We start from the raw sequence: 72089 nt of genomic DNA, 5'->3' as shown, positions 1-72089 counted from the left end.
ACATATATATATATATATATATGTATTTTTTTATTTTTTATTTTTTCTGGGCATCTGGGCCCACAGAAGTGATACCAATGTAAGTCAGTGACAGGCACCAGTCGTGCGTGCGTGGACCAGGTTAATATGAGTGATTCACATGCGGTTCTATTTAAACTGAAGGATCTGTGCGTGGAACAGACCGACCCAGGACACACTGGAGGGATTCTATCCTGGAGCTGGTGGATGTGTGTGTGCAGGGGGCTGTGTGGGCTCCTCTGCTGAGGCTGATGACCCCGACACCCGGACCCGGATCGGAAGAAGACAGTACGGTACGGATCCAGGACAACGGAACTTGAGTGATCCGCATGCAGTTGTATTTCAGTTGTGGGATCCGTGCGTGAAGCCACAGCTTACATTGGTATAAGTACTGTGGGCTCATTAGCATGTTTACAGTCCGGTCATTACACAGACTTCTGTGACAGACCGCTGTCACTTACAGGGGGAGGAGCCTATGGGAGCCCGCAAGCGCGCGGCCCACAGGCACGAGAGAGATGAAATCGATTTTACGATTTCGTTTTTAAAAATCGTCCTAATTAAAAAATCCGATTTTGATTTAAAATCGATTAATTGTGCAGCCCTACCTCTGGAGCCCAAGCCTGCACCTAGAAGGGCCAACAGGAGGATCATTACAGAGTCCACAGCCCAGGTTCTCCGTGCCCTGTTTAACCCTAGTCTTCTTCATGAGTGTTCTGATGTTGATGAGTTTACCCAGTGCTTCTCCACACACTGCAGCTCTATTCTGGACCAGGTGGCTCCCCTGAAAACCAGTGTCACTGGTCAGTGGTCTTGTCCCTGGATAAATGAAAACATCTTAAACCTAAGGAGAACTTGTCGCAAACTGAGCGTCTTTGGAAATCAACCCAGTTGGAAGTACACAGGTTACATCTGAAAGATCTCATAACCTCATTAAATAAAATGATTAAGGAGGCAAGATCCAGCTACTTCCACAAACTTATAGGCACAAACAAGAAAAACCCCAAAGTAATCTGTGACACAGTCCAGTCCAGTGTGTCCCCTGCTGTCCCTGCTGCCCCCCCCCCCCCCCCCCCATGCTCTGTAAAGCTGACAGCAGTGACTTCCTAAACTTCTTCACAGACAAGATCAGGGATATTAAACACCATATCCCACCACCCTCTGGCCGTCTGACCCTATCTGATCCCCCTCTTCAAACCTGGTCCTCTTTCGACCCTGTGACACTGGAGGACATCTCAGCACTTTTATCCAAAACAAAACCCTCCTCCAACTCTGCAGACCTCCTCCCCCATAAGCTCCTTGTCGGTGTCTTTGACACTATTGGACCATGGGTCATAAAGTTTTTTAACCTGTTGCTCACAACTGGTTTGTTTCCCAGCTCCTTCAAACAGGCCATCATAGAACCTAAACTAAAGAAAACCACACTGGACCCCACAGACTTCAAAAGCTACAGGCCCATTTCAAAGCTCCCCCTATTGGCCAAAATCCTTGAGAAGGCAGTGTCTAAACAACTGACAGCTTTTCTGGAGACACACCAGATCTATGACACTTTTCAGTCTGGGTTTAGACAACGCCACTCAACACAAACCGCACTATTAAAAGTGTCCAGTGACATCCTGATGGAGGCCGACTCCAGGAAATCCAGGGTCTTGGTCCTGCTAGATCTGTCCTCGGCCTTTGACACAGTGGACCATACCATAATGATTGAGAGACTGAGGGACCTGGTAGGGATGTCAGGTCCTGTGCTAGACTGGTTCTCCTCTTACCTGACCGGCAGAAGCTTCACTGTGTCAATAAACAACTTCCAATCTGACTCAGCGGATCTACTGTGTGGTGTGCCCCAAGGCTCTGTCCTGGGACCAGTCCTATTCTTACTCTATGTCCTCCCACTTGGCCACATTATCCGACAGTACAGTGATGTCTCCTATCATCTATTCACAGATGACATCCAGATATACTGCTCCTTTAACTCCTCTGAGCCCCACAAACTGAGTTCCTTAATCATCTGCTTGTCAGAGCTGAAGCAGTGGCTAAATGAGAACAGCCTCCAGCTGAACTCCAGTCAAACACAGACCCTCATCACTGACCCGGACAGTGCAATCCCAGGGATCAAACATCACCTTGGAGACCTGAGTTCCTCGGTAAAGACAAAACTGAGGAATCTGGGTGTCATCTTTGACCAGGACATGTCTTTAGAATTCTACTCCAAACACCTGGTGACAAACTGTTTCTTCCAAATACGCAACATCTCCAAACTCAGATCTGTTGTGTCCACAAATGAGCTCCAGATGATCGTTCACACTTTGGTGTCTTCTGGCTTAGACTACTGCAACAGCCTGTTTACATGTTTAAACAGAAGGAGCTGGCCCGTCTACAGTTTGTCCAGAACTCTGCTGAAGGCTCCTGACCCGCACAAACAGGAGAACCCACATCACTCCCATCCTTAAATCTCTCCACTGGCTCCTGTTCTAGATCGTCTTCATTTTAAATTCTGGTGCTAACTTTCCAGGCTCTACATGTCCAGGTCCCTGCAGACACTACTGCCCTGATCCAGCCCTACAGCTGGACTCGTAGCCTGAGGTCTTCAGGACAGCACCTGCTGATGGTTCAACACACCTGCTGATGGTTCCACACACCTGCTGATGGTTCCACCTGCTGATGGTTCCACACACCTGCTGATGGTTCCACCTGCTGATGGTTCCACACACCTGTTCTAGCACACGCGGTGACAGGTCTGTTAAAGCTGTGGACCACGTCTGTGGAATGACCTGCCTCTACACCTACGGTCCATGGACTCTGTACAGAGCTTTAAGAAACACCTGAAACCCTCCTGTTCAAACAGGCTGTTTAGTCTCCCACCTGACCCAGGACCACCACAGACTGACCACACTGTAAGGATTCATCATACAGTACTCCATGTGACCCCCCCCCCCCCCCAGTCTCTCTCTATCTCTCTCTCTTTTCTCCTCCTTTCCTCTCTCTCTTTAACCCTCTCTCTCCTCCTGTCACTCGTCCATCCTCCAGGTTTAAACCTGTTAAAGGGACCGTTTCCTTCCACTGTCACCACCAGTGTTTACTCCTGGAGGACTCTGGTGGGTCTGGAAACTGGATCTGATTCTGAAACTGGATCTGATTCTGAAACTGGATCTGATTCTGAAACTGGATCTGATTCTGATTTGAACTGATAAAGAACTTTGTGACTGTCTGTGAAGAGTGCTCTAAATAAAATGTACTTATTTATATACACATATGTATACATATATACACATATATATACATATAAATATATATGTATACATATATACACATATACATACATATATACACATATATATATATATATATACATATATACACATATATATACATATAAATATATATGTATACATATATACACATATACATACATATATACACATATATACATATATACACATATATATATATACATATATACACATATGTATACATATATATACATATATACACATATAAATATATATATACATATATACACATAGATCTACTTGACTCCAGTGTTTTTCAACCTCTGGTCCTGACCCCATGTGAGGTCACCTGGAATTTCTGGTAATTGCTAAAAAACAAAAAAAAAAAACAAAAAAAAAAACATCAAATAAAAAATGCACTAATATAAATGTATGTGAGTTAAAGGAAACAGTTCCAGTAAAAAAACAGACTGAGTTTCAGTTTCAGCTCCAGTTTGTTCAGTTTTAACTGTAAATGACAGCTGGACTGACTGGACACATACTGGACACATACTGGACACATACTGGACACATACTGGACATATACTGGACACATACTGGACATATACTGGACACATACTGGACATATACTGGACACATACTGGACACATACTGGACACATACTGGACATATACTGGACACATACTGGACACATACTGGACATATACTGGACACATACTGGACATATACTGGACACATACTGGACACATACTGGACACATACTGGACATATACTGGACACATACTGGACATATACTGGACAAATACTGGACACATACAGGACACATACAGGACACATACTGGACACATACTGGACATATACTGGACACATACAGGACATATACTGGACACATACTGGACATATACTGGACACATACTGGACATATACTGGACATATACAGGACACATACTGGACAGATACTGGACACATACTGGACAGATACTGGACACATACTGGACATATACTGGACAAATACTGGACATATACAGGACACATACTGGACACATACTGGACACATACAGGACATATACTGGACACATACTGGACATATACAGGACACATACTGGACACATACTGGACATATACAGGACACATACTGGACACATACTGGACACATACTGGACACATACAGGACACATACTGGACACAAACTAGACATATACTGGACAGATACTGGACACAAACTGGACAGATACAGGACACATACTGGACAGATACTGGACATATACTGGACACATACTGGACAGATACAGGACACATACTGGACACATACTGGACACATACTGGACATATACTGGACACATACTGGACACATACTGGACATATACTGGACACATACTGGACAGATACAGGACACATACTGGACACATACTGGACATATACAGGACACATACTGGACATATACTGGACACATACTGGACATATACAGGACACATACTGGACACATACTGGACACAAACTAGACATATACTGGACACGTACTGGACACAAACTAGACATATACTGGACTGATACTGGACACAAACTGGACAGATACAGGACACATACTGGACAGATACAGGACACATACTGGACACATACTGGACATATACAGGACACATACTGGACATATACTGGACACATACTGGACATATACAGGACACATACTGGACATATACAGGACACATACTGGACACATACTGGACACAAACTAGACATATACTGGACACGTACTGGACACAAACTAGACATATACTGGACAGATACTGGACACAAACTGGACAGATACAGGACACATACTGGACAGATACAGGACACATACTGGACACATACTGGACATATACAGGACACATACTGGACATATACTGGACACATACTGGACATATACTGGACACATACTGGACAGATACAGGACACATACTGGACACATACTGGACATATACAGGACACATACTGGACACATACTGGACACAAACTAGACATATACTGGACAGGTACTGGACACATACTGGACAGATACTGGACACATACTGGACATATACTGGACACAAACTGGACAGATACTGGACATACTGGACATATACTGGACAGATACTGGACACATACTGGACATATACAGGACAAATACTGGACAGATACTGGACATATACTGGACACATACTGGACATATACTGGACACATACTGGACATATACTGGACATATACAGGACATATACTGGACACATACTGGACATATACTGGACACATACTGGACAGATACAGGACACATACTGGACATATACAGGACACATACTGGACATATACTGGACACATACTGGACATATACAGGACACATACTGGACACATACTGGACACAAACTAGACATATACTGGACAGATACTGGACACATACTGGACAGATACTGGACACATACTGGACACATACTGGACACAAACTGGACAGATACTGGACATACTGGACATATACTGGACACATACTGGACAGATACTGGACACATACTGGACATATACAGGACATATACTGGACATATACAGGACACATACTGGACATATACAGGACATATACTGGACAGATACTGGACATATACAGGACATATACTGGACACATACTGGACATATACAGGACAGATACTGGACACATACTGGACATATACTGGACATATACAGGACAGATACTGGACAGATACTGGACATATGCTGGACATATGCTGGACACATACTGGACACATACTGGACAGATACTGGACACATACTGGACAGATATTGGACACATACTGGACAGATACTGGACACATACTGGACACATACTGGACAGATACTGGACACATACTGGACACATACTGGACACATACTGGACAGATATTGGACACATACTGGACATATACTGGACATATACAGGACAGATACTGGACACATACTGGACACATACTGGACATATACTGGACATATACAGGACAGATACTGGACAGATACTGGACATATACTGGGCACATACTGGACACATACTGGACAGATACTGGACACATACTGGACAGATACTGGACACATACTGGACATATACAGGACAGATACTGGACAGATACTGGACATATACTGGGCACATACTGGACACATACTGGACACATACTGGACATATACTGGACAGATACTGGACACATACTGGACAGATACTGGACACATACTGGACATATACTGACCCTTTTATCTACACCTGGAGTTCCTGCCTTCATTTATAATAATAAACTTTATACAGACTAAATGTGTCTGACATTAACGTTTACAGAGAATAAAAAACTATTACAGGATCAAAAACAAATGAATTTTAGTAAAAAACAAAAGTTTCCATTTTAAATGTGTGGTCGACAGAAGTTTGTGATTTCTAAATGAGGTCAAGAGTTAAAAAGTTTGAACCACTGGTTTAATAGAAAAGAAAAACAGTCCATGAAACAAATACAATAATAAACTAAAATGTGTTGAATGAATGTTGACTTTTGTTCCAGCTGCTCATGAAGTGTCCATGTCAGACTGTAAACACATGCAGCTGTTTGGTTCTGTTCCACAGCTGAACTCAGACTCCAGTCCAAACATACGAACAGTTCATGTGTGCTTTAAACTCCAGTCTGTTTATGATATGGGACATGTTCATGAGCTGAAACTGAAACTGAGCCACACACTGAGTGAACCAAGCTGAAGTTCAGGACAGGAAGGAGGAGGGGAAGAAAAAGCAGATCCTTCAAAATAAAAGCAGAGTGAAAAACAGCAGATCCTTCAAAATAAAAGCAGAGTGAAAAACAGCAGATCCTTCAAAATAAAAGCAGAGTGAAAAACAGCAGATCCTTCAAAATAAAAGCAGTGGTGTTGGACTGGTTCCATCTGTGATGATGAAATATTTGTGCATTGACTTTGAATTTGACAGTGACCGGATGTGGGTCAGCTGGGTCACATGTGACCCCCCAGGCCTTAAAGGTCCAGGTCTGGGTCTGGGTTAGGGTCAGTTTAAGAAGCACCAGGAACAGACAAAGGGGAACGGAGTGGGGGCCACCTGGGCCTTAAGGCCTGGGGGGTCACATGTGACCCAGCTGACCCAGACCTGGACCTTTAAGGCCTGGGGGGTCACATGTGACCCAGCTGACCCAGACCTGGACCTTCTCTCTCTCTCTTTCAGCTCAGTTCTGTTTGGCTGCCTTCATCCTCCTCCTGCTCTCTGATTGGTGGATTCTGGCTGTGCTCTATGCTGGTTGGCTGTTTCTGGACTGGGACACGCCCACCAGTGGGGGTCGGAGGTCACAGTGGGTTCGCAGCTGGAGCGTCTGGGATTACTTCAGGGATTACTTTCCTATAACGGTAGAGTATTGATTACTGCTGATCAATCAGAATATGATTGACAGGTTATTGATCTGTGTCTGATCAGAATGTGATTGACAGGTTATTGATCTGTGTCTGATCAGAATGTGATTGACAGGTTATTGATCTGTGTCTGATCAGAATGTGATTGACAGGTTATTGATCTGTGTCCTCAGCTGGTGAAGACGGTGGACCTGGACCCCAAACACAACTACATCTTTGGTTTCCATCCACATGGTGAGAGAGAGAGAGAGAGAGAGCACCCTGGACGATCAACACACACAACAGGAGTCTGACCCGGTTCCAGGACCTGGGACCAGAGTCTGACCCGGCTCCAAACCCAGAGTCTGACCCGGTTCCAGGACCTGGGACCAGAGTCTGACCCGGCTCCAAACCCAGAGTCTGACCCGGTTCCAGGACCTGGGACCAGAGTCTGACCCGGCTCCAAACCCAGAGTCTGACCCGGAACCCGGAGCCAGACCCAGAGCCGGACCCGGGTCTGGATCCCGAGCCGGACCTGGGACCGGAGTCTGACCTGGGTCCAAACCCAGAGTCTCTATATCTAGAGTATATGTACCTGTCTCCCTCTCTCTACTTGTCTGTCTCTCTCTGTTGTACCTCTCTCTCTCTCTCTCTCGCTCTCTCTCTCAGTTGTACCTGTCTCTCTGTCTCAGCTGTACCTGTCTCTCTCTCCCTCTCTCTCTCTTAGCTGTACCTGTCTCTCTCTCTGTCTCTCTGTACCTGTCTCTCTCTCTCTCTCTCTGTACCTGTCTCTCTCTCTCTCTCTCTCTGTACCTGTCTCTCTCTCTCTCTCTCTGTACCTGTCTCTCTCTCTCTCTCTCTGTACCTGTCTCTCTCTCTGTCTCTCTCTCTCTGTACCTGTCTGTCTCTCAGGTGTACATGTGCCTGTCTGTCTCTCTGTAGGTGTGCTGGTTGCAGGTGCCTTCGGCTCCTTCTGTACTGAGTCCACAGGTTTCTCTCAGTTGTACCTGTCTCTCTCTCAGTCTCTCTCTCTCTCAGTTGTACCTGTCTCTCTCTCTCTCTCTCAGTTGTACCTGTCTCTCTCTCTGTCTCTCTCTCTCAGTTGTACCTGTCTGTCTCTCAGGTGTACATGTACCTGTCTCTCTCTCAGTTGTACATGTGCCTGTCTGTCTCTCAGGTGTACATGTGCCTGTCTGTCTCTCTGTAGGTGTGCTGGTTGCAGGTGCCTTTAGCTCCTTCTGTACTGAGTCCACAGGTTTCTCTCAGTTGTACCTGTCTCTCTCTCAGTCTCTCTCTCTCTCAGTTGTACCTGTCTCTCTCTCTCTCTCTCTCTCAGTTGTACCTGTCTCTCTCTCTGTCTCTCTCTCTCAGTTGTACCTGTCTGTCTCTCAGGTGTACATGTACCTGTCTCTCTCTCAGTTGTACATGTACCTGTCTGTCTCTCAGGTGTACATGTGCCTGTCTGTCTCTCTGTAGGTGTGCTGGTTGCAGGTGCCTTCGGCTCCTTCTGTACTGAGTCCACAGGTTTCTCTCAGTTGTACCTGTCTCTCTCTCAGTCTCTCTCTCTCTCAGTTGTACCTGTCTCTCTCTCTCTCTCTTTCTCTCTCAGTTGTACCTGTCTCTCTCTCTGTCTCTCTCTCTCAGTTGTACCTGTCTGTCTCTCAGGTGTACATGTACCTGTCTCTCTCTCAGTTGTACATGTACCTGTCTGTCTCTCAGGTGTACATGTGCCTGTCTGTCTCTCTGTAGGTGTGCTGGTTGCAGGTGCCTTCAGCTCCTTCTGTACTGAGTCCACAGGTTTCTCTCAGTTGTTTCCTGGTCTCACTCCTCACCTGCTCATGCTGCCGTTCTGGTTCAGAGTTCCACTGTTCAGAGAATACATCATGTGTGGAGGTACACACACAGACACACACATACACACACATATACACATATACACACATACACACACAGACACACACATACACACACATACACACACAGACACACACATACACACACAGACACACACATACACACACATATATACACACACAGACACACACATACATACATATACACACACATACACACATACACACATATACACACACATATACACATATACACACACATACACACATATACACACACGTATACACACATGCACACATATACACACACATACACACAAAGACACACATACACACACGAATATACACACACATGTATATATATATATATATATATATAGAGAGAGAGAGAGATCCTATATTAGATTCTATGTTAGATCCTTTATTAGATCCTTTATTACATCCTCAGTAGATCCTTTATTAGATCGTATATTAGATCCTTTATTACATCCTCAGTAGATCCTTTAATAGATCCTATATTACATCCTCAGTAGATCCTATATTAGATCCTTTATTACATCCTCAGTAGATCCTTTATTAGATCGTATATTAGATCCTTTATTACATCCTCAGTAGATCCTTTAATAGATCCTATATTACATCCTCAGTAGATCCTTTATTAGATCCTATATTAGATCCTTTATTACATCCTCAGTAGATCCTTTATTAGATCCTATATTAGATCCTTTATTACATCCTCAGTAGGTCCTTTAATAGATCCTATATTAGATCCTTTATTACATCCTCAGTAGATCCTTTATTAGATCCTTTATTAGATCCTATATTACATCCTCAGTAGATCCTTTATTAGATCCTACAGGGATTGGACAAAATAATGGAAACACCTAACATTGTGGCATCATAGAAGGTGTTTCCATTATTTTGTCCAACCCCTGTATATTACATCCTCGGTAGATCCTTTATTAGGTCCTATATTAGATCCTATATTACATCCTCAGTAGATCCTTTATTAGATCCTTTATTAGATCCTATATTAGATCCTATATTACATCCTCAGTAGATCCTTTATTAGATCCTTTATTAGATCCTATATTACATCCTCAGTAGATCCTTTATTAGATCCTTTAGTAGATCCTATATTACATCCTCAGTAGATCCTTTGTTAGATCCTTTATTAGATCCTATATTACATCCTCAGTAGATCCTTTATTAGATCCTATATTACATCCTCAGTAGATCCTTTATTAGATCCTGTATTAGATCCTATATTACATCCTCAGTAGATCCTTTATTAGATCCTATATTACATCCTTAGTAGATCCTTTATTGGATCCTATATTAGATCCTATATTATATCCTCAGTAGATCCTTTAGTAGATCCTATATTACATCCTCAGTAGATCCTTTAGTAGATCCTATATTACATCCTCAGTAGATCCTATATTAGATCCTATATTACATCCTCAGTAGATCCTTTATTAGATTCTATATTACATCCTCAGTAGATCCTTTAGTAGATCCTATATTACATCCTCAGTAGATCCTTTATTAGATCCTATATTACATCCTCAGTAGATCCTTTATTAGATCCTATATTACATCTTCAGTAGATCCTTTATTAGATCCTATATTAGATCCTATATTACATTCTCAGTAGATCCTTTAGTAGATCCTATATTACATACTCAGTAGATCCTTTATTAGATCCTATATTACATCCTCAGTAGATCCTTTAGTAGATCCTATATTACATCCTCAGTAGATCCTTTAGTAGATCCTATATTACATCCTCAGTAGATCCTTTAGTAGATCCTATATTACATCCTCAGTAGATCCTTTATTAGATCTTATATTACATCCTCAGTAGATCCTTTAGTAGATCCTATATTACATCCTCAGTAGATCCTTTATTAGATCCTATATTAGATCCTATATTACATCCTCAGTAGATCCTTTAGTAGATCCTATATTACATCCTCAGTAGATCCTTTAGTAGATCCTATATTACATCCTCAGTAGATCCTTTAGTAGATCCTATATTACATCCTCAGTAGATCCTTTAGTGGATCCTATATTACATACTCAGTAGATCCTTTATTAGATCCTATATTACATCCTCAGTAGATCCTTTAGTAGATCCTATATTACATCCTCAGTAGATCCTTTAGTAGATCCTATATTACATCCTCAGTAGATCCTTTATTAGATCTTATATTACATCCTCAGTAGATCCTTTAGTAGATCCTATATTACATCCTCAGTAGATCCTTTATTAGATCCTATATTAGATCCTATATTATATCCTCAGTAGATCCTTTAGTAGATCCTATATTACATCCTCAGTAGATCCTTTAGTAGATCCTATATTACATCCTCAGTAGATCCTTTAGTGGATCCTATATTACATCCTCAGTAGATCCTTTAGTGGATCCTATATTAGATCCTATATTACATACTCAGTAGATCCTTTAGTAGATCCTATATTACATCCTCAGTAGATCCTTTATTAGATCCTATATTAGATCCTATATTACATACTCAGTAGATCCTTTATTAGATCCTATATTATATCCTCAGTAGATCCTTTATTAGATCCTATATTACATCTTCAGTAGATCCTTTATTAGATCCTATATTAGATCCTATATTACATCCTTAGTAGATCCTTTATTAGATCCTATATTACATCCTCAGTAGATCCTTTATTAGATCCTATATTACATCCTCAGTAGATCCTTTAGTAGATCCTATATTACATCCTCAGTAGATCCCTTATTAGATCCTATATTACATCCTCAGTAGATCCTTTATTAGATCCTATATTACATCCTCAGTAGATCCTTTATTAGATCCTATATTACATCCTCAGTAGATCCTTTATTAGATCCTCTGTAGATCCACTGATCTCTTCCAGACTGGACCCAGACCAGCTGATCATTCACTGTTTGATCTGTCAATCGGCTTTGAACCAACAGGGTTAAAGGTCAGGGGGTGGAGGCAGTGCTGCTGTCTGATTGGCTGTCGTGGCAGTCGGACCGTTGGTGTGGGCGGAGCTCCAGCTGTGACGCTGTTTGTGTTCCTGTTCCAGGTCTGGTGTCCAGTTCAAAGTCCAGTCTGGGTCATCTGGTCAGCCGGCCGGAGGGAGGGAACGTGGCGGTGCTCGCAGTGGGCGGAGCCCCAGAGGCTCTGGACGCACGGCCCGGAGCGTTAACTTTACAGGTAGAGCAGTCCTTGAATGCATCACAGAGCGTTAACTTTACAGGTAGAGCAGTCCTTGAATGCACCACAGAGCGTTAACGTTACAGGTAGAGCAGTCCTTGAATGCACCACAGAGCGTTAACGTTACAGGTAGAGCAGTCCTTGAATGCATCACAGAGCGTTAACTTTACAGGTAGAGCAGTCCTTGAATGCACCACAGAGCGTTAACTTTACAGGTAGAGCAGTCCTTGAATGCACCACAGAGCGTTAACTTTACAGGTAGAGCAGTCCTTGAATGCACCACAGAGCGTTAACGTTACAGGTAGAGCAGTCCTTGAATGCATCACCTTCAGAAGCGTGCACGTGTCCAGAAGCGTGCACGTGTCCAGAAGCATGCACGTGTCCTCTCCTCCTGAACATCCTCCTCATTAAACGTCATTTAACTCGTGTTTGTTTTTGTGTTTTTTTTAGATCCTCAACAGAAAAGGCTTCATCAAACTGGCTCTGAAACACGGGTGGGTGGAGCTTCTCAGGGGCGTGGCCTGGTTTGAACCTATGTGCTTGTACATGTGAGTTGTGTGTATTTAGTGTGTATTTAGTGTGTATTTAGTGTGTTGATCTGTGTGCAGGGCTCAGCTGGTTCCGGTGTTTTCCTTTGGAGAAAACGAGCTCTTTGATCAGATGGAGAATCCAACTGGATCTGCACTGAGGAGGCTACAGGTACAGCCGCTAACCACAGCTAATGTTAGCATGACAGCCGCTAACCACAGCTAACGTTAGCATGACAGCCGCTACCCAGAGCTAACGTTAGCTTGACACCCACTACTCACAGCTAACGCTAGCATGACAGCCGCTACCTGGAGCTAACGTTAGCATGACAGCCGCTAACCACAGCTAACGTTAGCATGACAGCCGCTAACCACAGCTAACATTAGCATGACAGCTGCTACCCACAGCTAACGTTAACATGACAGCCGCTACCTGGAGTTAACATTAGCATGACAGCCACTACTCACAGCTAATGTTAGCATAACAGCCGCTAACCACAGCTAACGCTGGCATGACAGCCACTACCTGGAGCTAATGTTAGCATGACAGCCGCTACCTGGAGCTAACATTAGCACTGAACATAATGAAAACTGTTTGTATGACACCTGCTAGCCTGTAGCTAATGTTAGTATTGAACTGTTAGGAGTGTTAACATGACACCAGCTAGCCTGTAGCTAATGTTAGTATTGAACTGCTAGGACCGTTAGCATGACACCTGTTAGCCTGTAGTTAATGTTAGTATTGAACTGTTAGGACCGTTAGCATGACGCCTGTTAGCCTGTAGTTAATGTTAGTGTTGAACTGCTAGGACCGTTAGCATGACGCCTGTTAGCCTGTAGTTAATGTTAGTATTGAACTGCTAGGACCGTTAGCATGGCGCCTGTTAGCCTGTAGTTAATGTTAGTATTGAACTGTTAGGACCGTTAGCATGACGCCTGTTAGCCTGTAGCTAATGTTAGTATTGAACTGTTAGGACCGTTAGCATGACGCCTGCTAGCCTGTAGCTAATGTTAGTATTGAACTGTTAGGACCGTTAGCATGACGCCTGCTAGCCTGTAGCTAATGTTAGTAGTGAACTGTTAGGACCGTTAGCATGGCGCCTGCTAGCCTGTAGCTAATGTTAGTACTGAACTGTTAGGACCGCTAGCATGGCGCCTGTTAGCCTGTAGCTAATGTTAGTATTGAACTGTTAGGACCGCTAGCATGGCGCCTGTTAGCCTGTAGCTAATGTTAGTATTGAACTGTTAGGACCGCTAGCATGGCGCCTGTTAGCCTGTAGTTAATGTTAGTATTGAACTGTTAGGACCGTTAGCATGGTGCTAATTGTTTTGGTTGTGTGTTTGACAGAACCGGCTGCAGAGCATCATGGGAGTAGCTCTGCCTCTGTTTCACGCCAGAGGAGTTTTCCAGTACAGCTTCGGCCTGATGCCGTACCGACAACCCATACACACTATAGGTAACACAACTACTACACAACCCATACACACTATAGGTAACACAACTACACAACTACTACACAACCCATACACACTATAGGTAACACAACTACACAACTACTACACAACCCATACACACTATAGGTAACACAACTACACAACTACTACACAACGCATACACACTATGGGTAACACAACTACTACACAACCCATACACACTATAGGTAACACAACTACACAACTACTACACAACCCATACACACTATAGGTAACACAACTACACAACTACTACACAACCCATACACACTATAGGTAACACAACTACACAACTACTACACAACCCATACACACTATAGGTAACACAACTACACAACCCATACACACTATAGGTAACACAACTACACAACTACTACACAACGCATACACACTATAGGTAACACAACTACACAACTACTACACAACCCATACACACTATAGGTAACACAACTACACAACTACTACACACTACAGGTAACACAACTACACAACTACTACACACTACAGGTAACACAACTACACAACTACTACACAACTACTACACACTACAGGTAACACAACTACACAACTACTACACAACTACTACACACTACAGGTAACACAACTACACAACTACTACACACTACAGGTAACACAACTACACAACTACTACACACTACAGGTAACACAACTACACAACTACTACACAACTACTACACAGTACAGGTAACACAACTACACAACTACTACACAACTACTACACAACTACTACACACTACAGGTAACACAACTACTACACAACTACTACATAACTACTACACACTACAGGTAACACAACTACACAACCCATACACACTATAGGTAACACAACTACACAACCCATACACACTATAGGTAACACAACTACACAACCCATACACACTATAGGTAACACACATCTACTGTTACACAACTAATATCTCTCTCTCCCCCCCCCCCTCTCCCCCTCCTCCCCCCCCCCCTCAGTGGGCAGTCCTATCTCTGTTTCTCTCACTCCCTCTCCTGACAGTTCTGACATCAGTCGTCTTCATAAACTTTACCTCCAGAGTTTAACCGACCTGTTTGAACAGAACAAACTCAAGTATGGACTGAAGGAGGACCAGCACCTGACCTTCATCTGACCTCTGACCCATGACCTCTGACTTCACCTTCATCTGACCTCTGACCCATGAGCTCTGACCCCTGACCTCTGACCTGTTTGAACAGAACAAACTCAAGTATGGACTGAAGGAGGACCAGCACCTGACCTTCATCTGACCTCTGACCTCTGACCCCTGACCTCTGACCTGTTTGAACAGAACAAACTCAAGTATGGACTGAAGGAGGACCAGCACCTGACCTTCATCTGACCTCTGACCTCTGACCCCTGACCTCTGACCTGTTTGAACAGAACAAACTCAAGTATGGACTGAAGGAGGACCAGCACCTGACCTTCATCTGACCTCTGACCCATGAGCTCTGACCTCTGACCTGTTTGAACAGAACAAACTCAAGTATGGACTGAAGGAGGACCAGCACCTGACCTTCATCTGACCTCTGACCCATGACCTCTGACCCCTGACCTCTGACCTGTTTGAACATAACAAACTCAAGTATGGACTGAAGGAGGACCAGCACCTGACCTTCATCTGACCTCTGACCTCTGACCCCTGACCTCTGACCTGTTTGAACAGAACAAACTCAAGTATGGACTGAAGGAGGACCAGCACCTGACCTTCATCTGACCTCTGACCTCTGACCCCTGACCCTCTGACCTGTTTGAACAGAACAAACTCAAGTATGGACTGAAGGAGGACCAGCACCTGACCTTCATCTGACCTCTGACCCATGAGCTCTGACCTCTGACCTGTTTGAACAGAACAAACTCAAGTATGGACTGAAGGAGGACCAGCACCTGACCTTCATCTGACCTCTGACCCATGACCTCTGACCCCTGACCTCTGACCTGTTTGAACATAACAAACTCAAGTATGGACTGAAGGAGGACCAGCACCTGACCTTCATCTGACCTCTGACCCATGACCCATGAGCTCTGACCCATGACCTCTGACCTGTTTGAACAGAACAAACTCAAGTATGGACTGAAGGAGGACCAGCACCTGACCTTCATCTGACCTCTGACCCCTGACCCCTGACCTCTGACCTGTTTGAACAGAACAAACTCAAGTATGGACTGAAGGAGGACCAGCACCTGACCTTCATCTGACCTCTGACCTCTGACCCCCTGACCTCTGACCTGTTGAACAGAACAAACTCAAGTATGGACTGAAGGAGGACCAGCACCTGACCTTCATCTGACCTCTGACCTCTGACCCCTGACCTCTGACCTGTTTGAACAGAACAAACTCAAGTATGGACTGAAGGAGGACCAGCACCTGACCTTCATCTGACCTCTGACCCATGAGCTCTGACCTCTGACCTGTTTGAACAGAACAAACTCAAGTATGGACTGAAGGAGGACCAGCACCTGACCTTCATCTGACCTCTGACCCATGACCTCTGACCCCTGACCTCTGACCTGTTTGAACATAACAAACTCAAGTATGGACTGAAGGAGGACCAGCACCTGACCTTCATCTGACCTCTGACCCATGACCCATGAGCTCTGACCCATGACCTCTGACCTGTTTGAACAGAACAAACTCAAGTATGGACTGAAGGAGGACCAGCACCTGACCTTCATCTGACCTCTGACCCATGACCTCTGACTTCACCTTCATCTGACCTCTGACCCATGACCTCTGACCCCTGACTGTTGACCCCTGACATCACCCACAGGAATAGTGGACCCACTAAAGATGACGGTTCCAGTCTTCAGGTGGACCAGGTCCTGGTCTGGTGGTCTGAAAGTGGGCCAGGTCCTGGTCTCGGACCAGGGTCTGATTGGTGTGGATGGATCCTATGGGACAAGTCTTTCCATAATGACCAGATGACCTCTGTGTTGACCTTTAACCTCTGAACTATAGACCACGCCTCCTAATCAGATGGAACCTTACCTACAGAACATCTACAGAACATCAACAGAACCCATCACCTACAGAACACCAGTGGAACATCGGCAGAACCCATCACCTACAGAACACCAGTGGAACATCAGCAGAACCCATCACCTACAGAACCTCAGAAGAACCCATCACCTTCAGAACATCTGCAGAACCCATCACCTACAGAACCTCATCAAAACCCATCAGAACCTCAGCAGAACCCATCACCTACAGAACATCTGCAGAACCCATCACCTACAGAGCCTCAGCAGAACCCATCCCATTGGGGAAACCTGTATTAACATGCGTTAATGTTCTGTTTTGATCAACAGTGGAACCAATGACAGGTTTAGTTCTGTGGCAGTTTAGAACCAACCCACAGGTTCTGCAGTTTAGAACCAACCCAAAGGTTCTATAGTTTAGAACCAACCCACAGGTTCTGCAGTTTAGAACCAACCCACAGGTTCTGCAGTTTAGAACCAACCCAAAGGTTCTATAGTTTAGAACCAACCCAAAGGTTCTGCAGTTTAGAACCAACCCAAAGGTTCTATAGTTTAGAACCAACCCAAAGGTTCTATAGTTTAAAACCAATCCACAGGTTCTGCAGTTTAGAACCAACCCAAAGGTTCTGCAGTTTAGAACCAACCCAAAGGTTCTATAGTTTAGAACCAACCCAAAGGTTCTGCAGTTTAGAACCAACCCAAAGGTTCTATAGTTTAGAACCAACCCACAGGTTCTATAGTTTAGAACCAACCCAAAGGTTCTGCAGTGGAATGAAGGTGGTTCCGTGTAAATACAGATGTGTTAATAAAGAACGGTCATTCCTGTTGAATCAGATCAGAATGTTTGTGTTTTTAATCACATAGAACATCAGATTAAAGAACAGGTTTATTCAGATTAAAGCATCCACCTAATAGGACTAACACTGGACCACAACACACACACACACACACACACACACACATATATATATATATATATATATATATATATATATATATATATATATATATATATATATATATATATATATACAGGGTGTCCCATAAGTCTCCATACATAGGAGACATAGTCCATTCCATACATATATGGTTCTAACATGTATTTCTTTATATTTCTTCTTTCTAGTTCTTCACCAGTGGAGGACACACATTGAAATGTGTTCCCGACAGAATGTCAGTCATATAGAGCAGATTATAGAAATAAAAATGGTTTATGTCAAGAAACGTTTATTTTTCCTATGTATGGAGACTTATGGGACACCCTGTAAATATATATATATATATAGAGAGAGAGACAGAGAGAGAGACCCTGTCCTCTATTGCTCTGGTGTTCTGGTCCTGTTCCTCTGGTTTGTTTTTCTTCATATCATCCTCTTCCTCAGTTTGTCATTGGTCCATTCCATGCAGGGGCGTGTCCTTCCATGATAGCCCCTCCTCTGGCTCCTCCTCCTTCCTGGTCTTAGATCTTCTTTTATTCCTGGAGGTTTTCCCTTTCCTCCTGGACACAAGTTCAGACTCTTATTACCCCCCCATTGGTTTGTTTACTTTATTTACTGTTGTTATTGACTCTGTTTGTTTGTTTGTTTACTTTATTTCCTGGTTCTAACTTCTTAAACTATACTTTTCTATTATATTTATATTTTTTTCCTTTTCTTTGTTTACTTTATTTCCTGTTGTTGTTATTAACTGTTTGTTTGTTTACTTTATTTCCTGTTATTGTTATTAACTCTGTTTACTTTATTTCCTGTTGTTGTTATTAACTCTGTTTGTTTGTTTACTTTATTTCCTGTTATTGTTATTAACTCTGTTTACTTTATTTCCTGTTGTTGTTATTAACTGTTTGTTTGTTTACTTTATTTCCTGTTATTGTTATTAACTCTGTTTACTTTATTTCCTGTTGTTATTAACTCTGTTTGTTTGTTTTCTTTATTTCCTGTTATTGTTATTAACTCTGTTTACTTTATTTCCTGTTGTTGTTATTAACTCTGTTTGTTTACTTTATTTCCTGTTGTTGTTATTAACTCTGTTTGTTTGTTTATTTTATTTCCTGGTTCTAAATTCTTAAATTGTTCATTTCTTTTATATTTGTTTTATTTTTTCTTTTGTTTGTTTACTAAATCTTTCCCTGAAACACAAACATCCCAATGTTTCCGCCAGTCCTCAAGGCGCATGCGCCCCTTTGTTTGGCGCGCTCCGTGCAGGCTCGTGTTCCCGGCCACGCGCGGCCCGTTCAGATGATGATGATGACGCGGGTGTTTACTGTCCGCTGATTGGCTGCTGTTCACGGACTCGGAGGCTGTGAGGCGCAGACTCAGGAGCCGTAGAAGAAGAGCTGGGGAGTTGGAGGACCGCGGAGGAGTGAGTAAAACCACAGAAGAAGAGCAGAGGTTTGAAGGAGTGGAGGAAAAAGGAGCGAAAACAGAAGAAGAAGAAAAAACAGGAAACTGGACGAACTTTACACTGTTCTGAGTCCGTGCGCGCTCCCGACGCCTGCGTCTCACTTCACACACGGGCCCGCATGCGCACTGGAGCTGAGCTTCTCTGAATATAATGGAGCAATTGTGTCCGCGACTTCGGCGGTGACGTCACGGACAGCAACAAGTAGGGGGAAGGACGCGGGGACGCGCGTGAGAGTCGAAGTGAACGTGAGTGACGTCAGACTTCAGATTTTCAAAAATACAAAGACAGCTGATCAATCAGCTGATCAATCAGCTGATTGAACTTCATATGTTTATGTTCTGACTCATCTGTTCAGAAAGTTTAAAAACCAAAGAGAAGAAGAAGAAGTACTGCAGAGTATTTAAAAAAGTACTGACAAGTACAGAAGGAACGACTACTGATCAGAAACTAAACATGTGCATGATCATCTGCAGTACTAGAGTACAGAGTACTGTTACTGAAGTACTAGTACTACAGTACAGAGTACTGTTACTGAAGTACCAGTACTACAGTACAGAGTACTGTTACTGAAGTACCAGTACTAGAGTACAGAGTACTATTACTATTGTACCAGTACTAGAGTACACAGTACTGTTACTGTAGTACCAGTACTAGAGTACAGAGTACTGTTACTGTAGTACCAGTACTAGAGTACACAGTACTGTTACTGAAGTACCAGTACTACAGTACAGAGTACTATTACTATTGTACCAGTACTAGAGTACACAGTACTGTTACTGTAGTACCAGTACTAGAGTACAGAGTACTGTTACTGAAGTACCAGTACTACAGTACAGAGTACTATTACTATTGTACCAGTACTAGAGTACACAGTACTGTTACTGTAGTACCAGTACTAGAGTACAGAGTACTGTTACTGTAGTACCAGTACTAGAGTACACAGTACTGTTACTGAAGTACCAGTACTACAGTACAGAGTACTATTACTATTGTACCAGTACTAGAGTACACAGTACTGTTACTGTAGTACCAGTACTAGAGTACAGAGTACTGTTACTGAAGTACCAGTACTACAGTACAGAGTACTATTACTATTGTACCAGTACTAGAGTACACAGTACTGTTACTGCAGTACCAATGCTAGAGTACAGAGTACTGTTACTGTAGTACCTGTACTACAGTACAGAGTACTATTACTATAGTACTGCAGTAGTAGGGTACAGAGTACTTTTACTATAGTACCAGTACTAGAGTGCAGAGTACTATTACTGTAGTACTACTACTAGAGTGTAGAGTACTATTACTGTAGTACCAGTACTAGAGTACAGAGTACTGTTTCTGCAGTGCAGAGTATGTATGTGTGTATGTAGTCCATGTGGTGTAAACACAGTATTAGTACTGGTTCAGGTACACAGAGAAAATACTGCAACACCTGTATGAACACTGACTAATACACACACACACGTATACGCCTACACACACATACACATACACACATACACACACACATACACACGTATACGCCTACACACACATACACACAGACACACATACACACACACATACACATACACACACACACACACACACCCAGTCTAATGGTGGTTGTGCAACAGCAGGTTGAGTCAACGTCAACAGAAACAGGAACCAGGAGATGAGAGTCTGAGAAGGACGAGAGACACCCACCACAACAGGAGAGAGAGAGAGAGACAGGATGTGGTGAGACAGGGTCAAGAGTGGTCTTACCTGTGGAACAGGTGAGGACACGCCCCCTGTGTGGACACAAACCAGCTGAGGACACGCCCCCTGTGTGGACACAAACTGTGTGGACACAAACCAGCTGAGGACACGCCCCCTGTGTGGACACAAACCAGCTGAGGACACGCCCCCTGTGTGGACACAAACCAGCTGAGGACACGCCCCCTGTGTGGACACAAACACCTGAAGGCTCCTGTCAATGTCAGCGTCTGCCCCGAGTCCTCAGGTAAACTGTGGAGAGACAGGTGTGATTGACAGGTGTGTGATTGACAGGTGTGTGATTGACAGGTGTGATTGACAGGTGTGGAGCGACAGGTTTGTGATTGACAGGTGTGGAGCGACAGGTGTGTGATTGACAGGTGTGATTGACAGATGTGGAGAGACAGGTGTGGAGCGACAGGTGTGATTGACAGGTGTGGAGAGACAGGTGTGATTGACAGGTGTGTGATTGACAGGTGTGCAGCGACAGGTGTGATTGACAGTTGTGTGATTGACAGGTGTGTGGGCGGTTCTTCCTGGTCGGTCCAACCCTCAGGATGATCTGAGCGAATCATAAACAGGTGAGACCAAAAACAGTCATGTGACTGATGACAGTCTTTTATCTTCTGTCTTTCTTCTTCTCTTCATCTTTTCTTCGTCTTTTGACTCCTCCCTCTGATCTGCAGCTTCTGATTGGACGAAACCATGAGTGGCGGCAGCGGTGGTAAAAAGAGGAGTGGCTTCCAGATCACCAGTGTGACATCAGACTTCCACCTCAGCCCTCTGGACCAATCAGCTCCGGGTTCCGTCCTGTCTGTCGTCCAATCGGGTGCTACGTCCCCGCCCTCTCAGGGAAGCTCCTCCCAGCCGACCACTCCCTCCCTGAAAAGGAAGTTAATTTCCCACGATGCCCCGGGTCAGGGGGCGGGGTCTATGTCCAGGTTCCGGGTGGTCAGGCTGGCAGTGGGCGGGGCTGGCGGCGGGGGGCGGGCCCGGCCATACCGCCGTGGACGATGGACATGCACGGAGTTTGAAGAGCATCAGGAGGGGGCGGGGTTTAGACGGGTGATGGACAGCATGAGACACGCCCACTCCCTGGAGTCTCTGGAGATGATTGGCCGAGACAAAGAGAGGGGTGGGGTTTGCTCTCAGCCAATCAGAGTTGTGGGAGGGGTGGGGCTGGTTCTGAGGAGCGGACCTCCCTCCCCGACACATCAGGAGCCAATCAACATCTTGCTTCTGGACCGCAGTGAGCCAACAGCAGCGCAGCATTTAGACTCCGCCCCTCTACCGCCTTCCCCCCGCCCACGAAATGCCCCTCCTCCTCTGCGATTGGATACGGACGCCGCAGGACGGGTGGGTACTCACGGGATTGGACGGACAGACTGTCTGTCAACATGCATGTAGGGACAGGGGGTGGGGCCATGGGGTGGCTGAGGGGGGTGTGGCCCTGTGGAGCAGTGGGGGGGGGCATAGAGCTGTGGGAGGGGCATAAATGTGAACTTTTTCATCGTTTATTTTTCAGCTGAACTGTCATTTATTCATGAACCAACTGTAATATTATTACTGTCTGTCCATCTGTCTGTCTGTTCATCTGTCTGTCTCTCCATCTGTCTGTCTGTCCATCTGTCTGTCTCTCCATCTGTCTGTCTGTCTGTTCATCTGTCTGTCTGTCTCTCCATCTGTCTGTCTGTCTGTCTGTTCATCTGTCTGTCTGTTCATCTGTCTGTCTGTCTCTCCATCTGTCTGTCTGTCTGTCTGTTCATCTGTCTGTCTGTTCATCTGTCTGTCTCTCCATCTGTCTGTCTGTTCATCTGTCTGTCTGTTCATCTGTCTGTCTCTCCATCTGTCTGTCTGTTCATCTGTCTGTCTGTCTGTCTGTCCATCTGTCTGTCTGTCTGTTCATCTGTCTGTCTGTCTGTTCATCTGTCTGTCTCTCCATCTGTCTGTCCATCTGTCTGTCTGTCTGTCCATCTGTCTGTCTGTTCATCTGTCTGTCTGTCCATCTGTCTGTCTGTTCATCTGTCTGTCTGTCCATCTGTCTGTCTGTCCATCTGTCTGTCTGTCTGTTCATCTGTCTATCTCTCCATCTGTCTGTCTGTCTGTTCATCTGTCTGTCTGTTCATCTGTCTGTCTGTCTGTTCATCTGTCTGTCTGTCCATCTGTCTGTCCATCTGTCTGTCTGTCTGTTCATCTGTCTGTCTGTCTGTTCATCTGTCTGTCTGTCTGTCCATCTGTCTGTTTGTTCATCTGTCTGTCTGTCTGTTCATCTGTCTGTCTGTCTGTTCATCTGTCTGTCTCTCCATCTGTCTGTCCATCTGTCTGTCTGTCTGTCCATCTGTCTGTCTGTTCATCTGTCTGTCTGTCCATCTGTCTGTCTCTCCATCTGTCTGTCTGTCTGTTCATCTGTCTATCTCTCCATCTGTCTGTCTGTCTGTTTATCTGTCTGTTCATCTGTCTGTCTGTCCATCTGTCTGTTCATCTGTCTGTCTGTCCATCTGTCTGTCTGTCCATCTGTCTGTCTGTTCATCTGTCTGTCTGTCCATCTGTCTGTCTGTCCATCTGTCTGTCTGTTCATCTGTCTGTCTGTTCATCTGTCTGTGTCTGTCTGTCCATCTGTCTGTCTGTTCATCTGTCTGTCTGTTCATCTGTCTGTCCATCTGTCTGTCTGTCCATCTGTCTGTCTGTTCATCTGTCTGTCTGTCTGTCCATCTGTCTGTCTGTTCATCTGTCTGTGTCTGTCTGTCCATCTGTCTGTCTGTTCATCTGTCTGTCTCTCCATCTGTCTGTCTGTCTGTCCATCTGTCTGTCTGTTCATCTGTCTGTTCATCTGTCTGTCTGTTCATCTCTCTGTCTGTCTGTTCATCTGTCTGTCTGTTCATCTGTCTGTCTGTCTGTTCATCTGTCTGTCTGTTCATCTGTCTGTCTGTCCATCTGTCTGTCTGTTCATCTGTCTGTTCATCTGTCTGTCTGTTCATCTGTCTGTCTGTCCATCCGTCTGTCTGTTCATCTGTCTGTTCATCTGTCTGTCTGTTCATCTGTCTGTCTGTCCATCCGTCTGTCTGTTCATCTGTCTGTTCATCTGTCTGTCTGTCCATCTGTCTGTCTGTTCATCTGTCTGTTCATCTGTCTGTCTGTCCATCTGTCTGTCTGTTCATCTGTCTGTTCATCTGTCTGTCTGTCCATCTGTCTGTCTGTTCATCTGTCTGTCCATCTGTCTGTCTGTTCATCTGTCTGTTCATCTGTCTGTCCATCTGTCTGTCTGTTCATCTGTCTGTTCATCTGTCTGTCTGTTCATCTGTCTGTCTGTCCATCTGTCTGTCTGTTCATCTGTCTGTTCATCTGTCTGTCTGTCCATCTGTCTGTCTGTTCATCTGTCTGTCCATCTGTCTGTCTGTTCATCTGTCTGTTCATCTGTCTGTCTGTTCATCTGTCTGTCTGTCCATCTGTCTGTCTGTTCATCTGTCTGTTCATCTGTCTGTCTGTTCATCTGTCTGTCTGTCCATCTGTCTGTCTGTTCATCTGTCTGTTCATCTGTCTGTCTGTCCATCTGTCTGTCTGTTCATCTGTCTGTCCATCTGTCTGTCTGTTCATCTGTCTGTTCATCTGTCTGTCCATCTGTCTGTCTGTTCATCTGTCTGTTCATCTGTCTGTCTGTTCATCTGTCTGTCTGTCCATCTGTCTGTCTGTTCATCTGTCTGTTCATCTGTCTGTCTGTCCATCTGTCTGTCTGTTCATCTGTCTGTCTGTTCATCTGTCTGTCTGTCCATCTGTCTGTCTGTTCATCTGTCTGTCTGTTCATCTGTCTGTCTGTCCATCTGTCTGTCTGTTCATCTGTCTGTTCATCTGTCTGTCTGTTCATCTGTCTGTCCATCTGTCTGTCTGTTCATCTGTCTGTCCATCTGTCTGTCTGTTCATCTGTCTGTTCATCTGTCTGTCCATCTGTCTGTCTGTTCATCTGTCTGTTCATCTGTCTGTCTGTCCATCTGTCTGTCTGTTCATCTGTCTGTTCATCTGTCTGTCTGTCCATCTGTCTGTCTGTTCATCTGTCTGTCCATCTGTCTGTCTGTTCATCTGTCTGTTCATCTGTCTGTCTGTTCATCTGTCTGTCTGTCCATCTGTCTGTCTGTTCATCTGTCTGTCTGTTCATCTGTCTGTCTGTCCATCTGTCTGTCTGTTCATCTGTCTGTTCATCTGTCTGTCTGTCCATCTGTCTGTCTGTCCATCTGTCTGTCTGTTCATCTGTCTGTCCATCTGTCTGTCTGTTCATCTGTCTGTCTGTTCATCTGTCTGTTCATCTGTCTGTCCATCTGTCTGTCTGTCTGTCCATCTGTCTGTCTGTCTGTCCAGTCTGTCCTCAGACTGTCTCACTCTCAGCCCCCCTCCCCCTCTGTTAGATCGTTCCATCCCACTCTGACCCCCGTCCAGACTCCAGGAGCCTTCAGTCTGGACCAAACCATGTTCAGCCTAACAGGGGACACCAGGTAGGTCCACCTAGACCTGGACCAGGTCTGGACCTGGGGACACCAGGTAGGTCCACCTAGACCTGGACCAGGTCTGGACCTGGGGACACCAGGTAGGTCCACCTAGACCTGGACCAGGTCTGGACCTGGGGACACCAGGTAGGTCCACCTAGACCTGGACCTGGGCCCTCATGTATAAAGTGTGCGTACACACATAAACCTGGTGTACGTCCTTTTCCACACTCACACTCAGACGTTCACAGTGAAATGACTTTAAATGTGTGTTTAAATGTGTGTTTAAATGTGTTCCTGCACAGCCTGTCCACAGCAGGAGAACACAGGTGTGTAGAGTTAGGAACCTTTGGAGACACTGACATGGTCATGGTGTAGGTCTGTGTGTGTGTGTCTGTGTGTGTGTGTCTGTGTGTGTGTCTGTGTGTGTGTGTGTGTGTGTCTGTGTGTGTGTGTGTCTGTGTGTGTGTGTGTGTGTCTGTGTGTGTGTGTGTGTGTGTGTGTCTGTGTGTGTGTGTGTGTGTGTCTGTGTGTGTGTGTGTCTGTGTGTGTGTGTGTGTGTGTGTGTGTGTGTGTCTGTGTGTGTGTGTCTGTGTGTGTCTGTGTGTGTGTGTGTGTGTGTCTGTGTGTGTGTGTGTCTGTGTGTCTGTGTGTGTGTGTGTCTGTGTGTGTGTGTGTGTCTGTGTGTGTGTCTGTGTGTGTCTGTGTGTGTGTGTGTGTGTTCTGGATGGACCCACATGAACATGTCAGATCAGTTATTGTGACTAAAATTCTCACAGTTCTCATTATTTTCACAGTATTTTTACCTCCACCAAGGAGGTTCTGTTTTTGCCAGGGTTTGTCTGTTTGTCTGTTTGTCTGTTTGTTTGTTTGTTTGTTTGTTTGTCTGTCCGTTAGTGTGCAACAAGCACTTTGGGCTACAATTTCTGTATGAAAGGTGCTATACAAATAAAGTTTATTATTATTATTATTATTAACATAACTCAAAAAGTTATGGACAGATTTGGATGAAATTTTCAGGGTTTGTTGGAAATGGGATAAGGAAGAAATGATTAACTTTTGGTGGTGATCGGGGGTGGGGGGGCCCACGGGGGGGCCCATTTCCAACAAACCCTGAAAATTTCATCCAAATCTGTCCATAACTTTTTGAGTTATGTTGCACACTAACAGACAGACAAACAGACAAACAAACAAACAAACAAACAAACAAACCCTGGCAAAAACATAACCTCCTTGGCGTGGGGGGGGCCACGGGGGGGGGGGGGGGGGGGGGGGGCACTGATCAGCCTTGGCGGAGGTCTGCGCTCTCCGAGTGCTTGTAGTTGAAACTGTGCTCCAAATGTTCCAAAAATACAAATACACACTGAAAGAATTAAACCAAGTTGTATTTAACAAATAAATAAATACATATAATAACAGTCCTAATGTCCCTTCTGTGTCACAAACATTCCCATATTAACCCTTAGTGGTCTGAGTCTGTTCTGTCTGTTTTTCAGTCCTTTTGATTTGGCCTTTATATACTATAGAAACACATGTTTACTGTACCCATGTTTGGATCTGGTTTTTCAGCACAACTTCATCTGTCTATTATTTTTTCACTGTAACCTGGAATAAAAACACAAAAGGACAGAAAACACACAAAATATATAAAATTCACTGTGATAAATGTATATAATTTATTGCATAAATAACACACAGATGTTTAACGAACCTTTTCACAGACTTTAAAAGTGAATATTGGTTCAAATATTAGGTATAGAAAATTAAAACTGTAATAAATTCAAACTCTACTCAAATATTTGACATTAAAGCAGATCTGTGCACAGAAAAGTGTGGTAATCAGACACAGTTCTCATGACAATTACAACTTAAACACTAATACTAACGGTCTGGGATTTTACTGCAGTTTATGGTTCTACTGGTACTGGTTCTACTGGTACTGGTTCCACTGGTACTGGTTTTACTGGTACAGGTTCTACTGGTACAGATTCTACTGGTACTGGTTCCACTGGTACTGGTTCCACTGGTACAGGTTCTACTGGTACTGGTTCTACTGATACTGGTTCCACTGGTACTGGTTCCAATGGTACTGGTTCCACTGGTACAGGTTCTACTGGTACTGGTTCTACTGATACTGGTTCCACTGGTACTGGTTCCAATGGTACTGGTTCCACTGGTACAGGTTCTACTGGTACTGGTTCTACTGGTACTGGTTCCACTGGTACTGGTTCCACTGGTACAGGTTCTACTGGTACTGGTTCCAATGGTACTGGTTCCACTGGTACTGGTTCCACTGGTACTGGTTCTACTGGTACTGGTTCTACTGATACTGGTTCCACTGGTACTGGTTCCAATGGTACTGGTTCCACTGGTACTGGTTTTACTGGTACTGGTTCTACTGGTACTGGTTCTACTGGTACTGGTTCCACTGGTACTGGTTCCAATGGTACTGGTTCCACTGGTACTGGTTCTACTGGTACTGGTTCCACTGGTACTGGTTCCATCATCAGTCTGTGTTCAGACCGTCCACACTGATCTACTGACACTGAGTCTGTCACAGCTGGAGAAGAGTTAGTCTGTTCCTCTGGTTCTGGTCCTGGTTATAGTTGTGGTTCTAGTTCTGGTTTTGGTTCTAGTTGTGGTTCTGGTCCTGGTCATGGTTCTGGTCCTGGTCCTGGTTCTGGTCCTGGTCATGGTTCTGGTCCAGGTTCTGGTTTTGGTCCTGGTTCTGGTCCTGGTTCTGGTCCTAGTTGTGGTTCTGGTCCTGGTTCTGGTCTTGGTCTTTGTCTTGGTCTTGGTCTTGGTCCTGGTTCTGGTCTTGGTTCTGGTCCTGGTTCTGGTTCTGGTCTTGGTTCTGGTTCTGGTCTTGGTTCTGCTTGTGGTTCTGGTTCTCATCCTGGTTCTGGTTCTGGTCCTGGTCTTGCCAGTCTGTTTGAATCAAAGCTCTGTTTTTGGTCCTGGTATTGGTTCTGGTTCTGGTCCTGGTCGTGGTTATGGTTATGGTTCTAGTTCTGGTTCTGGTTCTGGTTCTGGTTCTGGTCTTGGTCCTGGTTTTGGTCCTGGTTCTGGTCCTGGCCTTGGTTCTGGTCCTAGTCCTGGTCCTGGTCCTGGTTCTGGTCCTGGTCTTGGTCCTGGTCCTAGTCTTGGTTCTGGTTCTGGTCCTGTTCCTGGTTCTGGTCCTTGTTCTGGTTTTGTCAGTCTGTTTGAATCATAGCTCTGTTTGTAGTCCTGGTCCTGGTTCTAGTTCTGGTCCTGGTTCTGGTCCTGGTCTTGGTCCTGGTCCTGGTCCTGGTCTTGGTCCTGGTCCTGGTCTTGGTCCTGGTCCTGGTCTTGTCAGTCTGTTTGAATCATAGCTCTGTTTGTAGTCCTGGTCCTGGTTCTAGTTCTGGTCCTGGTTCTGGTCCTGGTCTTGGTCCTGGTCCTGGTCCTGGTCCTGGTCTTGGTCCTGGTCCTGGTCCTGGTCTTGTCAGTCTGTTTGAATCACAGCTCTGTTTGTAGTCCTGGTCCTGGTCCTGGTCTTGGTCCTGGTCCTGGTCTTGTCAGTCTGTTTGAATCACAGCTCTGTTTGTAGTCCTGGTCCTGGTTCTGGTCCTGGTCCTGGTCTTGTCAGTCTGTTTGAATCACAGCTCTGTTTGTAGTCCTGGTCCTGGTTCTGGTCCTGGTCCTGGTCTTGGTCCTGGTCCTGGTCCTGGTCTTGTCAGTCTGTTTGAATCACAGCTCTGTTTGTAGTCCTGGTCCTGGTCCTGGTCCTGGTCTTGTCAGTCTGTTTGAATCACAGCTCTGTTTGTAGTCCTGGTCCTGGTTCTGGTCCTGGTCCTGGTCTTGGTCCTGGTCCTGGTCCTGGTCTTGTCAGTCTGTTTGAATCACAGCTCTGTTTGTAGTCCTGGTCCTGGTTCTGGTCCTGGTCCTGGTCTTGGTCCTGGTCCTGGTCTTGTCAGTCTGTTTGAATCACAGCTCTGTTTGTAGTCCTGGTCCTGGTTCTAGTTCTGGTCCTGGTCCTGGTTCTGGTCCTGGTCCTGGTCCTGGTCCTGGTCTTGGTCCTGGTCTTGGTCCTGGTCCTGGTCTTGGTCCTGGTCTTGGTCCTGGTCTTGTCAGTCTGTTTGAATCACAGCTCTGTTTGTAGTCCTGGTCCTGGTTCTGGTCCTGGTCCTGGTTCTAGTTCTGGTCCTGGTTCTGGTCCTGGTCTTGGTCCTGGTCCTGGTCCTGGTCTTGGTCCTGGTCTTGTCAGTCTGTTTGAATCACAGCTCTGTTTGTAGTCCTGGTCCTGGTTCTGGTCCTGGTCCTGGTCCTGGTTCTAGTTCTGGTCCTGGTTCTGGTCCTGGTCTTGGTCCTGGTCTTGGTCCTGGTCCTGGTCTTGGTCCTGGTCTTGTCAGTCTGTTTGAATCACAGCTCTGTTTGTGTGAATGTGAGTGGGAACAGAAGAATCCATTGCTTTCATTCTATTGGCTGAGACTGAGTGGGTGGGAGTTGGAATGATGTGACGGCCAATCAGAGATTAGAGCAGGGTGTAGGAGAGAGGGGGCGGGGCCACATGATCGCCTGTAGTGAGTGAAGCAGAGAATGAACTCAGAACACCTGGAACCAAGGAGCCAATCACAGACTGAGGAGCTGACCTGGACATGACATGCCTCATCTGATTAGGCCACGCCTCCTGTCTTCATCTGATTAGGCCACGCCTCCTGTCTTCATCTGACTAGGCCACGCCTCCTGTCTTCATCTGACTAGGCCACGCCTCCTGTCTTCATCTGATTAGGCCATGCCTCCTGTCTTCATCTGATTAGGCCACGCCTCCTGTCTTCATCTGATTAGACCACGCCTCCTGTCTTCATCTGATTAGGCCACGCCTCCTGTCTTCCGTGGGATTACTCGTCTCAGTTCCTATTGGACGTCTTCTTGGATGGTAAACTGTCATTGGTCAATATGAAGAAGATGAATTCTGACTCCACCCCCTGTAGTCGTCCTCATCGTCGCCGCCCCCCGTCGACTCCGCCCCTCCCTCTGAGGGCGTTACAACTTGTTGCTAGGCAACCAGACACACCAGTGGTGTTACGAGAGCGCAGAACGGTCGGAGGTCCGGGGTCCGGGAGTCCTGGCCCTGTACCGGGGTGACCTCTGACCCCCAGACCGCCAGGACACCAGCCGCCATTAAAGCTACACCCAGTGGGCGGGGCTCAGATGCCACCATGATGTCACTTCTGCTGTTCTGCCACAGGTAAAGGCCATGGGGCACAGCAGCAGGGTTAGGGTCCTCATGTGGGCACGTCTTCATATGGGTGTGTCTTCATATGGGCATGTCCTCATATGGGTGTGTCTTCATGTGGGCGTGTCCTCATATGGGCGTGTCTTCATGTGGGAGTGTCCTCATATGGGCGTGTCTTCATATGGGTGTGTCTTCATGTGGGCGTGTCTTCATATGGGCGTGTCCTCATAACCCTGCTGGTTCCAGTTTAAACCTGTTTCTTCTCGTTGGTGTGTTTGGTTCAGGTTGATTTCAATCAGATCCTAAACATGTCAGTGATGTTAGTCTCAATCTAAGGGTCAGGGTTAGCCTGGTTTAGGGTTAGCCCTGGGTTAGGGTTAACCCTGGGTTAGGTTAACCCTGGGTTAGGTTAAACCCTGGGTTAGACTACCTGGTTAAGGGTTAGCCCTGGATAAGGGTTAGCCTGGTTTAGGGTTAGTCTTGGGTTAGGGTTAGCCCTGGGTTAGGGTTAGCCTGGTTTAGAGTTAACCCTGGGTTAGGATTAGCCTGGTTTAGAGTTAACCCTGGGTTAGGGTTAGCCCTGGGTTAGGGTTAGCCTGGTTTAGAGTTAACCCTGGGTTAGGGTTAGCCCTGGGTTAGGTTTAGCCCTGGTTTAGAGTTAACCCTGGGTTAGGGTTAACCCTGGGTTAGAGTTAACCCTGGGTTAGGGTTAACCCTGGGTTAGAGTTAACCCTGGGTTAGAGTTAACCCTGGGTTAGGGTTAACCCTGGTTTAGAGTTAACCCTGGGTTAGAGTTAACCCTGGGTTAGAGTTAACCCTGGGTTAGGGTTAACCCGGCTTAGGGTTAAGCCAACATCCAGCTGGTTGACTTGAGCTGAGACTCAGACGTTCTGAACAGTTTTCTGTTCTCGTCTCCGTTCATTCTTCCTTTAACTGTTTCTATTACTGTCTCTAATGTGTGCACTCCACACAGTTATGAATGTGAGTATTATTATTGTTTCGGACTCCGCCCACAGGTGGAGGCCTTCTGTCACACAGTGTCGGAGAACGCCTCTGTCCTATTGGATTTCGTTCGTTTTTTTTAGGCCCGAGCCGAAAGGTAACCTGCAAGCAAGGCCCTGTTGTTTTTCGTTCGTTTTTATATTATTCAGACACCACTTTCGCCTGGATTTTGACCCCCTAAACATGCTCCAAAACTCACCAAATTTGGCACACGTCAGGCCTGGCGAAAAATTCAATCAAATGAAAAACTTAAGCCCATAAGTGCTCTGTAGTTCCACCTATGTGAAAAAACACCACAATGGCCCTAGTGGCCAGTAGGAATGTCGTAGAGACATGGAACCAGTGCCAAAAACTTTGTTGGATGAAGTACTACAAATGATACACTGACACTTATGACCTAACTCCAACAAGAAGTTCGCAATACGCCTTTCAAAATAAAATTTTTAAAACTAACTCCGATGACGCCGTTTGTCGTATTGACTTCTAAATAGCACCAAAAGATAGAGTTAACCCTCCTCAAAAAAGCGATCCCATACTTTTTCCATAACTGTCTTAGTTTTTTTATGAGCCCGCAAAGTTGCGATGTTTGGAACTCATTTTTCACTTTGGAGTTTTTCCCCACGTGTGACATATCTACGCATTCACAGGACTCACCACAACGCTCACATGCAAAAAATTTTTAGATTGGATGTACGGTTATTGATTTATAGCAATTTGTTTATTTTCATACTTTTTCCACTTTAGACTTCCATTTGACCCCCTTAACATGCTCCAAAACTCACCAAATTTGCCATGTATGTCATGGCTGGTGAACACTTTGATTCAATATCAAAATTAACCCCTTGGGTGCCAAAATGGACTCTGTAGCGCCACCTTTGTACTAAAAAACACACAAAATCGGCCCTAGCGGCCAGTAGGAATGTCACAGAAACATGAAACAAATGCCAAAATGTTGGTCTGATTGAGCCGACAAATCCTACACTGACACTCATGAGCTAACTCCAACAGGAAGTTGGCAATCTGCCTTTGAAAGGTACTCTACGTTTCTGCAATTACTGCTTATTCATTTCACACTTTTGACACAAAAGTTATACCTCATTAAATTCCCACAAGTCTGCAGAATCCAAAAGTGAAAGAATTTTTCAGATACGACCTACGGTTATGGAATTATGGCGATTTTTGGAAGAGTATGTTTACTTTCACTTTTCACAATGACAAAGTCCCTATAGAAGGACTACCAGTGCAGCCTTGTGTATGTGTGACAACAGACCAGTGGTCAGAGCTGTGGTCTACTGTGCAGGAGGTGTGGGTTCAAACCCTGAGCAAGGCAAAGAGTTTCTTTATTTTTTTCTTTCTCTCCCCCCCTCGTATTTTAAAACAGGTTTTATTGCATTATATTGTGGATATTGGAAATTTTGCACACATTACAAAGTACACACAGTACATTTTTTCAAAATAAAACCCTTATCAAAAATAATACATGTCTGTTCCATAACTTCTTTTTATTTTTATGACCAAACGCTCAACTGTTTGTACAATGTTTCTTCATTCAAAAGTACTCTTTCTCACAGACACACATGCTCACACAACAGGGTTTTTCCAAAATAAAAGCCTTAAATGTGAGAAATCATCACTTTTATACTCACTTATTCATAGAATTTCAATTCATTTTTCAAACTGATTCTTTCTCTCACATACAAAACAAATGCACATACACACAGTAGGGTTTCCAAAATAAAAGTCTCATGTTAAAGGTGATGGTGGTTTCAGCAGAGGGTCACTGGTGTTCTGTACAGATGTAAGGAGGACAGACACTAAAGGGTGGGAACTGGTATGGGGACGGAGAGGTGTGAGTGGAGCTGAGGTGTGGACGGTCACGGGAGGCGGATCGCGGGGGAGGCGGAACACCCGGTGCGAGGTCCCACCCAATGCTGCTTGCAGCTTTAATTATTATTATTATTCTCCCTCCACCGCTTTAACCTGGATTTTGACCCCCTTAACATGCTCAGAAACTCATCAAATTTGGCACACATGTCAGGTCTGGAGAAAAATTTTATAAAATATGAAAATGAACCCCCTAGGTGCCAAAATGAGCTCTCTAGCACCCCTCAGATATACAAAAACAGCCCTAGCGGCCAGTAGGAATGTCATTGGAACATGAAACAAACGCCAAAATTTTTGTCTCATCGAGCCCGACAAATCATACACTGATCACCATGACCTAACTCCAACAGGAAGTTCAGAATTTGCCTTTCAAAATAAAATGCTTGCATACCAACTTCCAGTAGGAATGTCGTAGACACACGAAACCAACGCCAAAACTTTCATTTAATCGAGCCCAACAAATCACGCGCTGACACCTATGAGCTAGCTCCAACAGGAAGTTCACAATATGCCTTTCAAAATAAAATTTTTAAAACTAACTCGTATCACACCGTTTGTTGTATTGTCTTCTAAATAGCGCCAGAAGATAGAGTGAACCCTTCTCAAAAAAGTGATCTCGCACTTTTTTTTATAACTGTCTTCGTTTTTTGGGGTTTTTTTTAAGCCCTGAAAGTTGCGAAGTCTGAAACTGAAAATTCAGTTTGGACTTTTCCCCCACATATTATATATTGAAGCGATCACAAAACACAGCAGAACACTCCTGTGAACCCGAACCCTTACTCTCATATTTCTGGGGTTCCAGGAACAAATGATCCAAATGTAGGAGAATGTCTTTTCTGTCCCAGACTGTTGACATTTGAATGTTCAAGTGTTTAGTTTTGGATCTGTGTTCCTCCAAACACAACAACTGCTGCTTTTTCCCTCCTTCCCTCCTGTGTTCCATTTGTCTCACACATGTTTGACTAACTCCACCTTCGTACACTCACTGCTGATTCACTTCTGACTTTGGTTCATCACATTATACATTCAAATGTTGGTCCGACCTTCCAGAAGTCTGACATGACAGAAGTTTTCAGATAGGAGCTACTGTTGTGGACTGAGGTCAGTTTGTCTGACAGGTGGTTTTGAGTTCATTTGTCTGAAACTCCTGTCTGCTCTAAAGGTCGTTACTGATGATCAGGTGCACCTGCCATGTTTAGGCTCCCATAGCAACCATGGAGAGTCCATAGCAACTGAGTGAGTGTGTGTGTGAGAGAGAGAGACAGAGAGAGAGAGAGAGAGAGAGAGAGAGAGAGACTACTACTCCTGCTGCTACTACTATTACTGATCCAACCTGGGTAATATAAAAAAATAATTAAAACCGATTCTCTCTCCCTCTCTCTGTCTCACACACACACACACACACACACACAGTAGGGTTTTTCAAAATAAAAGCCTTATTATAAATGGGGGAAAAAAGCATAAATCTGCCAAAAAAAACAAGAATGGGTGGAGGGAGGCGTGACCAGTAACAGGTGGCAGCATGGGAGGGGGAACCCGGCCAGAGCGCGAGGTCCCGACCAATGCTGCTTGCAGCTTTAATATTATTATTATTATCATTATTATCATTATTATTATTATTATTATTATTGTTGTTGTGGTTGTTGTTGTTGTGGTTATTATTAATATTGTTGTTGTTGTGGTTATTATTAATATTGTTGTTGTTATTATTTTGACACACATTTGATGGAATAACTAGTTGGTTCATTTTTTAAATCTCTGCAGCTCTAACAACAGTCTGGTCACCATCGACAACAAGATCGAACAGGCCATGGTGAGGTTACCCTGAATGAGCACACCCTAACCCACTAACCCTAACCCTAACCCACTAACCCTAACCCTAACCCACTAACCCTAACCCTAACCCACTAACCCTAACCCTAACCCACTAACCCTAACCCACTAACCCTAACCCCCTAACCCTAACCCACTAACCCTAACCCTAACCCACTAACCCTAACCCACTAACCCTAACCCACTAACTCTAACCCTAACCCACTAACCCTAACCCACTAACCCTAACCCACTAACCCTAACCCAGAGCTAACCCACTAACCCTAACCCACTAACCCTAACCCTAACCCCCTAACCCTAACCCACTAACCCTAACCCACTAACCCTAACCCAGAGCTAACCCACTAACCCTAACCCTAACCCACTAACCCTAACCCACTAACCCTAACCCACTAACCCTAACCCCCTAACCCTAACCCACTAACCCTAACCCCCTAACCCTAACCCACTAACCCTAACCCACTAACCCTAACCCACTAACTCTAACCCTAACCCACTAACCCTAACCCACTAACCCTAACCCACTAACCCTAACCCAGAGCTAACCCACTAACCCTAACCCACTAACCCTAACCCTAACCCACTAACCCTAACCCACTAACCCTAACCCACTAACCCTAACCCACTAACCCACTAACCCTAACCCACTAACCCTAACCCTGACCCAGAGCTAACCCACTAACCCTAACCCACTAACCCTAACCCAGAGCTAACCCTAACCCACTAACCCTAACCCAGAGCTAACCCACTAACCCTAACCCTAACCCACTAACCCTAACCCACTAACCCTAACCCACTAACCCTAACCCTAACCCTAACCCACTAACCCTAACCCACTAACCCTAACCCAGAGCTAACCCACTAACCCTAACCCACTAACCCTAACCCACTAACCCTAACCCAGAGCTAACCCACTAACCCTAACCCACTAACTCTAACCCAGAGCTAACCCACTAACCCTAACCCACTAACCCTAACCCAGAGCTAACCCACTAACCCTAACCCAGAGCTAACCCACTAACCCACTAACCCTAGCCCACTAACCCTAACCCAAGGCTAACCCTAACCCACTAACCCTAGCCCACTAACCCTAACCCAAGGCTAACCCTAACCCACTAACCCTAACTCTAACCCACTAACCCTAACCCACTAACCCTAACCCAGAGCTAACCCACTAACCCTAACCCACTAACCCTAGCCCACTAACCCTAACCCAGGGCTAACCCACTAACCCTAACCCACTAACCCTAGCCCACTAACCCTAACCCAGGGCTAACCCTAACCCACTAACCCTAACTCTAACCCACTAATCCTAACCCTAACCCTGTTCCTAACCCTAACCCACCAATCCTAACCCTAACCCACTAACCCTAACCCTGTTCCTAACCCTAACTCACTAATCCTAACCCACTAAGCCTAACCCAGAGCTAACCCACTAACCCTAACCCACTAACCCTAACCCAGAGCTAACCCACTAACCCTAACCCACTAACCCTAACCCAGAGCTAACCCTAACCCACTAACCCTAACCTACTAACCCTAACCCAGAGCTAACCCCAACCCACTAACCCTAACCCAGAGCTAACCCACTAACCCTAACCCAGGGCTAACCCTAACCCACTAACCCTAACTCTAACCCACTAACCCTAACCCTGTTCCTAACCCTAACCCACCAATCCTAACCCTAACCCTGTTCCTAACCCTAACCCACTAATCCTAACCCTAACCCACTAACCCTAGCCCACTAACCCACTAACCCTAACCCAGAGCTAACCCTAACCCACTAACCCTAACCTACTAACCCTAACCCAGAGCTAACCCCAACCCACTAACCCTAGCCCACTAACCCTAACCCAGGGCTAACCCTAACCCACTAACCCTAACCCAGAGCTAACCCACTAACCCTAACCCAGGGCTAACCCTGTTCCTAACCCTAACCTATATCACATTATAGTTTAGCTAACACCTCTTTCAGTGACATTGTATGTTGTGCATGACTCTGACCTGTGACCTCTGACCTGTGACCTGTGACCTCTGCAGGACCTGGTGAAGAGTCACCTGATGTTGGCGGTTCGGGAGGAGGTGGAGCTTCTACGAGAACAAATCAGAGAACTGCAAGAAAAAAACGCACAACTGGAGAGAGAGAACCGCCTCCTGAGGACGATCACACACACACACTGACACACACACTGACACACACACAGATACACACACACACACACACACACACACTGACACACACACACAGATACACACACACTGACACACACACACAGATACACACACTGACACACACACACACAGATACACACACACTGACACACACACACAGATACACACACACTGACACACACACACAGATACACACACACACAGATACACACACACACAACTGGAGAGAGAGAACCGCCTCCTGAGGACGATCACACACACACACTGATAAACACACACTGATACACACATGCTGATACTCACACACACACTGATACACACACACACTGACACACACACACACACACACACACACACACACTGACACACACACACACAGATACACACACACTGACACACACACACAGATACACACACTGACACACACACACACAGATACACACACACTGACACACACACACAGATACACACACACTGACACACACACACAGATACACACACACACAGATACACACACACACAACTGGAGAGAGAGAACCGCCTCCTGAGGACGATCACACACACACACTGATAAACACACACTGATACACACATGCTGATACTCACACACACACTGATACACACACACACTGACACACACACACACACACTGATACACACACACACACAGATACACACACACACACACACACACTGATACACACACACACACACAACTGGAGAGAGAGAACCGCCTCCTGAGGACGATCACACACACACACACACACACACACAGGAGTACAGACTGTGTAAATCCATGGTTGTCATGGTAACAGTCCTGATGAGGCTGATAATCAAACTAATGATGAACAGGGTAACAGGCGTGTGTGTGTGTGTGTGTGTGTGTGTGTGTGTGTGTATCAGTGTGTGTGTATATTACCTATAGGCTTCAATGGAGAACACAATAATAATAATAATAATAAATGAAGTTTAACTGAATTAAACAATGGCTTTGGTGGTTATTTATGTGTGTGTGTGTATGTGTCAAGGTTATAATCGTTAACGAAAATGAATGAAATGATGAAAACTAAAATTGAAAAAACCTTTTGTTACCTGAAATAAATAAAAACTCTAATTAAAAGAAAAAAAAAAAAAACGATACCTAACTGAAACTGTATTATGAGTTTACTAAACTAACTAAAATACATAAAAATTATGGATAAAATTCCCTTCGTTTTTGCCTTTGTCAATGTCGGATTGATATCAAATTGATTTATTTTGCTCCAGCAATTTTAGCTAGCAGCACCATACGACACTTCACAGTCCGTCATGTCTGGTCACTGTGGTTTCCAGTGGTCTGCTGGTCCTAACTCTACCTGGAACATACAGACTAAAGCTGGGACACAGCAGCACAGTCCTGTCTGGGATTTACTTTAGTGATGAGTGGGGTCGGGGTTTTGGTTTTTTTTGCGCTCACTGTGTGTGTGTGTGTGAGTGACAGAGACAGAGTGGAGCTAAATGACGGACAATGTCAGACAGGTATTTGAACTAAGCATCCAGGTAAAGGATGGAGAGTTTATCACCATGAAAAGGCCTTCCAAGGCCTGAACTGCACAGTTTAGAAGAGGAGAGAAGAGGAGGATGAAAACTAATCCAATTACAGAGGGATGGAACCTGTTAGAATGTTAAAAAACGTTTGATGGTACTAGCTACAGCTAGCTGAACTGAAATGAAGCAAAGTTAGCTAATAATGGAACTGGAGATGATTAAGAGATGAGAGATCTGCTAAGGTGTGGTTTACTGCTGAGGAACTGGGTTATATATGTTTATAAGTGGGTTAGATATGTTTCTATCTGGTTTATATATGTTTCTATCTGGTTTACTGCTGGCTGCTTTGTGCATCTCCTCTTACGCTTTGCACATCTTCGCATTGTTTTCACGTAAGTGACATTGTGTATGGATCACCCCCCACCCCCCCAACCTGCTATAGGGAATTTATCCATGGTACTGTCCATGTGTTTGTGTCTGTGCTCAGTCAATGAGCCGCCCTAACCCCACCCCCAAATAAAGTGTCCAGAGTAACCCGCTGATTCGCACCTCACTAATTTCTTTGAATAGGATAGTGAGGAAGATAAAATATATGAAATAACTAAAACTAACAATAAAACTAAACTAAACTAAAACTAAGCATTGAGAAAAAAAATGATAACTAATAAACACTAGCAAACATGCTTTAAAAACTAATTAAAACTAACTGAATTAGAGAAAAAAAAAAGTCAAAACTAAATACAACTAAACTATAATTAAAAATCCAAAACTACTCTAACCTTGGTGTGTGTGGTTAGTTGACTGTTTCTTTTCATACTCACTTCTGTTTAGTCCTGGTAGTTCACCATAATGTCATGTTGGCTTCAATAAAACTGAATTGAACCTGGACCGGAAGGAGGCGCTAAACACCTCCCACCAACTAAGAAGTAGAAGAAGAAGAAAGCGGAAGTGACGACAGTTTACCAACCAGCGGCAGCGGAGGGAACTTTAAAGCGTCTATAAAGTCCAAGCTGAAAACAAACACCGGACAGAAGTGGGTAGAAGCTGAAGTGTGGATGTGGGAGCGGAACCGGAGTGGATCAGAACCGATTCAGAGCAGGTAACACCGACTGACACAGCGGAACACCGGCACGAGCTAACACAAACCAGGCTAACAGCTAACACAAACCAGGCTAACAGCTAACACAAACCAGGCTAACAGCTAACACAAACCAGGCTAACAGCTAACATAAACCAGGCTAACAGCTGAGGAGCCGTTAGCGGCTAACAGCTAACACAAACCAGGCTAACAGCTAAGGAGCCGTTAGCGGCTAAAAGCTAACACAAACCAGGCTAACAGCTAAGGAGCCGTTAGCGGCTAACAGCTAACACAAACCAGGCTAACAGCTAAGGAGCCGTTAGCGGCTAACAGGGCTGGCATCCGTTTACGCCACAGAAGACCCAGAAGTGCGAATTTAACCGACATTTAATCTGTTTATGAACTAATGAAGGATCAACATGTGTCATCTGTAACCAGGTAAACTGAATATAAGAATTTATGAGTCATGATAAACGACACAGTTTAACACAGTCTGTTATTAACACATATAAACTAGATATAAACCACATAGAAATCCACTGTAGTTTAACACAGTCTGTTATAAACACATATAAACTAGATATAAACCACATAGAAATCCACTGTAGTTTAAACACAGTCTGTTGTAAACACATATAAACTAGATATAAACCACATAGAAATCCACTGTAGTTTAACAAAGTCTGTTATAAACACATATAAACTAGATATAAACCACATAGAAATCCACTGTAGTTTAAACACAGTCTGTTATAAACACATATAAACTAGATATAAACCACATAGAAATCCACTGTAGTTTAAACACAGTCTGTTATAAACACATATAAACTAGATATAAACCACATAGAAAGCCACTGTAGTTTAACAGTCTGTTGTAAACACATATAAACTAGATATAAACCACATAGAAATCCACTGTAGTCTAACAGTCTGTTGTAAACACATATAAACTAGATATAAACCACATAGAAATCCACTGTAGTTTAACACAGTCTGTTATAAACACATATAAACTAGATATAAACCACATAGAAATCCACTGTAGTTTAAACACAGTCTGTTATAAACACATATAAACTAGATATAAACCACATAGAAATCCACTGTAGTTTAAACACAGTCTGTTATAAACACATATAAACTAGATATAAACCACATAGAAATCCACTGTAGTTTAACAGTCTGTTATAAACACATATAAACTAGATATAAACCACATAGAAATCCACTGTAGTTTAACACAGTCTGTTATAAACACATATAAACTAGATATAAACCACATAGAAATCCACTGTAGTTTAAACACAGTCTGTTATAAACACATATAAACTAGATATAAACCACATAGAAATCCACTGTAGTTTAAACACAGTCTGTTATAAACACATATAAACTAGATATAAACCACATAGAAATCCAGTGTAGTTTAACAAACTGTTGTAAACACATATAAACTAGATATAAACCACATAGAAATCCACTGTAGTTTAACAGTCTGTTATAAACACATATAAACTAGATATAAACCACATAGAAATCCACTGTAGTGTAAACACAGTCTGTTATAAACACATATAAACTAGATATAAACCACATAGAAATCCACTGTAGTTTAACAGTCTGTTGTAAACACATATAAACTAGATATAAACCACATAGAAATCCACTGTAGTTTAACAGTCTGTTGTAAACACATATAAACTAGATATAAACCACATAGAAATCCACTGTAGTTTAACAGTCTGTTGTAAACACATATAAACTAGATATAAACCACATAGAAATCCACTGTAGTTTAAACACAGTCTGTTATAAACACATATAAACTAGATATAAACCACATAGAAATCCACTGTAGTTTAAACACAGTCTGTTATAAACACATATAAACTAGATATAAACCACATAGAAAGCCACTGTAGTTTAACAGTCTGTTGTAAACACATATAAACTAGATATAAACCACATAGAAATCCACTGTAGTTTAACAGTCTGTTGTAAACACATATAAACTAGATATAAACCACATAGAAATCCACTGTAGTTTAACACAGTCTGTTATAAACACATATAAACTAGATATAAACCACATAGAAATCCACTGTAGTTTAAACACAGTCTGTTATAAACACATATACACTAGATATAAACCACATAGAAATCCACTGTAGTTTAAACACAGTCTGTTATAAACACATATAAACTAGATATAAACCACATAGAAATCCACTGTAGTTTAACAGTCTGTTGTAAACACATATAAACTAGATATAAACCACATAGAAATCCACTGTAGTGTAAACACAGTCTGTTATAAACACATATAAACTAGATATAAACCACATAGAAATCCACTGTAGTTTAACACAGTCTGTTATAAACACATATAAACTAGATATAAACCACATAGAAATCCACTGTAGTTTAACAGTCTGTTATAAACACATATAAACTAGATATAAACCACATAGAAATCCACTGTAGTTTAAACACAGTGTGTTGTAAACACATATAAACTAGATATAAACCACATAGAAATCCACTGTAGTTTAACACAGTCTGTTATAAACACATATAAACTAGATATAAACCACATAGAAATCCACTGTAGTTTAACACAGTCTGTTATAAACACATATAAACTAGATATAAACCACATAGAAATCCACTGTAGTTTAACACAGTCTGTTATAAACACATATAAACTAGATATAAACCACATAGAAATCCACTGTAGTTTAACACAGTCTGTTGTAAACACATATAAACTAGATATAAACCACATAGAAATCCACTGTAGTTTAACACAGTCTGTTATAAACACATATAAACTAGATATAAACCACATAGAAATCCACTGTAGTTTAACACAGTCTGTTGTAAACACATATAAACTAGATATAAACCACATAGAAATCCACTGTAGTTTAACACAGTCTGTTATAAACACATATAAACTAGATATGAACCACATAGAAATCCACTGTAGTTTAAACACAGTCTGTTGTAAACACATATAAACTAGATATAAACCACATAGAAATCCACTGTAGTTTAACACAGTCTGTTATAAACACATATAAACTAGATATAAACCACATAGAAATCCACTGTAGTTTAAACACAGTCTGTTGTAAACACATATAAACTAGATATAAACCACATAGAAATCCACTGTAGTTTAACACAGTCTGTTATAAACACATATAAACTAGATATAAACCACATAGAAATCCACTGTAGTTTAACAGTCTGTTATAAACACATATAAACTAGATATAAACCACATAGAAATCCACTGTAGTTTAACACAGTCTGTTATAAACACATATAAACTAGATATAAACCACATAGAAATCCACTGTAGTTTAACAGTCTGTTGTAAACACTTATAAACTAGATTTAAACCACATAGAAATCCACTGTAGTTTAACAGTCTGTTGTAAACACATATAAACTAGATATAAACCACATAGAAATCCACTGTAGTTTGAACACAGTCTGTTATAAACACATATAAACATATAAACTGAATTGCCAATCTGCAGTGAACAAAGCAGATTTTATTGCTGCCTATGCCAACCATCACACACTGGACATCCTGGCTCTCACTGAAACCTGGATTACGCCTGAAAACAATGCAACCCCAGCCGCACTTTCTATCAGCCACACATTCTCTCATACCTCTCGTCCATCTGGACGAGGAGGTGGTGTGGGTCTGTTAATTTCCAACAAATGGAAACACAATCAACTCCTACCTTCAGTCAAATACAACTCCTTTGAATACCATGCCATCCTAGTGACAGCACCAGTCAAACTTTACATAATTGTCATTTATCGTCCACCAGGGCAACTGGGTGATTTTCCTGATGAGCTTGACACTCTGCTTTCCTCCATCCCAGAGCATGACTGCCCCATGCTAGTCCTCGGTGACATGAACATCCACTTAGACAATCCCAGCTTCTCAGATTTCATGTCACTAATACTCTCTTTTGAGCTACAGCGGGTTTGCAGTCCTCCAACCCACAAAGCTGGTAAAGAGCTCCATCTCATTTTCACCCGAAACTGCATCACAGATGCCCTCACAGTCACACCTTTACACCTGTCTGACCACTATTTCATTCAGTTCAGTGTGTCTCTCCCTGAAAAACACTCTGCTCCCTCCCCCATGGTCTCTTTCCGCCGCAACCTCCGCAATTTGTCCCCCACCCACTTCTCCACTGTCGTAGCCTCCGCTCTCCCTCCCCCCAGCACTTTTTCCTCCTTAGAGGTTAACGATGCCACTGAGTCTCTGTGCTCTACACTTAGCTCCTGTCTGGATAATCTGTGCCCTCTATCTACTAGACCCGCTCCATCCTCCCAGTCCCACCCATGGCTCAATGATAACCTCCGGTCGCTGCGTACCAACCTCAGAGCCGCAGAGAGAAAATGGCACAAAACAAAAAGCTCTTCTGACCTGATCACATTCCAGTCACTATTGGTATCCTTCTCATCCAGTGTCACTGCTGCGAAGAAGGTTTACTATAATAACAGAATTCATTCTGCCACCGACACCAAGAAACTATTCTCAACCTTTAAAACACTACTCAACCCTCCACCTCCACCGCCCACTACTAATCTGACAGCAGACAATTTTGCTTCATTTTTCACAAATAAAGTGTCTACTATCAGCAGTCAGTTCACTGATCCACCCATAGACTGCACGCCTCCTTCTTCAACATCATCATCATCACACACTGCTTCCTCTCCCCTGACTATGGGTACTACTAACTCAACTGATAAAAGCCCAACTGCGTCATTCCCCTCATTTACTCCCCTCACAGAGAACGAGGTGTCTAAACTCCTTTCCTCTAGCCGTCCTACAACATGCCTGTTGGACCCTATTCCATCCAACCTCTTACAGTCTGTAGCCCCTACTATCACAGCACCAATCACACATGTGATTAATGCTTCACTGACTTCAGGAACATTTCCTACAGTATTTAAACAAGCGCAGGTAACACCACTACTCAAAAAACCTTCCCTCACCCCCACTCAAGTGGAGAATTATCCACCAGTCTCACTCCTCCCATACCTTTCTAAGATCATCGAAAGGGCTGTTTTCAAACAGGTCACAGAATTCCTCTCCCAAAATAACCTCCTGGACATCAACCAATCTGGCTTCAAAATCGGCCACTCCACTGAAACGGCTCTGTTGTCTGTGACAGAAGCCTTGAAAGAGGCTAGAGCAGCAGCCAAGTCTTCAGTACTCATTCTACTGGACTTATCAGCAGCATTTGACACTGTCAGTCACCATATCCTGTTATCCATACTCTGGAACATGGGCATCACAGGCCACACACACTCCTGGTTTCAATCTTACCTTACTGGTCGGTCCTTCAGTGTGTCCTGGCTAGGGCACACATCAGCAGTTCACCGCCTCACCACGGGGGTCCCCCAAGGCTCTGTGTTGGGCCCCCTCCTTTTTGCCATATACACCACCTCACTCGGTCAGATCATCCACTCACACGGCTTCTCATATCATTGCTATGCTGATGATACCCAGCTCTATCTGTCATTCCCACCTGATGACTCCACAGTCTCAGTGCGGATCTCAGATTGTCTCTCTGACATATCTGCATGGATGAAAGCCCATCACCTTCAGCTGAACCTGTCCAAAACTGAACTGCTGGTCTTCCCAGCTAAGCCAACCATACAGCTGGACATCTCCATCACTATTGACTCCATACCTCTGGCTCCTACCAGTGTAGTACGTAACTTGGGAGTCATGATTGATAATCAGTTGACCTTCACGGATCACGTTGCCTCTGTCACCCGATCATGCCGTTTCACTCTGTTCAACCTAAGAAAGATCAGGCCATACCTAACCGAACAGGCCACCCAGCTCCTGGTGCAGACTATGGTTATCTCCCGTCTTGACTACTGCAATGCTCTTCTAACGGGCCTCCCAGCTTGTGTTGTCAGACCACTACAGATGGTCCAGAATGCAGCAGCGCGTCTGGTCTTCAATCAGCCTAAAAGGGCACATGTCACCCCCTTACTCATTGAGTTACACTGGCTACCCATAGCTGCCCGCATCAAATTCAAATCTTTAATCCTAGCCTACAAAATTCTCCGTGGGTCTGCTCCTGTCTACTTAGGTGCACTAATAAAAGCTTATGTCGCCCCACGACCACTCCGCTCGTCTGGGGAACGTAGTCTGGTGGTCCCCAGACCTTGTACAAGACAATCCAGGCTCTTTTCATGGGTCGTTCCACGTTGGTGGAACGCTCTACCAAGTGCTACAAGAACAGAGTCATCCCTGCCTATCTTCAAGAAGCTCCTGAAGACCCAGCTCTTCCGAGAGCACCTCCTGTCCTAGCACTTTCAAACATTCCATTTTAAATATTCTAATAAGGTTTTTCCCAGGACAACCACAGATTCTTTCACGATTATCTCTGGACCTGCTGCGGTGGTCCGGCCTCTTCCCTGCCCTCATCATCACCACTCACTTATCCTCAACCGCCTCCATGTGTCTCCCCCTACTCCCCCCTTCTCCCCCTCTCCCCCAGTCCCTATCTCTATCGCTCTCTCTTTTTCCCCTTCTCTACCCTCTCTCTTTAACCCCAACTGGTCAAGGCAGACGGCCATCCTCCAGGAGTCTGGGTCTGCTCGAGGTTTCTGCTGTTAAAGGGAAGTTTTTCCTCGCCACTGTCACCAGTCACAAGTGTTTGCTCCTGGAGGATTCTGTTGGGTTTCTGTAGAATTGACTTAGAGTCTGGTTTTGACCAACTCGATATATAAAATGTCAAGAGATAACTTTCTTGTGATCTGGCGCTATATAAATAAAATTTGATTGATTGAGTGATTTAATTGGTTTTCCCCTGTAAGTCGCTTTGGAAAAAAGCGTCTGCCAAATGCGTAAACATAAACATAAACTAGATATAAACCACATAGAAATCCACTGTAGTTTAAACACAGTCTGTTAAAAACACATATAAACTAGATATAAACCACATAGAAATCCACTGTAGTTTAACACAGTCTGTTGTAAACACATAGAAACTAGATATAAACCACATAGAAATCCACTGTAGTTTAAACACAGTCTGTTATAAACACATATAAACTAGATATAAACCACATAGAAATCCACTGTAGTTTAAACACAGTCTGTTATAAACACATATAAACTAGATATAAACCACATAGAAATCCACTGTAGTTTAACAGTCTGTTATAAACACATATAAACTAGATATAAACCACATAGAAATCCACTGTAGTTTAAACACAGTCTGTTATAAACACATATAAACTAGATATAAACCACATAGAAATCCACTGTAGTTTAAACACAGTCTGTTATAAACACATATAAACTAGATATAAACCACATAGAAATCCACTGTAGTTTAACACAGTCTGTTGTAAACACATATAAACTAGATATAAACCACATAGAAATCCACTGTAGTGTAAACACAGTCTGTTAAATATTAAACTTCTGCTTCTGTTTCAGGATGAGTGGACCCTCCCCCCTCTTGTCTCCTCCCCCTTCTTCTCACCCGCCCCCCCAACCCCACCCCGTCCCCTTTGATTCTTACTCCTGCACTGGCTGTCCTGAACTGGACCTGTCTGTCACACTAAGCCCCGCCCCTAGAGCCACGCCAGCAGTCCTGAAGCCCCACCCACAGCCAGCCACGCTCCACCTAAAGCCCTGCCCCCGAGGGCAAAGGAAGATGAAGAACCCAGAGGTAGGCCAGGTAGAACGTCTGTGTCCAGTAGAACGTCTGTGTTCAGGTGGAACGTCTGTCCAGGTAGAATGCCTGTGTCCAGTAGAACGTCTGTGTTCAGGTGGAACGTCTGTGTCCAGTAGAACGTCTGTGTTCAGGTGGAACGTCTGTGTCCAGTAGAACGTCTGTGTTCAGGTGGAACGTCTGTCCAGGTAGAATTCCTGTGTCCAGTAGAATGTCTGTGTTCAGGTGGAACGTCTGTGTCCAGGTGGAACGTCTGTCCAGCAGAACGTCTGTGTTCAGGTGGAACATCTGTCCAGGTAGAACGTCTGTGTTCAGATGGAACGTCTGTCCAGCAGAACGTCTGTGTTCAGGTGGAACGTCTGTCCAGGTAGAACGTCTGTGTTCAGGTGGAACGTCTGTCCAGTAGAACGTCTGTGTTCAGGTAGAACATCTGTGTCCAGTAGGACGTCTGTGTCCAGGTGGAATGTCTGTGTCCAGTAGAATGTCTGTGTCCAGGAGAACGTCTGTGTCCAGGTGGAACGTCTGTGTCCGGTAGAACGTCTGTGTCCAGGTGGAACATCTGTGTTCAGGTGGAACGTCTGTGTCCAGTAGAACGTCTGTGTCCAGTGGAACGTCTGTGTTCAGTCGAACGTCTGTGTTTAGTAGAACGTCTGTGTCCAGGTAGAACGTCTGTATTCAGGTAGAACGTCTGGGTTCAGGTGGAACATCTGTGTCCAGGTAGAACGTCTGTGTTCAGGTGGAACGTCTGTGTCCAGTAGAACATCTGTGTCAAGGTGGAACGTCTGTGTCCAGTAGAACGTCTGTGTTCAGGTGGAACGTCTGTGTTCACGTGGAACGTCTGTGTTCAGTAGAACGTCTGTGTTCAGGTGGAATGTCTGTGTCCAGTAGAACGTTTGTGTCCAGTAGAACGTCTGTGTCCAGGTGGAACGTCTGTGTCCGGTGGAACGTCTGTGTCCGGTAGAACGTCTGTGTCCAGGTGGAACATCTGTGTTCAGGTGGAACGTCTGTGTCCAGTAGAACGTCTGTGTCCAGTGGAACGTCTGTGTTCAGTCGAACGTCTGTGTTCAGTCGAACGTCTGTGTCCAGGTAGAACGTCTGCATTCAGGTAGAACGTCTGTATTCAGGTGGAACATCTGTGTCCAGGTAGAACGTCTGTGTTCAGGTGGAACGTCTGTGTCCAGTAGAACATCTGTGTCAAGGTGGAACGTCTGTGTCCAGTAGAACGTCTGTGTTCAGGTGGAATGTCTGTGTTCACGTGGAATGTCTGTGTTCAGTAGAACGTCTGTGTTCAGGTGGAATGTCTGTGTCCAGTAGAACGTTTGTGTCCAGTAGAATGTCTGTGTCCAGTAGAACGTTTGTGTCCAGTAGAATGTCTGTGTCCAGTTGAACGTTTGTGTCCAGTAGAATGTCTGTGTCCAGTAGAATGTCTGTGTTCAGGTAGAACGTCTGTGTCCAGTCGAATGTCTATGTCCAGTGGAAGGTCTGTGTTCAGGTGGAATGTCTGTGTCCAGTAGAACGTCTGTGTCCAGTGGTTCTAGTGTCATAGTTTAAGAACAAACTGTGGTTCTAGTGTCATAGTTTAGGAACAAACAGTGGTTCTAGTGTCATAGTTTAGGAACAAACAGTGGTTCTAGTGTCATAGTTTAGGAACAAACAGTGGTTCTATTGTCATAGTTTAGGAACAAACAGTGGTTGTAGTGTCATAGTTAGGAACAAACAGTGGTTCTAGTGTCATAGTTTAGGAACAAACTGTGGTTCTAGTGTCATAGTTTATGAAAAAACAGTGGTTCTACTGTCATAGTTTAGGAACAAACAGTGGTTCTAGTGTCATAGTTTAGGAACAAACAGTGGTTCTAGTGTCATAGTTTAGGAACAAACAGTGGTTCTAGTGTCATAGTTTAGGAACAAACAGTGGTTCTAGTGTCATAGTTTATGAAAAAACAGTGGTTCTACTGTCATAGTTTAGGAACAAACAGTGGTTCTAGTGTCATAGTTTAGGAACAAACAGTGGTTCTAGTATCATAGTTTAGGAACAACAGTGGTTCTAGTGTCATAGTTTAGGAACAAACAGTGGTTCTAGTGTCATAGTTTAGGAACAAACAGTGGTTCTAGTGTCATAGTTTAAGAACAAACAGTGGTTCTAGTGTCATAGTTTAGGAACAAACAGTTGCTCTAGTGTCATAGTTTAGGAACAAACAGTGGTTCTAGTGTCATAGTTATGGAACAACAGTGGTTCTAGTGTCATAGTTTAGGAACAAAAAGTGGTTCTAGTGTCATAGTTTAGGAACAAACAGTGGTTCTAGTGTCATAGTTTACGAACAAAGTGTGGTTCTAGTGTCATAATTGAGGCTCCAACAGTGGTTCTAGTGTCATAGTTTAGGAACAACAGTGGTTCTAGTGTCATAGTTTATGTACAAACAGTTGCTCTAGTGTCATAGTTTAGGAACAAACAGTGGTTCTAGTGTCATAGTTATGGAACAACAGTGGTTCTAGTGTCATAGTTTAGGAACAAAAAGTGGTTCTAGTGTCATAGTTTAGGAACAAACAGTGGTTCTAGTGTCATAGTTTAGGAACAAACAGTGGTTCTAGTGTCATAGTTTATGTACAAACAGTTGCTCTAGTGTCATAGTTTAGGAACAAACAGTGGTTCTAGTGTCATAGTTTATGTACAAACAGTGGTTTTAGTGTCATAGTTTAAGAACAAACAGTGGTTCTAGTGTCATAGTTTAGGAACAAACAGTGGTTCTAGTGTCATACTTTAGGAACAAACAGTGGTTTTAGTGTCATAGTTTAAGAACAAAGAGTGGTTCTAGTGTCATAGTTTAGTAACAAACAGTGGTTCTAGTGTCATAGTTTAGGAACAACAGTGGTTCTAGTGTCATAGTTTTGGAACAAACAGTGGTTCTAGTGTCATAGTTTAAGAACAAACAGTGTTTCTAGTGTCATAGTTTAGGAACAACAGTGGTTCTAGTGTCATAGTTTATGTACCAACAGTGGTTCTAGTGTCATAGTTTATGAACAAACAGCGGTTCTAGTGTTATAGTTTATGTACAACCAGTGGTTCTAGTGTCATAGTTTATGTACAAACAGTGGTTCTAGTTTCAGTTTATGAACAAACAGTGGTTCTAGTGTCATAGTTTTGGAACAAATAGTTGTTCTAGTGTCATAGTTTATGAACAAACAGTGGTTCTAGTGTCATAGTTTATGAAAAAGCAGTGGTTCTAGTGTCATAGTTTATGAAAAAACAGTGGTTCTAATGTCATAGTTTATGAACAAACAGTGGTTCTAGTGTCATACTTTAGGAACAAATAGTGGCTCTTGTGTCATAGTTTCCGTATAAACAGTGGTTCTACTGTCATTACTTATGTACAAATAGTGGTTCTAGTGTCATAGTTTATGAACAAGCAGTGGTTCTAGTGTCATAGTTTCCGTATAAACAGTGGTTCTAGTGTCATAGTTTATGTACAAAAAGTAGTTCTAGAGTCAGTTTATGAACAAACAGTGGTTCTAGTGTCATAGTTTAGGAACAAACAGTGGTTCTAGTGTCATAGTTTATGTACAAACAGTGGTTCTAGTGTCATAGTTTATGAAATAACAGTGGTTCTAGTGTCATAGTTTAGGAACAAACAGTGGTTCTAGTGTCATAGTTTACGAACAAAGTGTGGTTCTAGTGTCATAGTTGAGGCTCCAACAGTGGTTCTAGTGTCATAGTTTAGGAACAACAGTGGTTCTAGTGTCATAGTTTAGGAACAAACAATCGTTCTAGTGTCATAGTTTAAGAACAAACAGTGTTTCTAGTGTCATAGTTTATGTTTATGTTTATGTTTATGTTTACGCATTTGGCAGACGCTTTTTTCCAAAGCGACTTACAGGGGAAAACCACAACAACAGTTTAGGAACAACAGTGGTTCTAGTGTCATAGTTTATGTACAAACAGTGGTTCTAGTGTCATAGTTTATGAACAAACAGCGGTTCTAGTGTTATAGTTTATGTACAACCAGTGGTTCTAGTGTCATAGTTTATGTACAAACAGTGGTTCTAGTTTCAGTTTATGAACAAACAGTGGTTCTAGTGTCATAGTTTTGGAACAAATAGTGGTACTGGTGTCATAGTTTAGGAACAAACAGTGGTTCTAGTGTCATAGTTTAGGAACAAACAGTGGTTCTAGTGTCATAATTGAGGCTCCAACAGTGGTTCTAGTGTCATAGTTTAGGAACAACAGTGGTTCTAGTGTCATAGTTTATGTACAAACAGTTGCTCTAGTGTCATAGTTTAGGAACAAACAGTGGTTCTAGTGTCATAGTTATGGAACAACAGTGGTTCTAGTGTCATAGTTTAGGAACAAAAAGTGGTTCTAGTGTCATAGTTTAGGAACAAACAGTGGTTCTAGTGTCATAGTTTAGGAACAAACAGTGGTTCTAGTGTCATAGTTTATGTACAAACAGTTGCTCTAGTGTCATAGTTTAGGAACAAACAGTGGTTCTAGTGTCATAGTTTATGTACAAACAGTGGTTTTAGTGTCATAGTTTAAGAACAAACAGTGGTTCTAGTGTCATAGTTTAGGAACAAACAGTGGTTCTAGTGTCATAGTTTAGTAACAAACAGTGGTTCTAGTGTCATAGTTTAGGAACAACAGTGGTTCTAGTGTCATAGTTTTGGAACAAACAGTGGTTCTAGTGTCATAGTTTAAGAACAAACAGTGTTTCTAGTGTCATAGTTTAGGAACAACAGTGGTTCTAGTGTCATAGTTTATGTACCAACAGTGGTTCTAGTGTCATAGTTTATGAACAAACAGCGGTTCTAGTGTTATAGTTTATGTACAACCAGTGGTTCTAGTGTCATAGTTTATGTACAAACAGTGGTTCTAGTTTCAGTTTATGAACAAACAGTGGTTCTAGTGTCATAGTTTTGGAACAAATAGCTGTTCTAGTGTCATAGTTTATGAACAAACAGTGGTTCTAGTGTCATAGTTTATGAAAAAGCAGTGGTTCTAGTGTCATAGTTTATGAAAAAACAGTGGTTCTAATGTCATAGTTTATGAACAAACAGTGGTTCTAGTGTCATACTTTAGGAACAAATAGTGGCTCTTGTGTCATAGTTTCCGTATAAACAGTGGTTCTACTGTCATTATTTATGTACAAATAGTGGTTCTAGTGTCATAGTTTATGAACAAGCAGTGGTTCTAGTGTCATAGTTTCCGTATAAACAGTGGTTCTAGTGTCATAGTTTATGTACAAAAAGTAGTTCTAGAGTCAGTTTATGAACAAACAGTGGTTCTAGTGTCATAGTTTAGGAACAAACAGTGGTTCTAGTGTCATAGTTTATGTACAAACAGTGGTTCTAGTGTCATAGTTTATGAAATAACAGTGTTTCTAGTGTCATAGTTTAGGAACAACAGTGGTTCTAGTGTCATAGTTTATGTACCAACAGTGGTTCTAGTGTCATAGTTTATGAACAAACAGCGGTTCTAGTGTTATAGTTTATGTACAACCAGTGGTTCTAGTGTCATAGTTTATGTACAAACAGTGGTTCTAGTTTCAGTTTATGAACAAACAGTGGTTCTAGTGTCATAGTTTTGGAACAAATAGCTGTTCTAGTGTCATAGTTTATGAACAAACAGTGGTTCTAGTGTCATAGTTTATGAAAAAGCAGTGGTTCTAGTGTCATAGTTTATGAAAAAACAGTGGTTCTAATGTCATAGTTTATGAACAAACAGTGGTTCTAGTGTCATACTTTAGGAACAAATAGTGGCTCTATTGTCATAGTTTCCGTATAAACAGTGGTTCTACTGTCATTATTTATGTACAAATAGTGGTTCTAGTGTCATAGTTTATGAACAAGCAGTGGTTCTAGTGTCATAGTTTCCGTATAAACAGTGGTTCTAGTGTCATAGTTTATGTACAAAAAGTAGTTCTAGAGTCAGTTTATGAACAAACAGTGGTTCTAGTGTCATAGTTTAGGAACAAACAGTGGTTCTAGTGTCATAGTTTATGTACAAACAGTGGTTCTAGTGTCATAGTTTATGAAATAACAGTGGTTCTAGTGTCATAGTTTAGGAACAAACAGTGGTTCTAGTGTCATAGTTTACGAACAAAGTGTGGTTCTAGTGTCATAGTTGAGGCTCCAACAGTGGTTCTAGTGTCATAGTTTAGGAACAACAGTGGTTCTAGTGTCATAGTTTAGGAACAAACAATCGTTCTAGTGTCATAGTTTAAGAACAAACAGTGTTTCTAGTGTCATAGTTTATGTTTATGTTTATGTTTATGTTTACGCATTTGGCAGACGCTTTTTTCCAAAGCGACTTACAGGGGAAAACCACAACAACAGTTTAGGAACAACAGTGGTTCTAGTGTCATAGTTTATGTACAAACAGTGGTTCTAGTGTCATAGTTTATGAACAAACAGCGGTTCTAGTGTTATAGTTTATGTACAACCAGTGGTTCTAGTGTCATAGTTTATGTACAAACAGTGGTTCTAGTTTCAGTTTATGAACAAACAGTGGTTCTAGTGTCATAGTTTTGGAACAAATAGTGGTACTGGTGTCATAGTTTAGGAACAAACAGTGGTTCTAGTGTCATAGTTTAGGAACAAACAGTGGTTCTAGTGTCATAGTTTAGGAACAAACAGTGGTTCTAGTGTCATAATTGAGGCTCCAACAGTGGTTCTAGTGTCATAGTTTAGGAACAACAGTGGTTCTAGTGTCATAGTTTATGTACAAACAGTTGCTCTAGTGTCATAGTTTAGGAACAAACAGTGGTTCTAGTGTCATAGTTATGGAACAACAGTGGTTCTAGTGTCATAGTTTAGGAACAAAAAGTGGTTCTAGTGTCATAGTTTAGGAACAAACAGTGGTTCTAGTGTCATAGTTTAGGAACAAACAGTGGTTCTAGTGTCATAGTTTATGTACAAACAGTTGCTCTAGTGTCATAGTTTAGGAACAAACAGTGGTTCTAGTGTCATAGTTTATGTACAAACAGTGGTTTTAGTGTCATAGTTTAAGAACAAACAGTGGTTCTAGTGTCATAGTTTAGGAACAAACAGTGGTTCTAGTGTCATACTTTAGGAACAAACAGTGGTTTTAGTGTCATAGTTTAAGAACAAAGAGTGGTTCTAGTGTCATAGTTTAGTAACAAACAGTGGTTCTAGTGTCATAGTTTAGGAACAACAGTGGTTCTAGTGTCATAGTTTTGGAACAAACAGTGGTTCTAGTGTCATAGTTTAAGAACAAACAGTGTTTCTAGTGTCATAGTTTAGGAACAACAGTGGTTCTAGTGTCATAGTTTATGTACCAACAGTGGTTCTAGTGTCATAGTTTATGAACAAACAGCGGTTCTAGTGTTATAGTTTATGTACAACCAGTGGTTCTAGTGTCATAGTTTATGTACAAACAGTGGTTCTAGTTTCAGTTTATGAACAAACAGTGGTTCTAGTGTCATAGTTTTGGAACAAATAGCTGTTCTAGTGTCATAGTTTATGAACAAACAGTGGTTCTAGTGTCATAGTTTATGAAAAAGCAGTGGTTCTAGTGTCATAGTTTATGAAAAAACAGTGGTTCTAATGTCATAGTTTATGAACAAACAGTGGTTCTAGTGTCATACTTTAGGAACAAATAGTGGCTCTTGTGTCATAGTTTCCGTATAAACAGTGGTTCTACTGTCATTATTTATGTACAAATAGTGGTTCTAGTGTCATAGTTTATGAACAAGCAGTGGTTCTAGTGTCATAGTTTCCGTATAAACAGTGGTTCTAGTGTCATAGTTTATGTACAAAAAGTAGTTCTAGAGTCAGTTTATGAACAAACAGTGGTTCTAGTGTCATAGTTTAGGAACAAACAGTGGTTCTAGTGTCATAGTTTATGTACAAACAGTGGTTCTAGTGTCATAGTTTATGAAATAACAGTGGTTCTAGTGTCATAGTTTAGGAACAAACAGTGGTTCTAGTGTCATAGTTTACGAACAAAGTGTGGTTCTAGTGTCATAGTTGAGGCTCCAACAGTGGTTCTAGTGTCATAGTTTAGGAACAACAGTGGTTCTAGTGTCATAGTTTAGGAACAAACAATCGTTCTAGTGTCATAGTTTAAGAACAAACAGTGTTTCTAGTGTCATAGTTTATGTTTATGTTTATGTTTATGTTTACGCATTTGGCAGACGCTTTTTTCCAAAGCGACTTACAGGGGAAAACCACAACAACAGTTTAGGAACAACAGTGGTTCTAGTGTCATAGTTTATGTACAAACAGTGGTTCTAGTGTCATAGTTTATGAACAAACAGCGGTTCTAGTGTTATAGTTTATGTACAACCAGTGGTTCTAGTGTCATAGTTTATGTACAAACAGTGGTTCTAGTTTCAGTTTATGAACAAACAGTGGTTCTAGTGTCATAGTTTTGGAACAAATAGTGGTACTGGTGTCATAGTTTAGGAACAAACAGTGGTTCTAGTGTCATAGTTTAGGAACAAACAGTGGTTCTAGTGTCATAGTTTAGGAACAAACAGTGGTTCTAGTGTCATAGTTTAGGAACAAACAGTGGTTCTAGTGTCATAGTTTAGGAACAAACAGTGGTTCTAGTGTCATAGTTTATGAAAAAACAGTGGTTCTAGTGTCATAGTTTAGGAACAAACAGTGGTTCTAGTGTCATAGTTTATGAAAAAACAGTGGTTCTAGTGTCATAGTTTATGAAAAAACAGTGGTTCTAATGTCATAGTTTATGAAAAAACAGTGGTTCTAATGTCATAGTTTATGAAAAAACAATGGTTCTAGTGTCATAGTTTAGGAACAAACAGTGGTTTTAGTGTCATAGTTTCGGAACAACAGTGGTTCTAGTGTCATAGTTTAAGAACAAATAGTGATTCTAGATTCATAGTTTAGGAACAAACAGTGGATCTGATTTTACAGTTTTTGAACAAACAGTGGTTCTAGTGTCATAATTTAGGAACAAACAGTGGTTCTAGTGTCACAGTATAGGAACAAAAGTGGTTCTAGTGTCATAGTTTAGGAACTACAATGGTTCTAGTGTCATAGTTTAAGAACAAACAGTGGTTCTAGTGTCATAGTTTAGGAACAAACAGTGGTTCTAGTGTCATACTTTAGGAACAAACAGTGGTTCTAGTGTCATACTTTAGGAACAAACAGTGGCTCTAGTGTCATAGTTTAGGAACAAACAATGGTTCTATTGTCATAGTTTAAGAACAAACAGTGTTTCTAGTGTCATAGTTTAGGAACAACAGTGGTTCTAGTGTCATAGTTTATGTACAAACAGTGGTTCTAGTGTCATAGTTTATGAACAAACAGCGGTTCTAGTGTAATAGTTTATGTACAACCAGTGGTTCTAGTGTCATAGTTTATGTACAAACAGTGGTTCTAGTTTCAGTTTATGAACAAACAGTGGTTCTAGTGTCATAGTTTTGGAACAAATAGTGGTTCTAGTGTCATAGTTTATGAACAAACAGTGGTTCTAGTGTCATAGTTTATGAAAAAACAGTGGTTCTAGTGTCATAGTTTATGAAAAAACAGTGGTTCTAATGTCATAGTTTATGAACAAACAGTGGTTCTAGTGTCATAGTTTATGAAAAAACAGTGGTTCTAATGTCATAGTTTATGAAAAAACAATGGTTCTAGTGTCATAGTTTAGGAACAAACAGTGGTTTTAGTGTCATAGTTTAGGAACAACAGTGGTTCTAGTGTCATAGTTTAAGAACAAATAGTGATTCTAGATTCATAGTTTAGGAACAAACAGCGGATCTGATTTTACAGTTTTTGAACAAACAGTGGTTCTAGTGTCATAATTTAGGAACAAACAGTGGTTCTAGTGTCACAGTATAGGAACAAAAGTGGTTCTAGTATCATAGTTTAGGAACTACAGTGGTTCTAGTGTCATAGTTTAGGAACAAACAGTGGTTCTAGTGTCATACTTAAGGAACAAACAGTGGTTTTAGTGTCATACTTTAGGAACAAACAGTGGCTCTAGTGTCATAGTTTAGGAACAAACAGTGGTTCTTGTGTAAATAGTGGCTCTTGTGTCATAGTTTCCGTATAAACAGTGGTTCTACTGTCATTATTTATGTACAAATAGTGGTTCTAGTGTCATAGTTTATGAACAAGCAGTGGTTCTAGTGTCATAGTTTCCGTATAAACAGTGGTTCTAGTGTCATAGTTTATGTACAAAAAGTAGTTCTAGAGTCAGTTTATGAACAAACAGTGGTTCTAGTGTCATAGTTTATGTACAAACAGTGGTTCTAGTGTCATAGTTTAGGAACAAACAGTGGTTCTAGTGTCATAGTTTATGTACAAACAGTGGTTCTAGTGTCATAGTTTATGAAATAACAGTGGTTCTAGTGTCATAGTTTAGGAACAAACAGTGGTTCTAGTGTCATAGTTTATGAAATAACAGTGGTTCTAGTGTCATAGTTTAGGAACAAACAGTGGTTCTAGTGTCATAGTTTACGAACAAAGTGTGGTTCTAGTGTCATAGTTGAGGCTCCAACAGTGGTTCTAGTGTCATAGTTTAGGAACAACAGTGGTTCTAGTGTCATAGTTTAGGAACAAACAATCGTTCTAGTGTCATAGTTTAAGAACAAACAGTGTTTCTAGTGTCATAGTTTAGGAACAACAGTGGTTCTAGTGTCATAGTTTATGTACAAACAGTGGTTCTAGTGTCATAGTTTATGAACAAACAGCGGTTCTAGTGTTATAGTTTATGTACAACCAGTGGTTCTAGTGTCATAGTTTGTGTACAAACAGTGGTTCTAGTTTCAGTTTATGAACAAACAGTGGTTCTAGTGTCATAGTTTTAGAACAAATAGTGGTACTGGTGTCATAGTTTAGGAACAAACATTGGTTCTAGTGTCATAGTTTAGGAACAAACAGTGGTTCTAGTGTCATAGTTTAGGAACAAACAGTGGTTCTAGTGTCATAGTTTAGGAACAAAGAGTGGTTCTAGTGTCATAGTTTAGGAACAAACAGTGGTTCTAGTGTCATAGTTTAGGAACAAACTGGTTCTGGTGTCATAGTTTAGGAACAAACAGTGGTTCAAGTGTCATAGTTTAGGAACAAAGAGTGGTTCTAGTGTCATAGTTTAGGAACAAACAGTGGTTCTGGTGTCATAGTTTAGGAACAAACTGGTTCTGGTGTCATAGTTTAGGAACAAGCAGTGGTTCTAGTGTCATAGTTTAGGAACAAACAGTGGTTCAAGTGTCATAGTTTTGGAACAACAGCGATTCTAGTGTTATAGTTTAGGAACAACAGCGGTTCTCGTTTCATAGTTTAGGAACAAACAGTGGTTCTAGTGTCATAGTGCAGGAACAAGCAGTGGTTCAAGTGTCATAGTTTTGGAACAACAGCGGTTCTAGTGTTATAGTTTAGGAACAACAGCGGTTCTCGTTTCATAGTTTATGTACAAACAGTGGTTCTAGTGTCATAGTTTTGGAACAAGCAGTGGTTCTAGTGTCACAGTTTAGGAACAAACAGTGGTTCTAGTGTCATAGTTTAGGAACAAACAGTGGTTCTAGTGTCATAGTTTAGGAACAAACAGTGGTTCTTGTGTCATAGTTTATGAACAAACAGTGTTTCCAGTCTCACATAGAACACCTGCTCTATATAGAACAGGCTCCTCCTCCTCTGACTCCGCCCCCACATATGCCCATCCACTGTGTACACCCACTTCTGAATATGTCTGCTACAGTACCATACAACACAAGGCTCACTGGTTGTTTGTTACCCCGGAAACTCTGTTCTCTCTTTAGGTGTGTTTTCAGCCAGTGGTCGTCACGGTAACACCACAGCCCCACCTCACACACCCTCAGCAGCCAATCAGGAGCCAGAGGAGCAGCATAGTCCATCTCCATGGTAACCACAGTAAGTGAATGCATATATAGGTGATATACAGATTATATGACTGTCTGTTGTAACTATGTGTTGTGCTGCCTCTTGGCCAGGACTCCCTTGGAAAAGAGGTTCTTAATCTCAATGGGATTTTCTTCCTGGTTAAATAAAGGTTAAATAAAAAAAAAATATACAGGTTATATACAGGTCATATTCAAGTTATTTACAGGTTATATACAAGTTTTATACGGTTTATATACAAGTTATATACAGATTATATACACGTTATGTACAGGTAGTATACAGAGTATTTACAAGTTATATACAGATTATGTACAAGTTATTCATTTTTCATTCATTATCCACCGCTTATCCGGGGCCAGGCCACAGGGGTAACAGTCTAATCAGGGATGCCCAGACTTCCCTCTCCCCAGACTCCTCCTCCAGCTCTTCCGGGGGGACCCCGAGGCGTTCCCAGGCCAGCCGAGAGACATAGTCTCTCCAGCGTGTCCTGGGTCTTCCCCGAGGTCTCCTCCCGGTGGGACATGCCCAGAACACCTCCTCAGGGAGGCGTCCAGGAGGCATCCGAAACAGATGTCTGATCCACCTCAGCTGGCCCCTCTCAACGCGGAGGAGCAGTGTCTCTACTCCGAGCTCCTCCCTGGTGACTGAGCTCCTCCCCCTATCCCTAAGGGTGCACCCAGCCACCCTACGGAGGAAGCTCATTTGGACCGCTTGTATCCGGGATCTTGTCCTTTCGGTCATGACCCAAAGCTCATGACCATAGGTGAGGGTAGGAACGTAGATTGACCGGTAAATCCAGAGCTTCTCCTCTCGGCTCAGCTCCTTCTTCACCACGACAGACCGGTACAGCTACTGCATCACTGCAGACGCTGCACCGATCCGTCTGTCAATCTCACGCTCCATTCTTCCCTCACTCGTGAACAAGACCCCAAGATACTTAAACTCCTTCACTTGGGGCAGGGGCTCCCCACCTACCCGGAGAGGGCAGACCACCTTTTTCCGGTCGAGAACCATGGCCTCTGATTTGGAGGTGCTGATCCTCATCCCGCTCGCTTCACACTTGGCTGCAAACCGCCCCAGGGCACGCTGAAGGTCCAGGTTCGATGAGGCCAACAGGACAACATCATCCGCAAAAAGCAGAGATGAAATCCTGTGGTCCCTAAACCGGACCCCCTCCGGCCCCTGGCTGCACCTAGAAATTCTGTCCATAAAAATTATGAACAGAACCGGTGACAAAGGGCAGCCCTGCTGGAGTCCCACATGCACCTGGAACAGGTCTGACTTACTGCCGGCAATGCGAACCAGGCTCCTGCTTCGGTCATACAAGGACCAGACTGCCCTTAACAGAGGGCCCCGGACCCCATACTCCCGAAGCACCCCCCCACTGGATATCACGAGGGACACGGTCGAACACCTTCTCCAGATCCACAAAACACATGTGGACTGGTTGGGCGAACTCCCATGAACCCTCGAGCACCCAATGGAGAGTATAGAGCTGGTCCAGTGTTTCGCGACCAGGACGAAAACCACATTGTTCCTCCTGGATCCGAGGTTCTACTATCGGTTGGATCCTCCTCTCCAGTACCCTGGAATAGACTTTCCCCGGGAGGCTGAGGAGTGTGATCCCCCTGTAGTTGGAGCACATCCTCCGGTCCCCCTTCTTAAAAAGGGGGACCACCACCCCAGTCTGCCAATCCAGAGGTACTGTCCCCGACTGCCACGCAATGTTACAGAGACGTGTCAGCCAAGACAGTCTCTGCACATCCAGAGACTTAAGGTACTCAGGGCAAATCTCATCCACCCCCGGTGCCCTGCCACCAAGGAGCTTGCCAACCAACTCAGTGACTTCAGCTTGGGTGATGGACAAGTCCACCTCTGAGACCTCAGCCTCTGCTTCCTCTGTGGAAGTCGTGGCAGTGGGATTGAGGAGGTCCTCGAAGTATTCCTTCCACCGTCCAACAACATCCCCAGTGGAGGTCAGCAGCTCCCCACTTCCACTGTAAACAGTGTTGGTGGGGAACTGCTTTCCCCTCCTGAGGCACCAGATGGTTTGCCAGAATTTCCTCGAGGCTGACCGATAGTCCTCCTCCATGGCCTCCCCAAACTCCACCCAGACCTGAGTTTTTTCCTCCACAACCGCTCGGGCTGCAGCACGCTTGGCCTTCCGGTTCCCATCAGCTGCCTCCGGAGTCCCACGAGCCAACAAGGCTCGATAAGACTCCTTCTTCAGCTTGACGGCATCCCTTACTTCCGGGGTCCACCACCAGGTTTGGGGATTGCTGCCACGACAGGCACCGGAGACCCTGCGGCCACAGCTCCAAGCAGCCGCTTCGACAATGGAGGTGGAGAACATGGTCCACTCGGACTCAATGTCCCCAACCTCCCCTGGGATCTGGGAGAAGCTCTCCCGGAGGTGAGAGTTAAAGACCGCACTGACATCAGGCTCTGCCAGACGTTCCCAACAGACCCTCACAACACGTTTGGGCCTGCCAAGTCTGTTCGGCTTCCTCCTTTGCCAGTTGATCCAACTCACCACCAGGTGGTGATCGGTTGACAGCTCTGCCCCTCTCTTCACCCGGGTGTCCAAAACACATGGTTGGAGGTCTGATGACACCACAACAAAGTCTATCATCGACCTCCGACCTAGGGTGTCCTGGTGCCAAGTGCACTTATGGACATCCTTGTGTTCGAACATGGTGTTCGTTATGGACAAACTGTGACTAGCACAGAAGTCCAATAACAAAACACCACTCGGGTTCAGATCGGGGAGGCCATTCTTCCCCATCACCCCCCTCCAGGTCTCACTGTCATTGGCCACGTGAGTGTTGAAGTCACCCAGGAGAACAATGGAGTCCCCAGTTTGAGCACCATCCAGCACCCCTCCCAAGGACTCCAAGAAGGCCGGGTACTCCGCACTCCTGTTCGGCCCGTAGGCCGAGACAACAGTGAGGCACCTGTCCCCGACCCGAAGGCGCAGGGACGCGACCCTCTTGTTCACCGGGGTGAACTCCAACACATGGCGGCTGAGCTGAGGGGCTATCACCAAGCCCACGCCAGCCCGCCACCCCTCACCGTGGGCAACGCCAGAGAAGTGGAGAGGCCAGCCCCTCTCGAGGGGTTGGGTTCCAGAGCCCAAGCTGTGTGTGGAGGTGAGCCCAATAGACGGTATCTCTCAACCTCCCTTACAAGCTCCGGCTCCTTCCCCCCCAGCGAAGTGACATTCCATGTCCCAAGAGCTAGAGTCTGCATCCAGGGATCAGGTCGTCGAGCACCCTGCCGTCGACTGCCACCCAATCAACAATGCACCCGCCCCTATGGTTCCCTCGGCAGGTGGTGGGTCCACCGAAGATGCACAAGTTATACGTATACAGGTTATATACAAGTTATATACAGATTATATACAAGTTATCTACAGGCTATATACAAAGTATATACAGGTCATATACAAGTTATATACAGGTTATATACAAGTTATCTACAGGTTATATACACATTATATACAAGGTATGTACAGGTTATATACAAGTTATATACAGGTTATATACAAGTTATATACAGGTCATATACAGGTCATATACAGGTTATATACAGGTCATATCCAAGTTATATATAGGTTATATACAGGTCATATACAGGTTATATACAGGTCATATACAGGTTATATACAGGTCATATACAAGTTATATACAGGTCATATACAGGTTATATACAGGTCATATACAAGTTATATAACGGTCATATACAGGTTATATACAGGTCATATACAGGTTATATACTGGTCATATACAGGTTATATACAGGTCATATACAAGTTATATACAGGTTCTATACAGGTCATATAAAGGTTATTTATAGGTCATATACAAGTTATATACACGTTATATGCAGGTGATATACAGGTCATATTCAAGTTATATACAGGTTATATACAAGTTATATACAGATCATATACAGGTTATATACAGGTCATGTACAGGTTATATACAGGTTATATACAAGTCACATACAGGTCATATACAGGTTCTATACAGGTCATACAAGCTATATACATGTTATATACATGTCATATACAAGTTATATACAGGTTATATACAGGTTATATTCAAGTAATATACAAGTTATTTACAGGTCATATACAAGTTATATACAAGTAATGTACAAGTTATATGCAGGTCATGCACAGGTTATATACAGGTAATATACAAGTTATGTACAGGTTATATACAGATCATATACAGCTTATATACAAGTAATATACAAGTTATTCAGGTCATATACAGGTTATATGCAGGTCATATACAGGTTATATGCAGGTCATATACAGGTCATATACAGGTTATGTACAGGTCATATCCAAGTTATATACAGGTCATATACAGGTTATATACAAGTTATATACAGGTCATATACAGGTTATTTATAGGTCATATAAACGTTATATACAGGTCATATACAGGTTATATACAGGTCATATACAGGTTATATACAGGTCATATATAGGTTATATACAGATCATATACAGGTCATATACCGGTCATATATAGGTTATATGCAGGTCATACACAGGTTATATACAGGTCATACACAGGTTATATTCAGGTCATATACAGGTTATATACAAGTCATATATAGGTTATATACAGGTCATATACAGGTTATATTCAGGTCATATACAGGTCATATACAGGTTATGTACAGGTCATATCCAAGTTATATACAGGTCATATACAGGTTATTTATAGGTCATATAAACGTTATATACAGGTCATATACAGGTTATTTACAGGTCATATATAGGTTATATACAGGTCATATACAGGTTATATACAGGTCATATATAGGTCATATACAGGTCATATACCGGTCATATATAGGTTATATGCAGGTCATACACAGGTTATATACAGGTCATACACAGGTTATATTCAGGTCATATACAGGTTATATACAGGTCATATGTAGGTTATATACAGGTCATATACAGGTTATATTCAGGTCATATATAGGTCAGATACCGGTCATATATAGGTTATATGCAGGTCATATACAGGTCATATACAAGTTATACACAGGTTATATACAGGTCATATACAGGCTATATACATGTAATATACAAGTTATGTACTGGTCATATACAGGTTATATACAGGTCATATACAGGTCATATACAGGTTATATACAGGTCATATACAGGTTATATACAGGTCATATACAGGTTATATACAGGTCATATACAGGTCATATACAGGTTATATACATGTCATATACAGGTCATATACAGGTTATATACAGGTCATATACAGGTTATATACAGGTCATATACAGGTTATATACAGGTCATGTACAGGTTATATACAGGTTATATACAGGTCATATACAGGTCATATACAGGTTATATACAGGTCATATACAGGTTATATACAGGTTATATACAGGTCATATACAGGTTATATACAGGTCATATACAGGTTATATACAGGTCATATACAGGTCATATACAGGTTATATACAGGTCATATACAGGTCATATACAGGTTATATACAGGTCATATACAGGTTATATACAGGTTATATACAGGTCATATACAGGTCATATAGAGGATATATACAGGTCATATAGAGGATATATACAGGTCATATAGAGGATATATACAGGTCATATACAGGTCATATAGAGGATATATACAGGTCATATACAGGTTATATACAGGTTATATACAGGTCATATACAGGTCATATACAGGTCATATAGAGGATATATACAGGTCATATAGAGGATATATACAGGTCATATACAGGTCATATACAGGTTATATACAGGTCATATAGAGGATATATACAGGTCATATACAGGTCATATACAGGTCATATACAGGTGTCAGACATATCTTATATAAATCTCTGCTTCTGTTCCATTTGAACACATTTATCAGATTAAAACTGTTTGATTTGAATAGATTGGATTAATGAAACCCTTCCTGTACTCTGATAGGTGGAGCCTCCACTCGGTGGGAGGAGCCTCCTGCTCCACAGCCCAGTGACGGTCCAGTGGGTTTGGCGGAGGCGGAGTTACACACCACACTGGCTCTGAAGGTGGAGCTTCAGTCTCTGCAGGTTTGTCCCCATCTGCTGATTGGTTCTTTCTCAGTCCAACCCACATCAGACCAAATCAGATCAGACCAGATCAGATCAGACCAGATCAGATCAGATCATACCAGACCTGGGGCCTCATGTATAAAGCGTGCGTACGCACAAAAACCCGGTGTACGCCCTTTTCCACGCTCACGTTCAGATGTATAAAGAGTGACGTGACCGTGGAAATGTGCACTCCTTCATGCCAAGTCCACAGCTGGAGTACGCACGTTTCTAGTGTTTGGAACCTTTGGAGACACTTAGAGGTGACACTGGGAAACTGTTCATAATGTGACAAAGGTCATTCCTTCGATTGATGTGCACAGAGATACACAGAAGAACAATGAACACACCGCGCAAGAGATCCTACTGTCAGAGCAGCACATCCACCAACAGAACCAGAACCAGAACCAATTAGACCCTGTATCCATCAATGCCAATCCTGCCCAGGAGGACATTCAGCAACAGCAAAGAGACAAGGACATAAAATTCATTGGTTGATAAATATAGTGCTCATGTCTGTGAGAACATTTATTAGTCGGTCCAGTCGCTCATTGACTCCGCCCATTGTCCTCACGATGTCCTAATGTGACTCGGGTCAGTACAGACCCATGCCGGTCGGACGGGCACCAGCAGTGGGCTGTGGTGGACCAGAGGACCAGCTAACACTGGGGAGTCCACAGAAGCCTGTGTGACAGGAGGATGGTCCTGGGTCTGAGCGTCTGCTGTGGCACTGGTGGAAAATAATAATTTGAGTGATTAAACATGAGTCAAAGTCTTTGATTTCCTCTTTGATTTCCTGACATGATCACACATGAACCTTTATCCTGTTTGTCTGTGATCAGACTGTGTATGACCTGTAGAATGAACTTATGTGTGACTGACACTAATACTAAATATATATTTATCTTGGGGGTGATCCACATCAGCCCTGTAAGAAAAGTGTCACAGTATCGGCGACTCTTTCCTCAAACGTCTCAGTTCGTCTCTTTTCTTCTTCCGCCTGTTTCGTCCTCCGCTTCGCGTCCACCTTGACGTCATCGTCTGATCCTGCAGACAGGGGAATCCCAGAGGGAACCCCACCTGCAGACCCCGTTTATACTGATTTGCATATTTAAATGTGGGCGTGGAGAGGGAGGAGTCAGGTACTCCAACATATGCGCTCAATTCCACGCTGATTGGGATGAATAAAGGAAGTGTACTTGGATTCGGGCGTACGCACAGTTTCATACATCTGGATTTTTTTGTGCGTTCGGACTTTTCTGGATTTGGGCGTACGGCAGGTTTACGTATGAAATCCACGCAAGTCTTTGTACATGAGGCCCCAGGTCTGTTTATACCCGACCAAATCAGATACAATCAGATCATACGAGATCAGATCAAATCAGATCAGACCAGACCAGATCAGATCATACCAGACCAGATCGGATCAGATCAGACCAGTCATGGATGGGTTCAGGGTTAGCCCTAACCTCACATGGTTCCACAGTAACACAGATGGAATGGATCGTTTGGCTGTTCATTATCAATAACTGATACTAGTGATTGATTCCAGTTGGTTGTCATGGTAACCTGAATGTCTATCCTGCAGGGGGTGGAGTTTAACTCCCAGAAGGCCATTCAGGAAACTCTGTGTAGGTCAACGTGGACCAGAAGTCTGATAAACAGCAGAGTAACTGAAGGTGAATTACAGACAACAGGAACTGCCTTGTATGGACATTTAGGGGTGTGGTCAGAGTAACTGAAGGTGAATTACAGACAACAGGAACTGCCTTGTATGGACATTTAGGGGTGTGGTCAGAGTAACTGAAGGTGAATTACAGACAACAGGAACTGCCTTATATGGACATTTAGGGGTGTGGTCAGAGTAACTGAAGGTGAATTACAGACAACAGGAACTGCCTTATATGGACATTTAGGGGTGTGGTCAGAGTAACTGAAGGTGAATTACAGACAACAGGAACTGCCTTATATGGACATTTAGGGGTGTGGTCAGAGTAACTGAAGGTGAATTACAGACAACAGGAACTGCCTTATATGAACATCTAGGGGTGTGGTCACAGCTCAGGCATCTGCCAGTGGAACTTCTGAAAGGTTTATAGAACACATACATGTTCCATTCAGAACCCTAACCCTGTTCCTAACCCTAACCCTGTTCCTAACCCTAACCCTGTTCCTAACCCTAACCCTGTTCCTAACCCTAACCCTGTTCCTGACCTTTACCTTAACCCCTCCCCCTCCTCAGGCCTGAACGTGGGCCGCTCTCAGCTCCTCTTCTCCTCATTGGTCAGCGTGGACGTTCCTGCAGATCAGCTGATTGACCGGGCTCTACAGGATAGGCTGCCGCTGGCCCCGCCCCCTCGCTGCCGCTCCATCAGAAAGCCCACAGATAGCCCCGCCCTCTTCCCGAATGTGTCTGACTTGCAACGACAGAAGCCCCTCCCACCAGAGGAACAGGGGCCCGCCAGGCTCCGCCCCCTGCCCTTCTCCAGCTGTTCGACCTTTGACCTCTACAGCAGACAGAGACGCTGGGAGGCCACACCCTGATTGGACCAATCTATGTGATGTCACATTTGAATTCTGTACAAAGTTTGAAATAAAGCCTGAGTTCCACCAATCACAGAGCAAGGATTCACTTCAGTTCCACCCACTTTCAAATCTGTACTGACACTTAGTCCTAGACTAAACCTGGACCCTGAGTCTAAATTTAGGTTTGACTTAAAAACAGTTCTAAATCATCCCAGAGACATCAACACTTCATTAGTGAGGTATTTAAGTGTTTTTTAGGTCACTTTTGAGGGGGGTCATCAGCGCCCCCCCGGTGGTCAAACATGATACTATAGTATGTGCTCCAAAAAATGAAATTTTATATTAAAATTTTATTTCACTTAAAAACAGATTTTAATCATCCAAAATACATCAACAATTCATATGTGAGGTATTTAAGTGTGTTTTAAGTCACTTTTGAGGGGGATCATCAGCGCCTCCCTGGTGGTCAAATATAAGACTATAACGTGCTCCAAAAAATGAAATTTTGGTTAAAAAAAAAAACAAAAAACTTTTAAATTAAAAACAGTTCTAAATCATCCACAAGAATTCAACAAGTCATTTTTAGGATATTTAAGTGTGTTCTAAGTCACTTTTGAGGGGGGTCATCAGCGCCCCCTCGGTGGTCAAAAATAAGATAATAGTATGTGCTCCAAAAAATTAAATTTAGCTCAAAATTTTTATTTCACTTAAAAACAGTTTTTAATCATCCCAGAGAACTAAACAAGTCATTAGTGAGGTATTTAAGTGTGTTTTAAGTCACTTTTGAGGGGAATTATCAGCACCCACCCACCCCACCCCCCCATGGTCGAGCATAAGACTCAAAAAATAAAATTTTGGTCAAAATTTTAATTTCATTTAAAAACCGTTCTAAATCATCCTCAAGATACTTACAATTCATTTGTGAGGTATTTAAGTGTGTTTTAAGTCACTTTTGAGGGGGGGGTCATCAGTGCCCCCCTGGTGGTAAAACATAAGACTATGTACTCCTAAAAATGAAATTTTGGTCTTTTTTTTTTTTTTTTTTAACTTAAAAACAGTTCTAAATCATCCCCAAAACATGAAGAAGTCATTTGCATTTGTGAGATATTTAAGTGTGTTTTAAGTCACTTTTCAGGGGGGTCATCAGCGCCCCCCCGGTGGTCAAACTATGATATGTGCTCCAAAAAATGAAATTTTGGTCAAAATTTTTATTTCACTTAAAAACAGTTTTTAATCATCTCAAATATATCAACAAGTCATTTTTCAGGTATTTAAGTGTGTTTTAAGTCACTTTTGAGGGGGGGGGTCATCAGCGCCCCCCTGGTGGTCAAACATAAGAGTATAGTATGTGCTCCAAAAAATGAAATTTTATTTTAAAACTTTTATTTGACTTAGAAACAGTTCTAAATCATCCCAGAGAGATCAACAAGTCATCTGTGAGGTATTTAAGTGTGTTTTAAGTCACTTTTAAGGGGGGTCATCAGCGCCCCCCCGGTGGTCAAACATAAGACTACAGCATGTGCTCCAAAAAATGAAATTTTGGACAAATTATTTTTTTTTCTTTTTTTTTACTTAAAAACAGTTCTAAATCATCCATAAGAATTCAACAAGTCATTTTTCAGGTATTTGAGTGTATTCTAAGTCACTTTTGAGGGTAGTCATCAGCGCCCCCCTCAGTGGTCAAAAATAAGATTATAGTATGTGCTCCAAAAAATGAAATTTAGCTCAAAATTTTTATTTCCTTTAACAACAGCTCTAAATCATCCCCAAGACATCAACAAGTCATTTGTGAGGTATTTAAGTGTGTTTTAAGTCACTTTTGAGGGGGGTCATCAGCACCCACCTGGTGGTCAAACATAATAGTCAAAAAATGAAATTTTGGATTTTTATTTCACTTAAAAACAGTTCTAAATCCTCTTCAAGACGTTTACAAGTCACTTGTGAGGTATTTAAGTGTGTTTTAGGTCACTTTGAGGGGGGTCATCAGTCCCCCCCCCCCCTTGGTCAAACATAAGACTATATAGTATGTGCTCCAAAAAATGAAATTTTATATTAAAATTTTTATTTCACTTAAAAACCATTCTAAGTCATCCACTAGACATCAACACTTCATTAGTGAGGTATTTAAGTGTTTTTTAGGTCACTTTTGAGGGGGGTCATCAGCGCCCCCCCGGTGGTCAAACATGATACTATAGTATGTGCTCCAAAAAAATGAAATTTTATATTAAATTTTTTATTTGAGTTAAAAACAGTTTTTAATCATCTCAAATACATCAATAAGTCATTTGTGAAGTATTTAAGTGTGTTTTAAGTCACTTTTGAGGGGGTCATCAGCGCCCCCCTGGTGGTCAAACATAAGACAATAGTATGTGCTCCAAAAAATGAAATTTTATCTCAAAATTTTTATTTCACTTAAAAACAGTTCTAAATCATCCTCGAGACATTTACAAGTCATTTGTGAGGTATTTAAGTGTGTTTTTTACTCACTGTAGAGGGGTCATCAGCGCCCCCCCAGTGGTCAAACATAAGACTATAGTACGTGCTCCAAAAAATGAAAGTTTGGTTAAAATTTTTATTTCACCATTCAACAGATTTTAATCATCCCAAATACATCAACAAGTCATTTTTGAGGTATTTAAGTGTGTTTTAAGTCTCTTTTCAGGGGGGTCATTAGCGCCCTCCCCTGGTGGTCAAACATAAGACTATAGTATGTGTTCCAAAGAATTAAATTTTATATTAAAATTTTTATTTGACTTAAAACCAGTTTTTAATCATCTCAAATGCATCAATAAGTCATTTGTGAAGTATTTAAGTGTGTTTTAAGTCACTTTTGAGGGGCTCATCAGCGCCCACCTGGTAGTCGAACATAATACTC

The 72089-nt window shown here is 42.9% G+C and overlaps 3 protein-coding genes across 7 annotated transcripts in view; all 3 read left to right on the top strand.

Moving 5' to 3' along the window:
* The window catches only part of LOC115416195 (2-acylglycerol O-acyltransferase 2-A-like), a 21324-nt gene extending 5063 nt beyond the window's left edge, over nt 1–16261 (top strand). The window contains exons 1-9 of one of the 2 annotated variants that reach the window (XM_030129918.1): nt 7545–7604; nt 7781–7841; nt 8529–8709; nt 9033–9479; nt 12528–12658; nt 13109–13152; nt 13267–13357; nt 14534–14642; nt 15643–16261. In XM_030129918.1, coding sequence (XP_029985778.1) covers nt 7839–7841; nt 8529–8709; nt 9033–9479; nt 12528–12658; nt 13109–13152; nt 13267–13357; nt 14534–14642; nt 15643–15797 — 1161 coding nt within the window. In that variant the 5' untranslated portion in view covers nt 7545–7604; nt 7781–7838 and the 3' untranslated portion in view covers nt 15798–16261. Of the gene's footprint in view, nt 1–7425; nt 7605–7780; nt 7842–8528; nt 8710–9032; nt 9480–12527; nt 12659–13108; nt 13153–13266; nt 13358–14533; nt 14643–15642 lie in introns of those variants that run through there. The other variant, XM_030129919.1, reaches the window with a different exon arrangement.
* A 3668-nt stretch (nt 16262–19929) lies between these two features.
* Nucleotides 19930–38460, top strand: LOC115416212 (TSC22 domain family protein 4-like). Of its 4 annotated transcripts, none has more exons than XM_030129951.1 (7): nt 19933–20307; nt 21682–22046; nt 22318–22380; nt 22486–23155; nt 26150–26283; nt 36125–36173; nt 38234–38460. In XM_030129951.1, exons 4-7 carry the CDS (start codon nt 22505–22507, stop codon nt 38372–38374), a joined length of 975 nt encoding a protein of 324 aa, XP_029985811.1. In that variant the 5' UTR covers nt 19933–20307; nt 21682–22046; nt 22318–22380; nt 22486–22504; the 3' UTR covers nt 38375–38460. The 4 variants fall into 4 exon arrangements, with proteins under 4 accessions (XP_029985813.1, XP_029985811.1, XP_029985810.1 ...); XM_030129950.1 differs by having other exon boundaries at nt 21679–22046; XM_030129953.1 differs by lacking the exons at nt 36125–36173; nt 38234–38460 and adding an exon at nt 26330–26534 and having other exon boundaries at nt 19930–20307; nt 21679–22046.
* Nucleotides 38461–40834: 2374 nt separating this feature from the next.
* On the top strand, nt 40835–69305 carry LOC115416213 (protein phosphatase 1 regulatory subunit 35-like). The gene is made up of 6 exons (XM_030129954.1): nt 40835–40991; nt 48475–48709; nt 60451–60562; nt 66546–66667; nt 68277–68367; nt 68931–69305. Exons 1-6 carry the CDS (start codon nt 40948–40950, stop codon nt 69230–69232), a joined length of 906 nt encoding a protein of 301 aa, XP_029985814.1. The 5' UTR covers nt 40835–40947; the 3' UTR covers nt 69233–69305.
* The last annotated feature ends 2784 nt before the right edge of the window (nt 69306–72089 follow it).

Source organism: Sphaeramia orbicularis, unplaced genomic scaffold, assembly GCF_902148855.1.
Source record: "Sphaeramia orbicularis unplaced genomic scaffold, fSphaOr1.1, whole genome shotgun sequence".
Taxonomy (NCBI): domain Eukaryota; kingdom Metazoa; phylum Chordata; class Actinopteri; order Kurtiformes; family Apogonidae; genus Sphaeramia; species Sphaeramia orbicularis.
This window is presented reverse-complemented; position numbering and strand designations above follow the sequence as displayed.

What these genes read in the sequence shown, in the direction of transcription:
- LOC115416212 (XM_030129951.1), top strand. Translation starts at nt 22,505, where the DNA reads ATGAGTGGCGGCAGCGGTGGTAAAAAGAGGAGTGGCTTCCAGATCACC. An exon ending in ATACGGACGCCGCAGGACGG is followed by an intron (nt 23,156 to 26,149) that starts GTGGGTACTCAC and finishes CTGTCTGTCCAG; the next exon opens with TCTGTCCTCAGACTGTCTCA. An exon ending in ACAAGATCGAACAGGCCATG is followed by an intron (nt 36,174 to 38,233) that starts GTGAGGTTACCC and finishes TGACCTCTGCAG; the next exon opens with GACCTGGTGAAGAGTCACCT.
- LOC115416213 (XM_030129954.1), top strand. Translation starts at nt 40,948, where the DNA reads ATGTGGGAGCGGAACCGGAGTGGATCAGAACCGATTCAGAGCAG. An exon ending in TCAGAACCGATTCAGAGCAG is followed by an intron (nt 40,992 to 48,474) that starts GTAACACCGACT and finishes CTTCTGTTTCAG; the next exon opens with GATGAGTGGACCCTCCCCCC. An exon ending in GGAAGATGAAGAACCCAGAG is followed by an intron (nt 48,710 to 60,450) that starts GTAGGCCAGGTA and finishes TTCTCTCTTTAG; the next exon opens with GTGTGTTTTCAGCCAGTGGT.